Source organism: Carlito syrichta, unplaced genomic scaffold (genome assembly GCF_000164805.1).
Source record: "Carlito syrichta isolate Samal-C Ts95f unplaced genomic scaffold, Tarsius_syrichta-2.0.1 Scaffold302518, whole genome shotgun sequence".
In the NCBI taxonomy this organism is placed as follows: Eukaryota; Metazoa; Chordata; class Mammalia; order Primates; family Tarsiidae; genus Carlito; species Carlito syrichta.
The window spans coordinates 59,581-131,176 of record NW_007246614.1 but is presented as its reverse complement, the minus strand read 5'-3'; the positions used below and the strand labels follow the sequence as shown (position 1 = coordinate 131,176).

Below are 71,596 nucleotides of genomic sequence, written 5' to 3'. Positions count from 1 at the left end.
GAACCCCGCGGGATGGGGGCGCCACGGCCCTCCCCAACACCACCAGTTGGAGTACGCGGCCCAGCTGGGCCAGCGGGGTGGCTGGAACCACGGACCTGGGCCGTGTCGCGGCTTGGGTTGTTTCCTCTGAGGCTCGTGCTCCATCTTGGGGCCGTCGCGGCCGCGCTGCTCCCGGCGCCGGCGGTGGCAGGGCGACCAGGAGTGCAAAGGGGCCGAGGGTGACCAGCCGCCGTCCACGTTCAGAGGGTCCTCCCTTTGATTGAGGGTCTGGGTCATGGTGCAGGACGTTCTGAGAGGTCTCGATGGGAGCGTCCTAGAAGTTGTCGAGTTGGGCCTGATCGTCACCCTGTGTCCCTCTGCGCAGCGCCACGTGTCCACCAGGGGTCACACCTTCCTCTCCAAGTGGCCTTTCCTCTCTGCCTGCCAACTGATCCTCGTCACTTCGCGTCTTCGCCCCTGGGTTGTCTTGCCAAGGGGATTGGGTGGAAATGGGGGCTGGGTGAGGATGGTGGGGAGGACGGCGTTGGTGGGCGACACGGAGTGAGACCCGCTCCCAAGCCCCACACACCCCCGCCTCGGCAGAGGCGAGGCTGGGGACAGGGAGGCGGGGACCGCACGTTACCTGACGGCTCCCTCTCTACCCGGCGGCTGCGCCGTCGCCGTCCAGGCCAGACTGGGGTGGCCCCGGCGTCGGGTGGCCTTTAAATACCCGCCGGACCCTCCGCGTGCCCATCGCGTCCTGGGTTGCCCGGGGCGACAGCCAATTGGGGTCGAGATCTTCCTCCCTCGGCTGGAGGCGGGGCTCCAGCCAGAATCAGGTCCTCGTGAATGTTCCAGAGGCTTGTGACGCAGATTTTGAGGAGGCAGCGAGGGGTCAAGGTCGGGTTAGTGCCGCTCAACTCCGGCAAGACTTGGGACAGTTGATGTGAACCCTTGGTGGCCACCTTGAGGTGGGGGGATTTAGAGCATGGGCCTTCAGTTGAAAATGGGTAGGATGGGAGAACTCATGTGTTGAAAACCCCACATTCTACCCCTTTGGGGGGCCATGGGTCAGAAAACTGGGACCTACACCTTCCCTTCTGGCCGTGCCCACTTGTCTAACTTCTGGAAATTGGGCTTCATCATCAAATAAGGTCAGGACCACTTATTAAGTATGGTACCTGCGCCTAGGTGGCCAATTGTCCTTGCATCCACCCTGAGATGTAGGGTGTACTTAACACTTTCTACCGGTTGGGGAGCTGGAGGGTTAATTTGCCCAAGGTTGTGGGGCTAATGAATTTCAAGCCTAAGTTAAGTTCTTAATGACATTGTTATAGGTACTACCAACACACATTTAGCAGGATTCTTGTGAGAAGCAAATGACATACATTTAGGAAAGTACTTTGCCAATTGTAATATACCACACCTATGCCTGTTGATTAAACAAATATTATTACTGGGGTACCATGCGTTTGATTTCGAGAATAAGAATATTCCAGTTATTTCCTTCGCTTTGTCCCTTCACTGACCATATGGAACATACATTGGAAAACTTTAAAGCACTGTGGTTAAGCATATGGGTTTTGGTTTAAGCAGATGTGATTGAACTTCAACTCAGCAATTGCTAACCTTCCCAAACCTCAGTTTCCTTAAAGTGCCAAGAGTACAGTTAGGGTACCTAGTCCACAGGGTTGTGTTAGAGATTAAATGAGGTGCAGTTAGTCCTCACTTTATGTCTTGGATAATTTCTTGGAAACTTCATATAGCAGGTTCTTTAATAATGTTGTTTGTCACTTTCTTATAACATTGATGGGGGGGTGGTTTCATTATACATCTTTTTGCTTAAAGTAGTAGTGTCCAAGAACCTATCCCCAATGTTAAGTGAGCACTTACTATGATGCCTTAACTATCATCACAATCATATTTAAAGACTTTAGGATTGTAACAAAAAGACATCTGTGCCTGATTCAAAAATAGACACCTCCACCGCTGTCTTTTTCCTTGCCCCACTTTGTAGATGCCTCAAGGAAGTGGTACCAGACGCTATCCTAGAGAAAACCAATTCTGAGCTCATATTTTTATTACTTTCCTTTACTGAGTGGAATTATGTAAAGTGGAAACTGTCTGCTGGGAACTCTCAGTCCATACAGCCTCCGTTAAATACCGGAGAAGTGAAGTGTGTGAAAGCCCTGACACTAGCAAATGTCATTTACACCTTCCTGGTTGAAGCTTGAGAACAGTATGGAGGGTCTTGGGTCAGGACACTAACTAATTTCTTGGGACCTGCAGATGCCATAGGCTTCATTTAATTTTATTTGCCCCATGGTTTGCTGAGGACAAGTCTACTTTAATCAAAGAATGGAATCCTGACACTTTTAGCTTCCAGTGTCCCTTTCTAGAAATTGACTCTCTTTTGGCAGTTATTGTAACCTTGCTCTGGTAAAATCCAAATGACATGGTGATAGTCTAGATTTATTCACCTAAAGACATATGTGTAACGTGATATTGGATTTTGATTGAGAGCTTTAGAAATTGACCATATTGCTGTAGTGAAATTCCCATCATCTTCCAATTTATGATCGGATCAGTTGATGTGAGCTTTATACAGCTAATATTGTCATTATACGCTTTTTCCATGGTGAGAATATTTATTTGCACTACTAAAAAACATTGGTATTATCTTGCCTCAATCTTTTTAAGAAAAGCAGACATTTATGATTATGATTTAGAACTTTTTACTTTTTCTAAGATTGAAACTATAATACAATTTGTGTGTGTGTATACTGCTAAATCACCTAAGAAAATTTACCACCAGCGCATGTTAAACACAGGAGTCAGAAATACAATTAAGTAATTTTTTTTTTTTTTTTTTTTAGTTGGAGTCTCACTCTGTCAGCCAGGCTGGAGTACAGTGGCACAATCACAGTTTACTGTACTGTCAACCTCCCAGGCTCAGGTGATCTTTCTGCCACAACCTCCTGAGTAGCTGAGAATACAGGTGCATACCACCATGGCCACATCATTTTCTGTGTGTGTGGGTGTGTGTGGGGAGGTATATAGGGTGGAGGTCTCACTATGTTGCCTATGCTGGTCTTGAACTCCTAAGCTCAAGCAATTTTCTCACGTTGACCTCTCAAAGTGCTGGGATTATAGACGTGAGTCACAGCTCCTGGCCCAATTCAGTAATTTTTAAAGACACATTTTTTATAGTTTTATTTTTAATTGGCAAATAATAATTGCATATATTTATGAACTACAGTGTTATGTTCTGATAGATATCCTCATTGTGTAATGAGCATATCAGGTTAATTAGCATGTCTATCACCTCAAATATTTAAAATCATTTCTTTGAGCTATTTAAAAATATACATTAATATTAGCCATAGTTACCATGTTGTGCAATAGAATGCCAGAACTTATTCTTTCTATCTAACCTTAACTTTGTACTTGTTGACCAACTTAAAGACACATTTTAATTAACCCATATTATTTCAATACAGTGAAATAAAATATTCTGATTCAATATTACAATGTGACACATTTACCGTGTTATATATTATGTTCATTTTCTGTTGCTGCATATCAAATTGCCACTAACTCGGTTGCTTAAAACAACATATACTCATTATCTCAATGTTTCCAGGGGTCAGGGTTTCAAGAACAGCTTAGCTATGTCTTCAGCTCAGGAGCATGGCAGGCTGTCATGAAGGTGTTGGCTGGCTTGAATTTTCATGCATGGGTTTCATTCAGAAAAATCCGCTTCCAAGATTACTCAAGTCATTGGCAGAACTCATTTCCATGAGACTGTATGATTGAGGGCCCTGCCTTTTTGCTTTATGTTGGTGGAACTCAGAGGCTACCCACAAGTTCTAGGGCCGAGGGCAGTTTCGAGGTGCTGCCTACACTTCCTTGCTATAGGCGTCTTCAAGAGATCTGCTCAACTCATCAAACCAGCAGAGACTTCCTCGTTCTTCCTTGCAAGATAGAGATACAGATAGGAGATAGATATAGACACAGAGACAGAAATTTATGTATGGGCACAAATACAGACGCAGACATAGGCACACAAATACAGACATAAATGTATGTGTGTGTGCACATGCACACCATAAGCACAGCCTTGACGTTTTTGCCTTACATCACCTTTGTCATATTAATTTGGTTAGAAATAAGGCCCGGTTCTCTATGGCACACACAGCTGGGCAGAGGACAATGGTATTACACAAAGGCATGAAGACCAGGAGACCAGGAGGTGGAAAATCATGGAGGGATCATCTCAGAGTTTGTTTTCTACATATATGAGGTGCATTTATTCAAATGCGCCCTTCACATTCACTTGTTACATCTTTATTTGGAAGATGTTATTGACATTGCTGGCATTTTGGAATTCCAGTGAGTGTGCTGTGAGGGCATGGGTTTCTGTTGTACAGAGCGTTATGGCCTCACGTTGAAGACACATTGCAACTTCGGTGTTAGTTTCTGTGCATTTGTGAGGCTTGAATGAATTCTAACGCTTGGTGGCAGTAGTAGCTCATTCAAAATTCAGTTCTCATCTGTCCCTATGCAAAACTAACTATAAAAACATCTAATTTTAGTGTTTTGTGACAAATTCCATTTTTAAATCATTCTAGTTGCCAACATTAATTACTCTTTATTCTGGTGCAGTATAATTGGGCATGTTTATTACAGTTTAGCATTTTACATTTGGCTTTCAAAAAGCGAAACCCAGTCAATTAAACTTGTAAATAAAAGTCTTCCAAGAGAGGTTGGATACACCTGATATAATCAGATACATGAAATTCAACATTTTTAAGGTCCATTTATGTAACAAATACAGTGTTATGGGATACAAAAATAAATACATAAATAGAATGAATGTTATGTTCTGTCAGTCTTGCCTTTCTGCAGTCAGAGTCATCCACACAGTTTTAAAACCAGAAAGGTCAGTGCCATCTTGTGGTCACAGAGACTGAATTCAAAGTATTGAGAGTAACTTTTTAAAATAGAGATCAAGAGATTCAAAATTACTCATTACTTTTTCTAAATAATTTAGGAAGTTGTGGGATTCATTTGAAAATTTGTGAGGTGTATTTTGCATCAGGGATACCATTGTGATTTATGTCCATCTATGAATTCTCAAATCATTTTAAGCAAATTTTGAAGAGTGGTTAACTTTCTGATGACCAAGACAGTGTTTCTGTAGATTAAAGAGAAATAAAAATGTCAGTTTTATACATTAATGGTACTATGTGTAGGTATTATTTGCTATCATCTTTTTAAATTTGTGTTTATCCTATAGCAACTCAAGAATTTCAGAGGATTAACAAAACATGTTGTAGTCGTGGCATCTGGAGAGCTTGTATGTTCACCGTCATGCTTAGATAGGAATTGTCAGCCTAGACAGGTTTTTCTCTCTCCTCCCTCCCTTCCTCTCTCTGTCTCTCTCTGTCTCTCTCTCTGTCTCTCTCTCTCTCTCTCTCTCTCTCTCTGCCCCTCTCCCTCTCCCTCTCTTTACCCCCTCCCTTCTCCTCCCCTCTCTTTCCTCCCTCCCTCCCTCCCTCCCTCCCTTTCTTCCTTCCTAGCTGAAGTCTCACTCTCTCACCCAGGCTGGAGTACAGTGGCACAATCATGGCTGACTGCAGTCTCAGACTCCAGGGCTCAAGGGATCCTCCCACCTCAGCTTTCCAAGTAGCTGGGACTACAGGCATGAACCTCCACACTCAACTGTGTGTTTTTGTTTTTGTTTTCTTTTGTTTTTGTGGAGAGAGGATCTCAATATATTGCTCAGGCTGGTCTTGAACTCTTGGGTTTAAGTAATCTTCCTGCCTCAGCCTTCTGAAGTGCTGGGATTATAGGCAAGAGTCACCATACTCAACCTAGACTTATTTTCTTATAAATAGTTTAAAGTACAATATATTCTAGGACTATAGAATGCAGTGTTTTTTGTTTTCTTTGTAAATAATCTGTAATATGTAGGGAAAAAACCTCGTCTGATCATTGAATATTAGAAAAAATGGCTGAAATTTTTAAACTATATAAATTGTCTAATCAGAAGTCAGTTTTAAAATTAGAGTTGTCAATTAAGAATGTGAGTCATTTGAATTTTCATTTCAACATACAGTTAGCAGGATGCTATGATGTTATAAGCACTTTGTCCTCTAGAGTTCAAGGCAAACCACGTTTACAAAGTAACCTTGTGAGTAGGCAGTCACAATGCCTATGACAATGTCAGTTAACACCATAATGTTTGCATCATAATGCCCTTTTCATCCCAGTACTTTTATTTTATTTATTTTTTTCTATTTTTGGACACAAAATCTCACTCAGGCTGGAGTGCAATATGTGATCACAACTCAGTGAAGTTTCAAACTCCTGGACTCAAGTGATCCTCCCACTTCAGCTTCCCACGTAGCTGGGACTACAGGTATGTGTCACCACACTTGGCTAATTTTTCAAATGTTTTATAGAGAAAATGTCTTGCTATAATGCCCAGTTTGGTCCCAATGTCTCGACTTCAAGTGATCCACCTATTCAAATGCCTCACATTCTTAATCCCAGCACTTCGGAGTACTAGGAACATAGGCATGAGCCACTGTGCTCTGCCTATTCTATTTTATTTCTTCTTACAATCTCTCTTCCTCCCAGATTTTGTAATAATTGTATTTGGCCACCTCATTGGCAAAGCAGAACTAGAAAAGTCAGTGACATTGTGTGTTTCTTGGTGTACAGGGAGATATGACCGAAGAGTAACTATTTCAGGCTGTGAGGACAGAAATAGATTCTTTACCATCTGACATCACCGATAATATTCTTGTAGGCAGGGCCTCATTATGACTTTCATGGGCGCTTTGCTACATACATACATACATACCATCGATTATATTCTATGGCTATTGCTATAAAGAAGGATATAATTCAGGTTAGATTGATTGTTGCATATTTATTGTTATTATTGCCAGTTCTCTCCTTATTTTAAAAGAATTTAAACATTTTCTGGGTCCCTAATATTTCTGTGGGCCCGGGCACTGTGCCACTCCACCTGCTGGCTAGGTCAGCCCTGCCTGCTGGGAATCTCTCACCCTCATGCTCTATGGACCTCAGTCCATCTATCTACTGAGTTTCCAGAGGCCAGGTATCTGGAGGATGACTCCGGCCTCAGAAATGGTTCCTCCACAGTGACTTGAAAGAAGGCTCTTGGTCCATTGGAAGTCACTGTCATATACAAAAAGGCAGTATTGACTACTGCGTCTCTGCGCACTCTGTTCACTATTCTCTTGTGACAAGACAGGAAAAAGTCATGTCTATGGCATTTGAAGCACAACAATTGAGTGAAACAGCGTAGGGTTGAGGACTCAACCACTGACCCAGGGAAAGTTATTTATGCTCTCACCTCTGATTTGTGACTTGGTATGGTTTTTCACCCCACCTCCTATGATGCTGTGAACTAAGATATCCTCAGTAGATGCCTGCCACATAATTGTATACAGTATTTGATTGCTATTCTAACAGTGTGTGTATATGTGGACTTTATTTTTAATATTATTATTGTTTTTTTTTATTTCTGTTGCTTTAGAAAGTACAAATACTTTTTAGTTATGTGGATACATTGTATAGTGGTAAAGAAGTCGGGGCTTTAAGTATACCCACAACCCCATCTGTGCACATGGGTGATTTTTTGCCCCACTACCCCTTCCTCCTCCCTCTAAGTTGCAACATCCATTACACCATTCTCCATGCCTTTGTAGACCTTTAGCTTAGCTTCCAATTATCAGTGAAAACATGCGGTGTTTGATTTTCCATTCCAGTGTTAGTTCACTTAGGATAATGTTCTCCAGTTATAAAGACTAACTTTAAAACAACATTTAACATGCTTCAAAGTTAAACTCTAGGCTAAAAATAATTTTCTTTTCTGACAGTCTCCACTGAAGCATACTCTCTTATAGTCTCTTGTATTTTACCGTCTTCTATTTTATAGCAACAATGTGGTGTAGTTCTTATGATTTTTACATAACCTAACATTGTGCAAAGTTGTGATAATAACTCTATGGACATTCTGGGAGCTACCAATTTGTTCGCTGAGAGTGTTAACCAATCATTTAACGTCACTGAAATGTATACATAAGATATAGCAGGTGAGTTCTCTTTCTCAAATATTAATTTCCTTCCCACAAGTGCACATAAAAGTAAAGCTAGAAGATAATTTGGGCTAAAAATATGTCTATATGTTTAAAAACTGAATTTTTTGAAGGACCTTTGCAATTCTTTTTCTTATACTGTAGCAAATGAATCAAAACCAAATCATCCATTTGGCTGCCTCATTTGCAAAACAGAACTAGAAAAGTCAGTGACTGTGTTTCTCAATATACATGGAGATATGAAGAAAGAGTGTTTCATTTAAGGAATATAATAGTAAAATGGTCTTATTAAATTTTTTCTTATTATTTCCCCTGCTGCCATCACTATTTTTTATGCGTTTCTAAGAAGATTTAAAAGTAGAAAAGGAATGTGATCATCTATGGCAAATCATCATTTGCTTATACTACTAGGATATGGAAATTGTGGTAGGTAGAATGTTAAAGATGGCACTCCAAGATACCTGTCCTCTGGTTATTAAAACCTTCCTCAGCCGGGCTCGGTGGCTCAGCCTGTAATCCCGTGCCTTTGGGAGGCTGAGGTGAGTGGATTGCCTGAGCCCGCGGGTTCGAGACCCGCCTGGGCAGCGAGACCTCATCTCTACAATAAATCAAAACATCAGCCGGGCGTGGTAGCGCATGCCTGTAATTCCGGCTACTTGGAAGGCTGAGGCGGAAGGATCGCCGGAGCCCAGCGGGCGAGGCTGCGGTGGCCGGGAGCAGCCACTGCACTCCAGTCTGGGCGACAGAGTGAGACTCCAACTCAACTCAAAAAAACAAACAAACAAAAAAACCTTCCTCTATGTACTATTGTTAACAAAATTTTGCAGATCCAATTAAAGTCCAAAATCAGTTGACCTTAAAATATATAGTTTAATCAGGTGAGCCTGACCCTATCAAATGCCTGCATTGGAAGCATAGAATTTTCTCAGAAGAGAAAATCAAAGATTAAAAGCACAAGTAAGATTTGACATATCATTGCTTGCTCCGAAGATGGAAGGAGTCTTGTAATGGGGAATGTAGGTTTCCTCCAGAAGATTTGGGGAACCCCTGACTGACAGCCAGGAATTGGGGACCCCAGTACTACCATCACAAGCAACAATAAATTGGAAATGGATTATTTTTCATATCTTTCAGATAAGAGCCTAACCAGTAATCCTTGGGTTTCAGACTTATGAAATCTTGTTTGTTTGTTATTTATTTATTTACATATTTATTTATTATAAAGATGTTGGGTACAATTCAGAGTTAGGTATACAAACGATTATGCAGGTACCCTTGTTGATGAAGTATTGCCCCCTCCCTCCCCTAGCAGTTTCCCTCAACTGCCAATCCCAACCCCCCTCACCTGACAGTTTTCCCACCACTGCTAATCCCTTTCTTATAGTATTATGATAATTGTTCAAGGTCTGCTTATCAGTGAGGACATATGGTACTCTGTTCTTTGTTTCTGTGATAGATCACTGAGTATGATCGACTCTAAATCCATCCAAGTTGCTGCGAAATCCCTATGTTTGTCCTTCTTTATGGCTTGTGAAATCTTAAGTAATGATTCCCGGTAAGTTGTATGTAACTAGTGATCTAAAAAAACTGAAACATTAAATGGGTGTCGTTTAAGCCACTAATTTTGGGGTAATTTTTGTCAGGCCACAATCTAAATCTAAAATAGATATACCACATTGGAATAAAATTTGACTTTTAGTCTGGTTCATAATCATGTTGTTAAGAGGGAGTATACATAAGTAGTCAAAACAATAACCTTTACAATCAATTTTTAAATGTCACTGGTTTGTGGCACTTGATGCTTAGGTGGCTATTCTATTTTAAGATTTTCAATTTTTGAGGTATACAAATTTCTCATTACATGCATGATTAGTTTTCCTTCATAGGTTCAAAAAAATTAACATATACATTTTTATTATTAAAGACATATTCGTGTTTATACCTTTAAATTGATAATGTTTGTGCATCTAATATGGAAACACATTAGAGCATTGCTCTCCAGTTGTTACATTTTAGAAATGTTGAATTTATCTAGAATACTTGAATAATGATATATAAGGAATGATGTAGAACAATTAGGAAAAAAATCAGATCATTTAGACAGAAATATATTTGATTGAATGAATTAATTGTTGGAGATGGTACATTGCTAATTAATTGTCTCTCTGGTTTTTTAGGTTTTATTTATTTATTTTTTTGAGTTGGGGTTTCCTTCTGTTACCCAGGCTGGAGTACAGTCTTCACCTTCTGACCCAGAGGATCCTCCCACTTCATCCTCTTGAGTAGCTGGGACTACAGGCGTGTGACACTATGCCTGGCTAATTAATTAATTAATTAGTTTGTTTGTTTGTTTTAGAGATAAGGTCTCACTCTGTTGCCCAGGATTGTCTTGAATTCCTGGGCTCAAGTGATTCTCTCATCTCAGCCTCCCAAAGTGCTGGGATTACAGGTGTGAGCCACTGTGCCTGGCCTTATTTTTTAAAATTTATTAATTCATCTCTAGATTTATTCAAACTGAAAGAGGTTGTGTGCTCTCCTACACTGTTGATGAAAGTGTAAGTGAGTATCTTTGAAGTACTCTCACATAAACTTATTTGTATTCAAATAAGAATATTCTTTTTAGTTTTACTGTTAAAAATTGTGCATTCATCACCGACTGATATGTGGTTTTCCAAATCAGGAGAACTGAATATGCCCATATGAAAAGGACACCAAGAAATACTTTTAAAATCAGACAAGCAAGGCTCAAAATAGTGATTAACTTTTGTACTTAAAAATGCATAATTTTTTTTGTTTACACTTGTAGCACATATATATGTAAAAAAGGCAAAGTTACTTGTGTGCAAGTTTTTGTTTCTCATGGAAAACTTCATAAAGGTATGCAAAAAAAGCACATTACTTTTAGGGAGCCGAACTTAAGTTGCTGCAGCTGGAACGCAGCTCACCTTTCATGGGATACCCTTTTGTGGGCTTTCAGTTTGTAACCATGTGCCTATATTATGATTTAAAAAGATCAATCCTTCTGAAAAAGGTATTTCTTAACATCTTCACTAATGTGGTTATCACATTATCTTCTATATTTTCCATTTTTCTCTTTTTATTTGTCTCGTTTCTTTTTCCTTTTTGAGTCATAGTCTAGAATGCAGTGGCATGCTCATGGCTACCACATCCTCAAGCTGCTGGGCTCAGGCAATTCTTCCACCTCAGCCTCCTGGGTGGTACAGGCACAAGGTAGTATAGATAGGCAGTACTGGCACAAGCTGACATGCCTGACTAATTCTTTTTATTTTTTATTTTATAAACGATGTCTTAATATTTTGCCCAGCCTCAACCTCCTGGGCCCAGGCAATCCACTTGCCTCGGCCTCCCAAAGTGCTGGGATTACAGGTGTGAGCCACCATGCTGGTTTATTATCCATTTTCTAGATTTTATTTGTTTCACATGCACAGAAATAAACCAAGTAGCTAATCGGTTTAGCAAAGATCTAAAATGAGTTGTCTTTAAGATGATAAAATATTGTCATTCAAAAACTGCAGGTTGCGTGTATTATTGCTGGTTATTTGCATAATGTGATTATAATGAATATTTTCCCACAAAGCCGTTAAAATTTTCAAATATGTTTATTTTTTTCTCCATGCTCTTTAATGAATTAGGGGAGAACATGCTTTAATTAAAAAAAAAGAATAGAAAAGTTCAATTAAAAACATCTAAATCTTGCCAAAATAACTAAAGTGTTCATTTATGAGTTATTATTTATTATATACTTAATTTGAAATCATATAAGATATGAACCCCTAAAACTTGCATGTTACATGTGATTTATAAGAATATCTTTGAAATATTTTCTCTCACTTAGTTTTGTTTTTTCTGTACATCTTGTAGATTGATTCCTACCTCATTTGGTGTTTCCTTAAATTGCTAAATTTCCATTATACTGTAACACTTTTTGTTGTATTTTATGTAATGTCATTCCTCAGAACACAATTTGAAAGTATCATGCTGAGTTTTGGTTTTGAAAAGAGCAGTAAGAATTGCTTTGTTATAGTAGGCATCAAGACGCTGACCGTTATTTGCAATTAGACAAGGCTCCCAACAGGCAAACGAGGTAGACACATGTATGCTTGAGGAGTTTTGCTGAGATTGATTGGGTTGCCATCCAATCGAATATCCTCTAGTGCCTTCCGAATGTAGGTCAAATTTTTAACATTGCAGAATGTATCTTCGTGCATCTCCAGAATGTTGTTATTCTACAAGAGATGAAAATAAATTAGAAGACAAGGTATAACATATCCTTAGTATTGATGGACATCACAGTCCATGTTGCTTCACCCTTTTAAAAATTATTTAAAAATAATAATTTCCCTCAATCAAGACTACATAACATATATACTGAGCGCTTTCCTGGCAATGGGGATAAGTCAATTAAAAAACAGACATGCTCTTGCCCTTACAGAGCTTATACTTCAGTTAGGGTTATATAAGACAAAGAGGTGAGAAAACAAATTCAAAGAAAAAAGTTATTTTTAAAAATGCTGAGTATTAGGAAGAAATGACGAGGACTGAGAAAAATTCTCTTAAAAAGTAGCAATTGAACTGAGAATGGAAACCAGAAGACAAAGAAATGGAAAGAACCAAGAGAAAAACATCCTAGACAGCTCCAAGAACTTCAAGTTCAAAGTCCTGAGCAGTTAGCACAGAGTGTTGCTCCCTTAACTTTCAAAACTGAAGTCATTGTGACTGAAGTGAAGAGAAAGAGTGAGAGAACAAGTATCAGGAAGGTGAGCAGGGCCCAGGCCAGGATTTTTAAAAGTTACATTGGTTTCTTTTTAAATGTTAAACTAGTCTTACATTTCTGCAGTAAATCCTACTTAGTCATAGTGTGTGATCATTTTTATATGTTGGTGGATTCCATTTGTTTTGTTTTACTGAGAATATTTGCATCCATATGTATTCGGCATATTGATCTGTATTTTTTTTTAATGGTAGATACTTTATCTATTTGTTTTGCTATTGGGGTAGTGTCAGGCTCATATTTTTATTGTTTGGAATGGTTTGTGAAGAGTTTTTATTAATTCTTCTTCAAACATTTAGTAGAATTAATCAGTAAATTCAAGAGGGACTGGGATTATCTTATTTGGAAGATTTTAAAGTGTTAAGTCCATATCTTTGCTGTTATAGGTCAATTCACCTTATCTATCTTTTTAGTCAATTTTTGTAGTTTGTGTTTTTCTAGAAATTTGTCCATTTACTTTATCTAATTTGCTGGTGTACAGTTGTTCATGGTATTCTTTTATTTTTCTATGTCTGTAAGGTTGGTAGTAATGCTCCTTCTCTTATTCCTGATTTTAGTAAGACTTTTTTTTTTTAGGTCATTCCAGCTAAAAATGGATTTGTTGATAGTTTAAAGGAACAAACTTTAGCTTTTATTTCTCTATTATTTTTCCGCTTAATTCAATTTTTCTTTAATTTTTATTATTTCCATCCTTCTACTTGCTTTGGATTAGTGTTTCTTCTACTTCTTCTAGTGTCTTAAAGTGGAAGGCTAGGCTATAGAATCGAGATTTCCTTTTTAAATACAGGCATTTACAGCTGAAAATTTCCCCTTAAGTGCTGCTTTGACTAAAATCCATAAGTTTTCATATATTTTGGGTTTTTTTCCTCAGATTATTTTCTAATCTCCTTGAGATTTCTTATTTTACTTTTTTGTTATTAAGGAAAGTGCTATTTAATATTCACATATTTGTGAATTTCTTAAATTTTCTGTGTTGTTAATTTCTAATGTAACTCCACTGGAATTGGAAAACATACTTTGTGTAATTTCAAGTCTTTTTCAACTAGGTGATGTTTGTTTTGTCACCTAGTATATGGTCTATCCAGGAAAATGCTGCTTGTGCTCCTGAGAAAATGTGTATTTTGCAGTTGTTGGGTGGGGGATTCTATGGATGGCTGTTAGCATATAAAGAATTTATTTATATATAAAAACTGTTAGGTTAAATTGGTTTTCAATATTATCTAAGTATTCTTTTTACTAATTGATTGTATAGCAAGTTGTTCTATCAATTTTTGAAACTAAAACATTACACTCAATTGTTATTATTGACTTATCTATGTCTCTTTTCATGACAGTTTTTGTTTCATGCATTTTAGGTCTCTGTTGTTATATTCATATATGCTTACAATCTTTATATCTTCTTTCTGTGTTGACCCTCTTATTATGAAAATTCAATTTGGAATAATATAGATTTATGCCTATTAGTGCTACTCTTCCCTTTGATAAGTGATAAATATGTATTATTAATAAATTTTGCTTCCCATTTAAGTGTTTCTCATGTATCAAGAACTGTATTACCCACTCTATAAAGATTATCTCACTTAATCTTCCCAACAAACCTATGCAGTACTGTAAATTATCATTTATTCTAGCTGAGAAAACTGAGATGTAGGATGGTTCAGACATTAAATAATAGTGGGACTAGAGTTTTAGCTTAAGAAATATACTTTTGCCAGAGTCTTCTTTTTTAATTGCTATACTGTATATTGACAGACATTTTTCAAATGAATCAAAAATGATTTCTTTATATACTATAATTGTTAAAATACGTATACATTGCAGATAATCAAATTAAAAATTGATATATACTGGATGTTAGTGAGCTGATATTGATAGAGAAATATTCTAAAAGGTACACTGAATGTTTGTCAAACTTAGAATGGGAATGTAAAGCCAATTACTTAAAAAAAAAAAAAAGCCCTTATATTGTATATACAAGCGCATTATGTTAAAATATAACATTAGAAACCTGGTTACTTGGTAGGATCAAGCTCATCCAAACAATAGTAATAAAAATGTAATAATAACTGGAAAACACATTCTAAAGTTTCTTTGAGGATTCCCTTGAAAATCCTCACTCCAGTCATAAACAATAAAATAAATCTTCATATGCATAGAAATTCACATCCCCCCAAAAAGGAGACAGGGAGAGAACTATTTAGAAATAAAATGAGGACTAGATAGGAAACGTACATTAAGGAAGTAAACATCGTCAGAAAGTCTCATAAACGAGGCAGGTGTCCAAGAGTCAGACCAATATGTTCAAAAACACACCAAAAAGCTGGAAACATAAGTATTAATAGGAAGAGAAGAAAAGACACAGACGTAAATATTTACAGAACCTACAGGGAAAACACAGGAATATGCGCCCTGCTCTTACATAGCAAATTCACTTTTTGTAGTGGCTTGCAGTTTTTCTACTAAAAAATTGTAATATTGAACTATAATGCAGTTTTTGGAGTATAGAATGGATGTTTTCTCTACATATTTATTTTATATGACAAATGAAATTATTCGAGAAAGTAGACTATAGCTGTAGACTAAAAACTACAACTGAAATAAGAAATAATTTATCTTTCTTCAACAACCAAAAATGTTTGTTTTAATTGAACAAATTTGTAATCACAGGGGTAAAAATCAATGTATTTAGAAACTACTGGATCATAACATTTTTGAAAATGTGTTTCACTCATTACTTCCAGGATAAAACATAGCTTAATGGAATTTAAAATAACTCATACTTTCAATATGTTTGTTAAAAAAGACCCTACACTTTCTTTATTCAGAAAGGTTGAGACATCATCCTTCAGCACACAGGAATGATTTGGGATTAAGTTTAATTCAGTATATAAAACCTAAAATCAAAGGATGAAATTGACTTTGTTTTCCCCCTGAAAACTAGAACTCAAATTAGATCTTTCTTTCTACCTTTTCTCTTCCACTTCTGATCCTTATGTCTTTCTTTGTCATGAGAAGCTTTTCTTTTTTTCTTTTTTAAAAGAAACTTTGTGTACCAAAAGGGTTCATTTTTTTTAATTTGGAAAAGAATGAAAATAAAGACTAAGGTTATTAGAAATCAATTTGGGTAGATAGGCCTATGAATGTACAAATATTTTGTACTCAGATCAAGAGAGAAAATAAATAACAGGTAAGATATAAAGAAGAATAAAAATTGTCACAATGTGTCAAAAGGCCATTACAGACTTCCTCCTGTGTGGCTTTATTTTCTTTGGAGCTTTTGGGCACACCTTACTGGTGGGCACCTACCTGGAGGTGAAGGGCCCGTAAGTTTTCTGGAAGCGGCAAAGGGATGTGGTCCAGGTTGTTATCAGTGAGGTACAGATGATGGAGATCATACATGTCCTGTAAACATTCCAAATGTAGGAACTCAATAAAAATTAGTGATGCCATGAATGTATTTTCCATTCCCTCTCCATGGAAATATTTGTAAAATAACACACCTGTACAAATCTTGTTTTTTAAAGTTGAGGTATATTAGTTTTCTATGTTACTAAACAATTCAACTGAGTTTTGGAAAAAATGTCTTTGAGAAAATACTTCATGACAATGAAATGTTTTTCTCACTCTCTAGGAAGAACTTTGTTTTGCTCAGTCTAACTTTCTCAATATAAGCAAGGCAGCTTCATTCCATAGAAGGCATTTTGAAGGGATATTTTGAGGATTCTGATGAAACATAGCAATAATTTATTTTATAGACATGGAGAAATGAGAATTTTCTCCCCAACAACAGCCTGTTAGCACAAAGACCAGGAAAGGGGCAGCCTAGCAAAACAAAAAACACTTAGACAATAACCAGTCTACTCTAGCCAAACACCCCAGAATAAGCTGTGACTCACCACCCACCCATGCCAACAGTGACTGAGTGGGCTGACTAAAACTGAACCATTGTCAGGTAATAATGAGGTGCCCTAACCCCCTTGGACACCACTGGTAGTATCACAGGAGGTCTAGCAGAGAGACAGGATGTTCACTATTGTCAGTAGTAACAAGGCCACACCACCTCCTGGTACCGCCCTAAGAATAATGTGGTGTCCTTTCAAAGAGCATTTTAGAATTATTTGTTTAGCGTGTATTTGGAAGAACAGCCTGAATGTTGAGTGGGTAAGAAAGTCGGTTATTTCCTGTTCTTAGACTCTCTGCTGTTGTTCCAAGCATGTCCTCTAGGCCCAAACCTGCTTCCTTCACTTAGAAAATAAAATCCCCAAGGTTAACTGAACTCATTCTCTTTATAAGGTCATTTATAAGCCTTATGTCTTCAAGATACCACCTGCACCCTGCTCAAGTAGCTATCTTGTCAGCCACTAAAGTTGTCTTCCTGAGTGGAGGGCTTGGTAAATAGAGACTTGCTGGCTGACACTACTTTCAGGTGTCCCTTTAGATGGGTGCTCCCGGTGGCCACACACCTCTTATTCCAGCTCTGCTCTCTGTTCTTAGTGCTTGGCCACCTTCAGAACGTATCAGGACAAAGTATTCTAAAAAATGTGATAATTAGAGTTGTGAAACTTATTTAAGAAGTGAAAACTCTTATTTAATTAAGTCCCCTTGTTAGAAATAAAAAGCCTAGTCACTGACAGCCAATGGAATGGGAAAATGAAAGACCCTCATACCAATCTTAAAACTTACTTTAAATGCTTCTTGCTTTATCCCTTTCCTTCCAAGTCTATTGCTGCTAATATCAATAAATGTCAAAGTGGTCGGCAGCTCTGGGAGCTGCCTTATTTTGTTGTCACGCAGGACGAGCTCTCGAAGTTGAGGCAGCTTTCGGAATGAGTCTTCATCAATCTCCGATATTAAATTCGATGTCAGATCAATCCTTCTTAAATCATCTAGAAGAAAAAAACATATAAAGGAAGTAGTTAAAGATGTTTGACTATGTTTTGCTTACATAAATATAAATATAAATTTTCCCAGATGTAGCAAATATATTTATGAATTTAATTAGCAATGACCAGTTAACAAAATAATGTTTCTAGCTATTTTGTTTAAAAAGCTCCCTCCAAATACTATTTATATTTATGCACTTATAAGAAATTGTAACTTTGGCAAAGAAGTTGGCACATTATATTTAAAATAATTGGTCTTTTCTTCATATTCCTTATAAACATCCTCTATATTTTACTTTTTAAAATGTTTTTCTCAGTGATGAAAGAGTATTGTATTTTCGAATAGTCAAAGGCACAGGCCTTAAAAAGAAATCTTCAAATGACTAAAACACTTTATGAAGACACGTACCAAAATTCTTCTAAGCTGGCAACAACTATAAAGTCAGAATTTTGGCTTGCTTTCATCAATCACAAAGCAACTGTGCTTTTAATGGAAGTGTATTCAAAAAAGTCAACTTCTCATAAATATATGACAATGACACTTTACTCTCGATGTCATAACATGATACAAAGTTCTAGCATATAAAGTTTAATTATTTCTGATTTATATTTAGTTAAAAACAGCTCAACAATTGTATGGTTTCATAATGGCCATTAACTACTTGTTATTTTTTTCTTATTATTAAAGCAAACCCTCAAATATTTAAATAAGAAAAAATACTTGACTTATAAGCCATATTTTGGCATTCGAGTTTAATTCCCAGTACCAACATTTTATACCATTAAATTTCTAGGGAGGTCTGTAATGAAGAGAAAATATTAATGCTGACATTCATACTTAGGCTTGCAAAGTCGTTCTTGTTGATCTTTTTAATTCTGTTAAAACGGGAATAAAAATAAGCAGTGTTCTTGGGCAATGGAGGAATAGCATCAAGTTCATGGTCATCACAGTACACGGTGGTGCTTATACAAGTACATAGAAGGCAGGTTGGAAAGTCTAAAAAATAGAGGTGAATAGTTATATGTGAGTAACAAACACAAGTTCTAGGAAGTAATGTGATTAATACTATTTGGTAAACAAGATTAGAATCTCACAAAACCATCCTGGAATATTTCATATTTTCTCATAATGTTTTTGGTATTTGGAATATTAAAATCAAATATATCAATTACTGCCCAACAGTATGTTCTTTGTAATATCTTTAAACTTTATTTTAAACTACTGAGTAGCTGGCATGTTTTTTTATTTTATATTGTTTAGAACTAATATCAAAATGTACATATTAAGGTTGTGCCTTTCATAAAGTTAAAATAACACAGAATATTTTCATAAAGTATTTCAGTCAGTGTTTATAAAAATCTCACTGAAACAAAATATGCTCCAAGAGAAAAGGTAATAATAATTCACAGTCATTTGTTCAATATATCTTATCAATCATTTTTATGTAAATGGTGCCACACCAGCTGGTAAAACAGTGGTAAGCACAAAGAGACATAGCTCTACTTTATGATCTTCTGTGTGAGGTGAATGTTAATCTCACAGATATAGTTAGGAATCTACTAAGTGTTATGGCGTATCATATGAACACAACATACAGGGATTTGATCCAGAGTGGGAGTCATGGAAGGCATCTCTGAGGAGGTGTTGACTGAGATCTGCAGGAAGAGAAGGAATTGACTACACAGATGGGAAATGAAGAGTGTACCAGGTAGAGGAGGTGGCATGTGTCAAATCCCTTCACTTTGGAGAACGGAAATAGAATCCACGTGTCTTAAACTCAAGACACTAGAACATGTGGGACATAATATACAGGGTTCTCATAGGTATGCTGTGAGTTTTAGTCCTTCTCCTAAGGATGGGCAGAGATATTGCAAGTTCCAGTTTTCATGTTAAGAGATTGCTCGAAGGTGTAGTGAAAGAGTGAAGGAAGGCAAGTGGAAAGAATGGAGAGGAGTCATAGTCTAGATGGAAGATGGTAGCTTGGCTTGGGTAATGGTGGTAGAGAAGGCAGCAGAGCTGAATAAGTTTGTGAGGCAGGTTCTTATATCAACATTGATCTATTTCTCTCTCTCTCTCTCTCTCTCTCTCTCTCTCACATAGACACTCTCTCTCTCTCTCTCTCTCTCTCTCTCACCCACACACACACCTACTCTCCTTTACTTCCTAGTTAGCTAGCTCTCTCTCTCTTACACACACACACACACACACACACACACACACACACACACACACACACCTGCCCTCCTTCATTTCCTATTTAGTGTGGTCATGTAGAGGACAGTGAGCTTCTAAAGAATATAGAGAATCAAGGACCAGAGCAGAGGAGGAGAAACAGGATAGGGCGATATTATGGAGGCCAAGTGAGTTTTGGGAAAGAAAATAACAGTCTAATGCTCCTGAGGCAAGTTAAAAACTGAATAATGTTCTTGGATTCATTTTTGAAGACTTTACAAGAAGCCAGGTAACTGTCAGTGGAGAGAGATGTTGGAGGTAAGGGGAAATTTATCACAAATGAAGAAATAGCTTTTGAGATGTTGGTGAAGAACTAGGAATGAGAGGTAGTGATAACTGTAAGAGGATGTATTTGTGGCTTGAATTATGAGAAGATGTGATTAAAGTGGGAAGAATTTGAAAGCAAGAATTCGGGGAAGGAGAGGCTGAATATAAAAGGGATCGTGGGTGGGCAGTAGGAAATAGAATCTTCCCAATGCACAGTGGGAAGATTTTCCATCCCATGTGTGGAAGGAGAGTCAGGGTCTCTTTGGCATTAGGAGGAGACAGAGCTAGAGCGCATTGACATGGACGTAGGTAGATTATGTCTGGAAACAGAAAGACCAAGGAGCTGCTGACTGGAAAACTGCATTTTCTCTGTGAAGCAGGACCTAGGTTTCCTGGTGAGCTTGAGGAGTCTAGGGAGTAGTTAGAGAAGGGTTGTGAGATATGCCATGAGTGGAGGGAGTGAAATAACCATGACAGAAGCTGGAAGAAAGTGCTGGAGGAAATGTCTTGGGATCGTACAGTGATCAATTCATCTTTGTTTACCTGAGACTTTCCTGTTTTTAGCATTGAAAGACAATTTATGGGGGAACTCTCATACCCATACTGGGACATTTGATCACCCTTGTTGAAGGGTTCATTTGTGGTTTATGATCAAGAACTAATCACCTTTACAGGTCTTATTGCTCTTAGGAGATAGAAAAATCATTGACAATAAAATTTCAGAAACAAAAATCACTTTAAGAAGGAAAAACCACTAAGCCGGGCTCCGTGGCTCAGCCTGTAATCCCGCGCCTTTGGGAGGCTGAGGTGAGTGAATTGCCTGAGCCCACGGGTTCAAGACCCGCCTGGGCAGCGAGACCTCATCTCTACAATAAATCAAAAAATCAGCCGGGTGTGGTAGTGCGCGCCTGTAATTCCGGCTACTTGGAAGGCTGAGGTGGAAGGATCACCAGAGCCCAGCGGCTCGAGGCTGCAGTGGCCAGAGGCGGCCACTGCACTCCAGTCTGGGTGACAGAGTGAGACTCCGACTCAAAAAAAAAAAAAGGAAAAACCAGAAAAATATATGTTTAAGTGGGAGCTGTAAAATATTTAATACATGTTAATTTCTTCAATCATTATAAATTAATTTTTTCTACTCATCATAAAAATTTTAAAAGGTGAGGCATTTGATTCTTCATATATATTCATGGCCTTGTTAATTTAGCAATGATTGCTTAGGGTAATTTATATATATTCACGTTGGTTGTAATTTAATTTGAGCTTTTCTATTCACAGCTGAAACCTAAATTATGACTTTTGAATATTACTTTTAGAAATGTGTTTTAATAGTAAAAATATGGTATTTTGATTTTAATGTTCTAAATATTTTCAAACTATTTAACTCTGATGAATTTATGCTTCTCTGAAAATTAGAAGTGAATTAGAATTTTAATGTCATTATTTATCCTCAGAGTATTTAGAGACAAATTATTTTATAAAAGTCTTGGATTTAAAAAAAATTGTTTTAAAACTGACATTATTAAGTCATAACTTAACTCAAGCTTATAAAAAGATTGGACATTATGTCTCTCTTTTGCTTCTGGTTCAGTTGGAAAACTGAACTGAGTGGGTCAACTTTTAAAGGATCTAAAATTACATCAAAGTAACTAATGAACTAGGAATATTTAATTTGCTGCTGGGTATTTACATTTTCTCCTCATTGTGTATCTTTCTAGCTCTATTTGTAGCATGTTCTACCATTTGGAAATTTAACTGTGTAGAAAAAATTTGATGTATTGGTCAATGACACTAATTTAGGACTTAGGGGTCTGGATTTGCATTCTATGTACCACCTTCAGGAGCTTAGAAAAATTTTGTAGTATGCTGGTCTTGCAGATTTCTAATTTATAAATTGGGGAAAACTGCACGTAGTACATAGTGTTGTTGTGAGTCTTCAATGAGTTAATGTACAAATCTTGTATCAAAGTGCTGGGCATATAAGAAGCATTTGATGAAAGGCAACTTCTTGTATTACTTATTGGGGAGTCATTAAAAACTCATAAAACAAAGAATAGATTGGTGGTTACCAAGGGCTGAGGGGAAGGGGAAATGGGGTGGTATTGTTCAACGAATATAATGTTTCAGTTATGCAGGATGAATACGTTCTAGAGAGCTGCTATACAATGTAGTGCCTGTAGTTAACAATACTGTATTGTACATTAAAAATGTAACAGGGAAAAAATGAATAAACTCTTCTATTATTTATTTATTTATGTATTTTGAGTTGGGGTCTCACTCTGTTGCCCAGGCTAGAGTGCAGTGGCATGCTCACCCCAGCGCTGACCTGCTGGGCTCCAACGATCTTTCTGCCTCCAATGATCCCTCTGCCCTCATCCTTTCAAGTAGCCAGTACCACGGGCGCATACTACCATGCCTAGCTAATTTTTGATTTATTGTAGAGACGAGGTCTTGCCATGTTGCCTGGGCTGATCTGAACCCACGGGCTCAGGTAATCCACTCGCTTCAATTTCTCAAAGTGCTGGGATTACAGGCTGAGCCACTGAATCCGGCCAACTCTTCTATTTTATTAGACTCTTGTTAATAACTAAGATTGATTATACTTACTGTGGACCAGACACTATATTCATTCATTTAATTCTGGCAACAACTCCATTAGGTAAGTTCTATTACTATTTTATAAATGGGGAAATTAAGGGACACGAATATCAAATGCCTCGTTCAAGATCGTACACCTAATGACTGGGATCTGAACACATATGTTTGGCTGTTCTACCTCTCTAAGACTCTCGATTTTGATTCCTGTTCTTTACACTTAGTCTTTTCTTATGTTGTATTGCTCTTCCCTCTCTCTTAGTCTCCCAATCTGTTCTTCACAGGCTTTCTTATAATATCTGTAATATGATATTATCTCTAAATGTGTTTATATGTCCATCTCCTTGCACTGTATTATCTCTAAATGTGTTTATATGTCCATCTCCTTGCACTAGACAGCAATATACATGAAAACACTGGTCATTGAAAACCAAGCTTTGTATTTATAGAACTTGGAATACAGAGACACCCAACACTCAACCTTTGCAGTGGAGAACCTCCTCATTTTTCTACACTCCCTAACTATGCTGTTCTGTGTATATAAAAGTATGCAAGCGTGAGTCTTCTTGACAATTCTAACAAGAAATATAGACAAAATAGAATCACATTTAGCGGCTAGGTGAACGAGGAATTCCTTCTCATTAACTAAGATGCTTTGGTTGAGTTTACCTCCATGCCTTGCAAGAGGGTGTTCAATGATCTAGGTGTCCAACATATTTCTCCTTTCCTTTCTCTGTTGCTTTCTAGGATTGAATGAGGAGAAGAAGCCTGTTGTCCGATAAATATACAAACCTAGTGTACAAATACTCGTGTGATCCATGGCTATTACTACCCTCTTTGAATTATAGCTTTCTCAGTGATAAAGATGAATAATACTTACACCCTCACAGGGAGGTTGTAATAGTCAAATGCGATGGCATGCAGTGGTATGTGGCTCACAGAAGTACATATTCAATCAGTGTAAAACAGTTTTGTTACTATTACCATCATCACCACCATCATCATTGTCCCTTATCATCTTATCACTTTCTAAATCTGTGGTCCTATCTAAGAGGCAAAGATTTTGTCCTGCCAATTGAAAACCCTTTGTTAGATGCATTCTATCACAAGCTTTTGAGTAATGATAGCTGATATTCTCATCCTAAATCCTTGGTTATTTGATTGTTTCCATTAGCCAAAGCTGCTTGATATTTGAATGCAAAGTACATGTATAACCCCCACTTCAAATCTAGCTTATTCCAAAGCTCTCTTGTTGGGTCATGTGGGTTTCCCGTGGGATTGGAGCTCGGCAGTTTTGAGAGATGGCAAAGTGGACTCAGTAACAATTCAGCTTTGATGTACCTGACCTTCATTGGTGTGTGGGCCCAGAACCCCTGTGAATTCGGGCTCCTGTGGTGAGGAGCCATCGATCAGCCTGGGGGTGGACTCCTCTTCCTCCTCCTCCTCCTGGGCCTCCTCAGGCTGTAGGGCAGGAGTTCGGAGTTCTCTGTTCCCTGAAGGCATCACTGTCGCTATTTCATTCTGAAAACAAAGGAGAATTTTATCAGGCAACCTTCTCAATTAGGTTTCACAACAGGGACACAAATTTGAAATGTACCCATCTTTACCATTAGGGGTCACTCCCGTTCTGAAGTTCAACTCACTGTGTCTGGCCTGCTTGCTTGAGAGAGCACATATGGTTCTAATAACTGTTATTGTTGTTTTTAATTAATTTTGTTTCTCAAATCTTAGAAATTGTTTCCAATGCCTTTTTTTCTTTTTGGTCTTTTAATATCTTATATGCTTGTTCACTTCATAGGTTTTCTTTTTTAAACTTTCACTTATTGGTTTTTATAATATGTGACATTACAAAAATGAATCTTTGTTGCAAAAGATTCAAATAAATTCAGAAGCGAACAGAGTAAAACTCATAAGTCCCCTCATTGTCCAGCCCTCATTGTACTCCCTTTAAAGATAATAACTGATAAGAAATTTTTTATTTATATTTTCCTGTTCTTTTGATTCTTAATCCTTGATTTTCTAAATTCAAATATTCTGTTCCTTCCCAACAACTTAAACTTTCTCTAATAGCATTTTACTCAAAAGCATCTTTTCTACTAAAATAAAACATATAGTGACCTAAAAAAATATGATTTGATTATGACATGCTATTTATCGTATGTCTTCAATATTACTTTAATAGCAAATACTATCAACAATATTTGGGTCATGTTAAAAATTACCTCTCCAAGAAAGTTGACATTAAGAGGAGGTTATAAATTACAAAATTATTCAAAGTTTTTTTGAGATATTTCATTTTAGATCACATCTGCTTTTCTCTCTTCTTACATGAATATTTTAAGTGATGAGTCGTTGCTTATAACAATATTGTTTGAATTTAGAACACATTCTCACATTCAGCTGCCTTTCTTTGTCTCAATGTCTGTTTTCTTTGCATAAGTTAGGAACGGTCTACTTCCTGGATGGGCTTGTAAGCTTGTGTGGAAAATTTGCTCCAGATAGTTCAGAAGGCAACATCGAGGAACCCCATTTGTGGCCCAGTGTCCTCATAATTTCTCCAAAATCTCAGATTCTTCCTTGATCATTCTGAGATGACTTCTTGCTCCCTTCTACTCTTCTTCATTGCTTTCATTAAAAAAAAAAAAAAAAAAAAAAAAAGCAGGCTGGGCACAGTGACTCACACCTGTAATTCCAGCACATTGGGAGACTGAGGTACGAGGATTGCTTGATCCCAGGTCTTCAAGAACAACCTGGGCAACATAGCAACAGCTCCTCTCTACAAAAAAATAAAAAAATTAGCCCAGCATGGTGTCACGTGCCTGTATCTGTGCCACGTGCCTGGATCTCAACCACTTGGGAGATTGAGGCAGGAGAATCACTTGAGTCTAGACGTTCCAGGTTGCGTGAGCCATGATTGTACCACTGCATTCCAACTTGGGCAACAGAGTGAGACCCTCAACTCACAAAAAGAAAGAAAGAAATGCACAAATTACTTTCTAAATTACGCAGTTCCAAAATGATGTGCCAGCTATTTTTTTATATGTTAGGTAGGTACATAATCAGACCAGATATTTGCAGGATGTTTTAGATAATTATAAGATTTTAAAGATATACTTATTATTTAATATCATTTTTGATAGAGTAAAATACAGTGAAATTCACAAATGAAAATTGTCTGACCGGGCATGGTGGCTCATGCTTGTAATCCCAGCACTTTGGGAGGCTGAAGCAGTAGGATCACTTGAAGCTAGAAGTTCGAGACCAGCTTGGGAAACATAGCAAGACACAGCTCTCCAAAAAAAAAAAAAAGGAATTTATCTTCTTTAAGAAACACTTGACTTTCTTTTGTCAGTTTACATTTCTGAATTGTGTCTCCTTTTGTGCGTTCATAAAGTCTATCTACTTCAGTTTTTCTACACTGTATTGTGTTGTTCCTATCAGTTTTTTGTTTATTCAAGGCTACGAGATAGTGAACTCTGGGTTGTGTCTTTTACATGTGTAATTCTAGGCTGTAGCACATATTGAAATATAATTTTTTTTAATGTACTTGTCCTAAATCTACCTAACTTAGAGTTCTATGCTTAACTTTAGAGACTTTTCTAAGAAAAATCAATGAATGTGCCTACTGTTTACTCTAAATCATTTAAAGCATGACATAGAACCAAAAGCAGGTTATACTACATTTGGTACAATAGGAGCCATGCATGATGATATGCTAAAGGTTTGCCAGAAATCTCCAGCTGAGAAGGTTGGTCACATTTCCTTAAACAGAAAGACATACGGTTTCCATCTGCGGGGTCAGAGTGAGGCAGATTCAGAAGGAATGGATTTGCAGAGAGACCAAAAAGAGGCTCCGGGAAGAGCGGAAATTGAGACAGATGTTTCATTGAATGGAGGCAGCCTACAGGGAGAAACAAATTCCAGACACGTTGCCTTGAATCTTCAGCTTTGTAAGAAAAGTGTTTGCACATACTTTTTTTTTTTTTTTTTACAGATAATTGTTTTTCCACTGATTTGATGTGAAACTGTAAGATCTCACTTGTCATGCAATATAATGAGGCAGAGCAGCTTTTGTGTTTATCAGAAAGTGTTTTGTTCATGCTTGCTTACAAATAAAATATGAATGCTGAACAACTTTGAAAACAAAACAAAACAAAACAAAAAGTGCTTTTTCAGTTCAGCAAAACTGCAGAACTGTAACCTCTAAGTACTGTGCCTGGAGAGCCTCTACCTTTGTAGACCATTTATTCTCACTATTAGATAGAAATGATTTAGGCTTCTGTCTTTTAGCAATCTTCATATTGTGATATGAAGATATGAGGTAAGGCATGCAAAAAAATGAGGCCAGGGAAACATGACTACCTGGATCTCCATGGGGCAAACTTTTATGCTTATACTGCAGAAAACTAAATTTGAAAGGAAACGTAAATGACTAGAAAACACCCCTGCCCCTTGGTCTCAAACTACAATTGGAAACACCTGAATGCAAATATAATTGAGCCTCTTACATAAACATTCATAACTTCTCCCAGTCTTCCTCCATTATTTTTCTTTTCCCTCTTTGCTTTACTCTGGTTTGCTTTCTATTGATTTTGTTTTTAATTTGTCCATTATATTTCCCTTAGGTTTAAAGAAATACTAAAAAAGGTCATTGCTGCATATGACTTCGACTTTAGTTATTAGTTTGCTGCATATCGTCTTGCCCTAGTACCAGCAAGGTACAGCTTTGAGTTGATTGATTTGCCATAAGTTATCTGTGTTTATTGTCTTGTTTACCTGGCTTTAGAACTGTGGATCATTTATGCTTAGGACTACATTCTGTGTCGATGAATGAGTATATCTATACCAGAGATGTCAAATGCATAGCCTGCAGACAGTGGCCCAGGTAGAGTGAGATCTCAGTAGACATCAGCCTGAGAGAGAACTGTCAAGAAAAGAAGTCCTTAGGCCTGCCTTGGCCTCTGCACCTGCACAGCCTTGATTTCACATAAGCAAACCAGCACCTCAATACAATACCTGGGTAAAGGGGGTTGAAATGACCCTGAAGTGACTCAGACTAAGTTTCTACTCCTTAGAGAAATACTTTCAGTAGAAAATAATGTAGCTACATTTCTTGTATCAGATTGAACTGAGAGTTTTGCTAGCACTATTTATGTTGTTATTAACAATACCATGAACAATTTAAAAACTTCATTTTCCAATAATTAGTGCTATTGCCCATAGAAGAATCTCTCTACCATTTTAAGTGACAGTGGCATATGGTTAAAAAATAATTTCCATTTGTTTCTTAGCAAAAAGCACATCTACATGATCTATAAACTATATTGCTATCATTAAGCCTACTTAATTTGCCTTAATTTCAGAGTAAAAGTTATGAAAACTGATGTCTTCAGAAAGAGTAAACATACTTTTTCCTGATGGCTTTGTTTGCTACTGAGTCCCTTTGATACAGAATTCTTGTTGCATGTGCATATCACCAGTGTAAATGAAGATCACAAACCATCTGTTGCCATCCAGCATTTTGTTTGAATTAATAACATTTAATGTATTTTATTTTTTGATACTTTAATTTTTTTAAATCTCAGAGTTTAATCTGTAGCTACATTTCCATTGGAGAACTCACTGAAAATGTGTTATGGAAAAACACTGTGAAGAAGTTCAAGTTATCCACATTTGATTTCTTACTTCATGAATGAATGAAAGGATTGCTGAGTGAATGAGTGAATTTGTAAATGATGGAAGATTTGCTGTCTTTATAATTATCTAATCAACCAGACTGAATGTCTACATAAGCATTATGCTTCAGCTCAACTGTTCATTTTACTTGTTGATATTATTCTCTAAACATCTATTAATAGCATTATTTTGCTCCCTATCTACCACATCACCATAACCTAAATTAGAGACATAATTCACATATTATATCATTCACCTATTTAGAGTATGCAATCTGATAGCTTTTAGTATGTTCACAGAATTATACAACCATAGCTGCAATCAGTTTTACAGCATTTTCATCATCCAAGAAACTATTAGCAGCCATTCCCAATTTCTCTCCCCCTATCCTCTCCCTCTCTCCTCCTTGACCCAGTTAACCACCTGTCAGCTTTTTGTGTCTCTATATTTGCCTATTCTGGACTTTTCCCTCTTATCTAACTGCAATTATATATCTTCTGACCAATATCTTCCCATTCCCCTCTCTTCCCTAACCACTTGAGTCTTTGATAGCCACCATTTTACTCTGACCTATGAGACATGTTTTTCAGATTCCACAGATGCTGATATCATACCGTATTTGTCTTTCTGTGACTGGTTTATTTCACTTAACATAATGTTCTCCAGGTTCAATCATCTTGTCTCAAAATGACAAAATTTCATTCTTTTTTATGGCTGAATGGTATTGTGTATGTATACCATATTTATTTATCTATTCATCTATTGATGGACACAGGGTGACTTCATGTCTTGGCTCTTGTGAATAGTGTTGCCATTAACATGGAAGTGTAGTTATCTTTTCAACATACTGACTCATTTCTCTTGACTATATACCCAATAGAGGGATCAATAGTAATTCTTTTTTTAATGTTTGAGGAACCACTGTACTATTTTCCACAATAATTTACATTCCTATCAACAGTGTGTAAGGGTTCACTTATCTCCACATCCTTGCCAGCACTTACCCTTTTTCTTTTTGATAACAGCCATTCTAAGAGGTGAGAGGCGCTATCTCATTGTATTTTGATTTGCATTCCCCTGATGATTGGTGGAGACCCAAACTCTTAAAACAAGAAGCTGATTATGTCAGCCCTGCTTAGAATTCTTCATTGGTATTTTATTTTTAATAACCACAAGAATAATGCCTTATAAAAGCACTATAATGATTGGTTAAAAGGAAGAATTTTGACCAGATGAGTTTGAATCTAGCCTGCCATGAGACCTTGAAAAGTTACTTTACCTTCTTGACCCTCAGTTTCTTTATTTGTAAAATACTGGTATAAACAGTATAACTGTGTTAGGATTAAAATGTGAAGCATATAAAACATTTAGGATAATTCCAGGCGCATGGTAAATGTCATAAAAGTGTTTGTTATCACTATTAGAATAAATTCAAAACTCTAACTTACAGGGCACCGTTTGACTCTTCTAAGTGTCTTCGTCCTTTCTCTCAAACCATTTGTGCTTTTTTGCTGACTGTCTGATTAAGCTGCATTGGTCATCTTTAGCTTCTTATACTCTCATTATTCCTTCTCTGTAGGACATTTGCACACACTAGGTCTTCTGCCTGGAATTCTCTTCTATCTCCAGCTTTTCTAGTTACTATTTATTCTTCATGCCCAGTTCAAGTGTCACATCTCCAGGGAAACTTCTCCTGATCTACTTGACTTAGATAAATATGTTTGGTAGCTCTTAGAGCATGGAACACTTCTTGTTGGCACATCCACCACTGCATTTGTGGCATTTAAAATTGGCGCAGTCATTACCTTTTTTGGATTCATGCCTTTTTACAATATGTCGTTCCAACTTTACAGTCACAGGGTAGAGGCTAATTTCTCAGTTTAGACTGGCCTCCTAATTTATCTCAGACAACAGAATGTGCTGATGCCACAATTTTAAAGGTAGTCTTCTAGATACTTTGCAAATTTCCATCTCCTCTTTGTGAACCTTGTAATCATGTAACAACTGAGGCTGGCATTTGGAACACGAGAGAGCATGTAGTAGAAAGGAAAGCCACCTCAACCGAAGTCAACAGAATCCAACCAGCCCTGATTGCAGATACCCAAGTGAACCCAGAAGCACAGCCCAAAGAGTTCAACTACAAAACCTTGAGCCACATAAATGATTGTTTTAAGCCATCAAAATTTGGAGATGCTTGTTACACAGCAAAAACTGATACAGATTGTTATGTTGTGTATGTGACTATTTGGTTAACATCTATCTTCTCATATAATAAATATACCTCTTTTATCTTATTATATTCTCAGCTCTGACACCAGTGTGCCTAGCCATTAGTAGGCCTTCTGATAAATATTGTTAAATCAGTACAGGTAAACCATGACAATTGTTGATACATTTGAAGATTGTTTTGTATATCAGAGTGAGAAAATATTGTAACATGGTTAAAAGTGCATGAGAGGAAGGTGTGAAAATAAATTAGCTTTGGCTCAGACATCATGTCTGCCAATAAGCCTTCATTGTAGGTGCAACATATTTCTAAAGGAGGTGTGCTTTGAATTTCTTTGATGACACTTGTTTTGAATCTATTGCTAATCCAAGAATATTAGTTAGGTATGTTCTGTATTTGAGGAGAACATGTAGTTATACACTCAGAGTTAAAACCACTCCGTTGCACAACTCCTAGAATCATTATTCGTATGGTGTTTTACATGAATGAATGTGCACAGTACAATCCTTGTAACTGAGTACATATTAACTCTAGGTGATCAGTCAACGAGTCTTCATATCTAGGTTCCCTTTTCTTTATATTCATCCTCTTTATCTCAATCACACTCTTTATAATTTTGACAGAAAACTCCAACTTAGGTAGAGATGGAAACATTTTTTATTAATCTTTCCTTTGCTTGTATATGCATTTGGAAAGTAAGGACGGTCCAGAAAATTCCTGAAGAAAGAGAAAGAGCATGTATACTCTATGATCATTGTTGATTCATTGGTATTTACTGAAGAATGATGGTATAATTGTTCTTGTTTGAACAGAAATTGCATATTTTAGGGTAGATGTACTTAGAGTCACTCTGACGTCCCCAACCCAAGAAACTGAAGCTGCTTTAAGTTGTTCTCACAATGGAAGAGTTATTTTTAAAATGCACAGTGAGGTCAGACATGGTGGCTTATGCCTGTAATCCCAGCACTTTAGGAGGCCAAGGCAGGAGGATTGCTTGCGCCCAGGAGTTCAAGATCAGCCTGGACAACATAGTGAGACCTCACATCTACAAAAACATTAAAAAGACGTTTGCTGAGCTTGGTGATGCAAATATCTGTAGTCCCAGATATTTGGGAGGCTGAGGCAGAAGGATTACCTGAGCCTAGGAGGTTGAAGCTGCGGTGAGCTGTAAGCATGCCTTTGCATTCCAACCTGGGTAACAGAGTAAGACCTCATGACACACACACACACACACACACACACACACACACACACACACACACACACACACACACAAAGTGCAATGAGAAGAAATCATTCCTTCCAAGCCCTTGGGAGCAGCCTCTTGACTCTTGACTCTAGCTCATTATGAAAATATAGCTAAAGAAAAGAAGCTAAAGAGGATGGAAGTTCAGAAAAAATGGGTTCAAGAAAAAATAGTTTGTTACTGTGGTCAATACTGGAGGAGAAAAATATTCAATATGTTGAACACAAACAATACAGTCACTAAAGAGATCATTCCTGCCAAGGAGAATAAAGATTTCATTGAATCTCATCATGGAATAAAGAAAATATTCCCCAGATATGAAAATAACTGGTAAGAATCCCATACTCAGCCAAGTAAAATTCTGCTGACTAATTCAGCTTCTTAAGGTACCTTCATCTGAGAACGAGGGTCTCTGGATAGAGGAGGGCAGCATTATCAACACTGGGAAATGCTTATGTATATTATAAATTCATAAATGGACTTTTGTTCTCACATCTTAAGCCCCATATGGTTATTTCTTGGCATCATTCATCAAATTATATTCTGATTATGACCATTTATGTTTATAAAATTAGTGGCTGAATCTTAAGGTTAAAGTCTTTATTAAGGTCATGTAACCCTATGGGAACACTCAGTAGTCAGTCCTCGAAATTGACAAGTATGAAACATTTCATTTAACATTGATGTAGAGGGAGTGTAAAATACAATCAACATTTGTTATAATTGTCTCTTGTAATAAGTATTGCATCAGAATGAAACTTTAGTTTCTAAGTGATGGGTGAGACAATTCCATGCATTCATCCATGTCATTTTCCTTCCGGGCATTCATCTAAAATGCATTGTTTACTTTTTAGATTCTGAGTTAGGTCATGTGGCTAGTTTTAGACAAATAAATGGGAAAGGAAAAAAAGTGCTACATCTGGTTCAAATTAGTGAAGAGCAAGTACAGGTTCTGCATATATTTTCTCTTCCTTTAATCTGTCAGTGGAAGATACCGGTGGACTTTGAAGTCTTAAGGTGAAGTTAGTGAAGTTCTAGCATGAAAGAAGTTTAGATCTTTGAGTAACTACATGGAGGAAAGTAAACATGTTGACCTTCACTGGACAGTTGTGCCAGCAAGATATATATTTTTATTGGGTTAAGTCATTAGGACTTGGAAATTGTTTGTTATAGTTACTATTTGATATCCCAATATTCAACTTATCTTTTGTTATCTGTTTCCTAGTTATACTATGGGAGCAATTTTTAACATTTTTTATGGGTTGATTTATCTAGTACATATCATTGACATTAGAAAAACTAAATGCACATTTTTCATCTATGATTTTTTTTTACAAATAATTGTTTCTTGATCTTGATTATTTGGTGTAGTACTTATTGAAATATTATACCACTAAATTTAATTCAGCATGATTTCAATTTATTGATTTTAAGTCTCAGTGTTTCACTAACTTAAGTCAAAATTAATAAACATATGTAATGAATAAATATCTGCAAGTCAAATATCAAGATTAATGGCTTTTTATGTATAGCGATAAAGGATAACGTCATATTTGATGTTACTTGCTAGGGTATCATATATGTAAAACATAACTTTTTTTGTTTTTCAAAATCTATCTCAATGTATGGCTATTTTTCATAAATTTATAACTCCAAAAGGTAATGCTTTTTTGTATCCAATGCAATGTCTAAGTGAAAAATTCAATGCAAAAGAAACAAGAGCTGATTTAAAAGTGTCATTTAATCATACCCTTTAGTCTTTGTCTCTTTTAGAATTTATTTCAGTTTTTATTCTTTTTTCTCACATATTAATTTTCTTACTCCCTTTTCTTATTTTCAGAAAGTGGCAATATTCCATATTAGTTGCCAGAAAGATTTTCTACCTCATTTTTATCCAGCTTTTTCAAGACTCCATTCAGCATCATCTTCTTAGGCTCCAGAAATTTATTAGGTTTCTTAAAATGTATCATCTAGTTCTAATTAAATGTCGCCCAATAATATTGGTAGGGAACTTTGGCAAAGGTTTTAGAAACATTATCTAATAGCACAGTCAGTTCATGTTCCATTCCTCCTTGCTGCCAAAAGGACCATTTAGACAATTTAGTGTATGTAGGCTGAAATCAGTAATCTCATGAGGATGGGGGAGGGGAGGGAGTCAGTCACAGTAATTGAAAACAAAGTTGGACTGAATACCAAGATATTTGGACCTTCTAAACTCTAGCTGTTTATTTTTAATGAAGTAATTTATTTATTTTAGGTCCCAACCTTTCCCATTCTGACATAAAGCAAATCATTTCTTCTCACCCAGCCTTTACTGAGGCACAAAATAAAATAAGCCATACCATTTAATTTTCAGTAATTATTTGCATAAAACGAATATTTATGCATGATGATGGAGTTGATAATGATTATGAATATATTATCACAGTAAAACTATAAACATTTTGAATAGGAAAAATAATGTGTATTTATAGAGGATGTCCCAAAAAGGACCAGCCAATAACCAATTGCCTTTGAAAGAGATAATTATTGCACCTAAATTTATTCTACTGTCCAGTATCAGTAGCAAATTCTTAAAAGAATTTTGCAAATTTGTAAAGATGACTTTACTTCTTGGGACAGAATTACTTTTAAAAAGTTCAAAGACTGCATTAAACTAGAACACCAGTCTGAATCCTCCTAGTGACACTAACATATTCTGTCTACATTGTCTTGCTTGGGAAGCTAATGACACACCAAGAATTTTTGATAACAGGAGAACCACCAGTACAAGGGAGTCTAGATAGTTCAGCTCTATAATAGCATAAGGAAAAGAAAGGACTCTTTTCCAAGGGATCAAAATCTTTACATATGTTAACGATCACGTTTTTGCAGTCATTAGCATGATGGAAATCATCCTGCCAGTGGAAAAAGTGATTTATTGACCTTGACGTTAGCTTCTGGGATCTTCTATATTCTCTTTACTACCAAAATTGACTGATCCCCTTCAATGTCCATTTTTTTAAACATATGCTGCAAATTCATCATAGTTGAGTAGAATAATTTTGTATTTTAAATGTCCTGGATTTATTTTATTTTTATGCCTTTAATCAGAATGTTGATATCCTAACTTCAAATAAAACACACTTGCACAAATATTTGATCCAGTCTGAATATTTTATAGTTATATTTTCTTTGTTGTTCTTCTCAAAGAAATGGAATGCATATATTTGCATGCATGTCATTTAACACTTTAAAGCCCACACTGAATGTTAGCAAAGAGATTGACATGTCTCCGTGTGTGTATGTGTGAGTGTATGTGTGTGTGCACGTGTGGGTGTACCAGAACAAACAGGGCTAGTCTCTTTGTACAATCTTGGTTTAGAAATTAATCAGATGGGAAAACATGTACAGGTAGGATTATCCAAGTTGGAAATGTGAAGATTTCCAAAATTGTTTAGACAGTGTTACTTTGTGCAGACTCACTTAATGAGCTTATATTTGGCACTACAGAAGATGCCGCAAGACAAAAATCTAGATGACTATGTTAGAAAAAGAAAAGTGTGGTCCAGAAAGAAAAAAAAAAACTTTAAAAAAATAAGAAGAAAGGCTATCTTTCTAGAGCACACAGTACAAGAAAAGTAAAGAGATTAAAGTAAGAGGCATATTAATTTTTTTAAAGCAACTGAGTGACACTGAAAGTACAGCTGAGTAAAGCCAAACACCAAACCTGGGTGTCTCCCACAAATATTGTGACTTCATTGCTCTGGGGTGTGGCTTAGGTTTTGGAATTTGGCACGGCTAATGTCTGTAACACCAGCACTTTGGGAGGCAGAGGCAAGAGGATTGCTTAAGCCTAGGGATTCAAGGAATTCAAGACCAGCCTGGGCAACTTGGTGACACCTTTTTTCTACATCAAAAAATGAGCCAGGCATGGTGGTGGGCCCCTATGGTTCCAGCTACTTGGAAGGCTGAGAAGGAAGGATCACCTGAACCCAGCAGGTCGAGACTGCAGTGGCTGTCAGTGTGCCACTGCACTCCAGCCTGGGGGACAGAGTGAGAGTCCAATTCAAAAGGGTAAATAAATAAATAAAAGCTCTAGAGGTGATTCAAAAGTGTGGCCAAAGTTAAGAGTCCGCTAGGCCATGCACGGTGGCTCAAGCCTGTAAGCCCAGCACTTTGGGAGGCTGAGGTTGGGGGATTACCTGAGCCCATGAGTTCAGGCACAGCCTGGGCAACTTGGCAAGACCTCATCTCTACAATAAATAAGAAAAAAATTAGCCGGGCGTGGTAGCGCCGCGCCTGTAGTTCTGACTACTTGGAAGGCTAAGGCGGAAGGATCGCCTGAGCCCAGCAGGTTGACGTTTGGATGGGCCTGAGAATGCTACTGCGCTCCAGCCTGGACAATAAAGTGGGACTCCAACTCACACACACACACAAAAAAGTCCACCAAAAAAGCAACTTACTCTGCATAATAGGAAGTCGGAAACAGAAACAATAATTAATCCCTGGAACGTTAAAATGTTGAACCAAGTCTTGATGAGAATGTGGTACAAGGATTTTTTTTTTTTTTTTAACTGGGCTCCTAGGGGCACAGGCTTCAGAAATATCAACAACAGATTCAGTTCAGAAATCTGCTGAGACTGATTCTACAGCTGAAAAATAAAAAACACAGGGAATGGGGAATCTCTCTAGGAGGTAGACTTATTGAATTCTAGAAGCAGGAGGCAAGGGTTTCTGCCACTGAGCATATAGCATCCAGACTTGGCCGAAAAATCCTCATAAGCATCTGTCACCTGGCAGAACATTCATATAATGAATGCAGCATCAGGTGCTAAAGACACGGAGCTTAGGAGAAAAGGGGGAATTCAAATATGCAGAAATAAATAAACTTCAGGTAAGACCTGGTGACTGAGACCACCACCATTATATGTTTATAAACTGTGCCAGAAAACAGGAAGATCTCAAATGTTGCGGTGAGAGAAGTGACGTTCTTTGAGAAGGCTCCTTCTTAGTTCAGTGCTTTCAAAACATTAGTTAATCATAGTGACCTGGAGGGCTTTTTAAATGACATCACTGGGGCCCTCCATAGCGATCCTGACTCCTCAGGTCTAGAGTTGGGGACCTTAGTATTTGCATTCCTGCCTAGCCCCTGGGTGGTGCTCATGTTGTCAGATTGGGGACCTGGAAAAAAACTGCTGTAATATTGGTAAAACATGGTGTTAAATTTTAACTCCTGGTGGGAAATTTCTCCAAATTGCATTTGAGAGCATAGATTGCCAGCCAGAGGCAATGAACGGAACTGACCAGTACCCGGATGAAACTAAACCAAGGTGTTTTACATCTTATGACTTCCTTCAGATGCCATCAAGTCTCTTCTTGGATGTGTAGCAACACTATATATTGGTATCTGGAAATGCGCTTCTGCCTGGAATAACTATTTTAGGGACTTGGGATTAATCTGTTCTTTAAATTTGATGAGGGTAGGGCCAATGTTGTGATAATAGTGTGTGTGCAACTAATGCTTCATTTTTGTTAAATATGTAGGTCATGGGAGACTTAGAAATAGACGACAATTTATGTGCCACTAAAGGCACATCAACTGTCTCACTCAGGTTGTAGTTACAGAAAGAATCTAGCTTGACCCAGGCACTAAGAATCCACCTAGCTAAGATGAAGCAAAAGGAATTAGGAAAGAGGAGTTTTGTATTGCAACTTAGATTTTTAAGTCATAAGGCAAGAACTTCTGAATTTGTGCTGTAATTCTTTTGGATTTAAATGAATTCAGACTTTAATTTGTAAGAGGTGTTACTCTTTGGTCTTTAATTCGAGGACAAATTTCATAGAAGGAGGGGATTTAAATCCAAATTTGTGTCATCTTTATGTTTCTGGAATTGTATTATTGGAGTATATTTGCTTATCATTTGATTTCATTGTATAAACTCTTTCTTATAAGTTTGGTTAGATAATATGGCTTGATATAATTTGAGATAGAACAGAACTGAGATGGAATTTCAATCTCAGGTACAAAGAGACTTTTGACATAACTCATTGATGTGCTGCTCTTTGATCAATTTCAGAGCCTTTCAGGGGCAAAATCTACATACCTGAGGGTAGTGGCTAACATAGACCTAAGGGCTCATGAAGATGGAAATATTAATGTCCCCCAAAATGGCCTGATTTCCTCTCTTGAAAGGGACTGCCATCTTGGACTTAATGGCCAAGTCTAGTGACTTGTGAGGACACCAGCCTGGGGAGTTGTCATGTCCTCTGTTTATCCCTTGACTGACTCCTCCTAAGAGAGGAAGAATGACTAGGTTGATGGATGAGTAGGAGAAGGGTCTGGCCTCAAGTGGTTCGCCTTCTCTTTTGGGAGGCATTGTCTGTCTATCAAGAGCATACCTTCTGCCTTGCCATTCCATTGGCACACTCCACTGGGCTCTGTCCCGAGGCCTGTGGCTGGCCAGTCTTGCCTGTGACTGATGGGATAGTTTGTTTCTGGAGTTTTATATTCAGAAGGCCTTAGTTGTTTCACACTTAAGTCATTTATCTAACCAAGACTTTATCAGTGTGAAAGGGGATATTATGAGCTCCATTTGTCCGAGTTCCATTTCTGTCTCTCAAGTGATCCAGGGTTTGTATAGGACATAGAAGGAGCAAGTATAGGAGGCCTCTAAAATCTAACACTTAATTGTCTAGAAAAATGTGTTATCATATATATCTATATGAGTTATACAAAAAGTTTGTGTATTTTGATATATGAACCTGACTACTGGCTTTCTATTATGTTCCCAGCTTCTATTTTTCCTTTGCTTTACTTTCTTAATTAATATGTATTTGCCATCTCATATGTAACATAGCACATAATTAATCATATATAATACATAATATGATATTACGAAGAATAAAGTAGAACATAGTTTGTATTTTCTGTATATATTATATTAAGCGATAAAATTATTGTATAGAAATTTATATTTTTATTTCTATTTATTAGTGTATACATTATAGCACTTATTCATGTAAATCACTTTAAATACTGTTCATAAAGGCAAATAAAACACAAGCAAAAAATACTCTATAGCTCAGATTAGCTGCCAAGTTTATCACTAATGACAGACTCCAGGACATAATTTCTCAACATATGCCTTTTGCGAGTGAATTCATAGAAACTCACATCACATAGATGGCTATAGATTTAGTATAGCTATGTCTTAATTAAATCATTTTTGGCATTTTCTATTTTGTTGAAATTGTCTGTATAAGACAGCAAGACTGAGAGTGAAAAAGGACAGGGAGGAAATTAGTCTAATTTACCTTCTCCAATTCTTGGCTCTCAACAAAAGACTGGCGTGTGGATGTATGTGAATGCAAGCACAATGGAGACTGGCTTTCATTATAGCTGAAATCTCATCCTTTCCTTTAAGACATCTGTGATCACCAGAATATATGCTTCAGTAGGTGTTCACTGAGTGAGTGATGCAGTGGTAAATCTACTCATATTCACTAGGCATTTTCTATGTGTCAGTCTCTATGTTAAATAATTAACATGTTTATTTTACTTAATCCTCAAAAGGGTATCTTCCAGGTAGGAAGCTGAGTTTCAGAGGGGTTATATGACTTGTCCAAGGCTATACAGTGGGCATAACAGACGAAGCACTCACACCTAAGGAGTCTGATTCCAGGGCCTGCGTTACTCTACACTGACAGACTGGCTGCCTCCCAACAGTGAAACAGGTATGTATGTGAGTAACACCCAAAGCCAATGGTTTCTCCCAACATCCTTTGTAGTGTGTGTGTTGATGGCTATGTGTCCAGGCAAAGCCAAATAGAAAAAGAGATATTCCTACCTATTTATTCACTTAGTTTAGGATACCCACTGTGCCAGTCAATTCCTAATCAGTAAGACCAGGCCTTGCAGATAATATTTAAATTACTGGCCTGTTTTCCATTTTTAAAGAGTATTTAAAATCCAGAATGTTATTTGAATTTTTGCTCGGGCACAAACCAATGTTCTTATTAAACAAAATGAAATTTTGAATTTATCTGCCTCCCAATTTTTCCGCACGGTTGAATAAATAAATCTTGAAGCTATTCCTCATTGCTACCATTATGTCGACATTTGGTTTTCAAGGTGTTAAAAGGCTCTGAATCGTTCAGCCTGAGTTACTATAGATATTTTCCTATGGGTTTAATATACTGACATGTAGATATATTAAGCACCATGGAATTCTGCTTTAAACATGAGCTGGGTGCTCAAATTTATTTCAATTATCCACATTAATGATCTACAAGAATGTGACCATGAACCCCTGGCAATGAAGTCTGTATCTTATTTTCTATTTTATCTTGAAAGTGGATGAGGAAGAAATGTATTTGGCAATGGTTGCTCAATCCCTAGGTTTCTGACAAAGCGGCTTTCAGTTCAGAGAGATCATCTTACCTCTCGCTCCTTTAAATACTTTGACAGCTAAAAGAGATGTTTAGCTATTATGATGATTGTAATCACTTGAAAATTGTTGTTTTCATGATTCCTAATAATCAAGTTACATAATTTCAGAGAAAAGAAACCTCAGTGTTGGACTTAGCTAAAAGAAGTAAAGATTAAAGAGAAACAGAAAAACAATGGAGGCTTTTAGTGCCCAAGTCTCTCTGCTTGGCATTAAAAGAATCTGGTTTAAATTTTACTTTGAAACTTACTAGATAAAAAACTTTGGGCAAAATTTCAATACTTAGTTTTTCTTATTAAATGGGCACAATAATATTTTCTTTCCAGGGATAGTTATTGGAGTTAACTTATGTTTGTGGCTTCATTAAGACAAAGAAGTCATTGGCAAAGACTATCAATATTTGTTTTCCCCATGAGCCACCATGATTGCATATTTTTTGTTCCCTAATTTTTAAGGTTCACAAATACTGTAGCATAAAATGAGCCTCAAGTGATTTAACACTGCTTTTAAAAGAATCATATGGAAAGACGATCAAACAACCGCATTAGAAGCTCATCAGCAAAATTCTTCCATCTCTTTCTCTAGATCATCTTCAGTAAAGAGGGAGATTGGCATTTATTTTTCACCATATTCTGAAAAAATATTTAATTCAGACTGATAGAGTTAAAGTATCTTCAAATATGAGGAGTTGGATATGCAAACCATATGTTTGAAACTTTGAAATATACTGTATAAATTGGACAAAGTAAGATACAATTTAAAATATAAAGATAAAAGTACTGCATATCTTTTGTCATCAGAGGACAGAAATATTACTGATTTGATTTTTGTTCACAAAATAGAAATAATTTTTTAGAGAAACTACCTTTTAATATTAACAGCGCTCCATACCAATTTATTATATGTAGAAAGTCTAACATTAAGATCATTTTTGTATACCATTATCTAAAGTAACTTTGATTTCCTTGAGTTGCCCAGGGTTGGCTTGAGTCTTCTTAAGCAATTTCTGGTGTTATAGGCCATCTGCATATATTCTAAAATTACTTTTTATGAAACCACTTTATAATGATGACGAGTTAAAAGAAATCATTCCTTAATTGTTCACTGATACAACTGCCTTCTTCGAATTCTTTACCAGTTCTACAACTTCCCTAAATTTAGTTTTCATTCCTTTGATGAAACTTATAGATTCTTCATCTCTAAGTGCTGCATTTTTCAAATTGAATTATTTTGTTACAATGGCATTTTAATTTTAAGGATGATTTGTAAACAATTTGGCCACCTGTTCTCTTCATGAAAGAGATGAGTTGGCCTCAAAGATCAGGGGTAATAGCAAGGAAAGCATCCCTCATTAAGAAATTTTCTGTGGCTGATTTTTACTGTTATTCTTTTATTCATTGTTATTATTACTTACTGATACATACAAATACCATCTCATTCCAGAAAGGATATGAGATAGTTTTAAAACAACATATGATAATACTTTAAAAATAGACATAAGAACTTAGGGTGACAAGAAAATAAAGTTGAGGAGAATTTTATGAAACCAGAAAAGAGTGAAGAAAAATTGAGCTCTGGGTTTTTTAGCACACAAGGCAAGAAGACAAGCAAAAGTAAATTAGTTACACAATACAGAACCCAGAAAATAAGGAAATGTTTTAGAATTTGCAACACATCCTGACAGAAGACTTGAGAGAAATTGTCTTCTACACATCCCCACAAAAAGCATTGCATATGTTCCCCACATCATCTTACAGTAAAAACAGTCCCTAGTTTCATAGAGCTCTATAGTATAACATCTCTTGGTGTTTATTGAATACACAGGGACATAAGATTAAGTAAGAGCAATTATATAAGGCAGTATAGGTGAGGAGAAATCTGATTGTCTGGATAAAGCCAAGAACATTTTACTGGATGCATGGAAGTTGACATCCTTCCATAGAGACTCCATAAATATTAACGTGATTACTGAGCACTTTGCTGGCCCTGACTAATGGGAAGTCCCAATGTTTTTCTCAGAAAACAAGTTGAAGCCTCTTCCAACCTAAGATAAATGGAAAATCAACAACTCAGAAGTATACTGGGAAAGTGGATCCATCACATAGTCACCTTCATCAAAAAGTCAATTACACTTTAAACCACTCAAACAATACCAGCTTTTAAACAATGCAGTTTCTGATGAACCCTTTAAGGCACATAGAGAAATGTTTTCCTAGATCATTAAATGTGTGAAATTTTAAAAATTAGGTTATTTTTCAGAATTTAGATATATGTTGAAGGGTGTCTACCCATAATTATTTTTTTGCAGTAGTCTTAAGCCATTTTTTCTAATGTAATTAGGTAATAGAGTAGATTATCTATAAATGTCACTTACAGTTCACATTATTCACTCATAGAATGTTTTCCTTTCTCCTTAGGAGTGTTAGAGCACTTGGCATTTAGTTTAACTAAAACCAATATCAAGTTAAAAGGATAATTAGGAACATGATAGAAAAATGGAGAAATAATAATATAATCTTTTATTACCCTACTGGAAATTATTTTCTGATATGAGAAGATAGCATCACTATGATTGTATGTCATTACCGTTTAATCTATCTCCAGTTACTTAACTAATTGTTCTTTGTCTCAATATCTTCCTCTATTCAAAGGTAATAATAATAGCAATCCATAGATTTGCTGTAAGAAATAAATACAGTAACGTGTAATCTTATGACTAGAACAATACCTAGGACATAATAAATGCTCATTCAAGGTTAGTTAGTTATTATTGAAAAGCCAAAAGTCTATTATTTTGATCATACAGTCAGTAACCCATTCCTAGTCACACCATTAAAGTAAAATGTCTAGCTACAGTAAAATCCACAAACCAACAATTTTGTTCATTGGATAATATATAGAATTACTATGGAATTGTTGGGTCTAAAACCTGATCCTAGCATATAATTCAGTAAATCATGGATATTCTAGATCATCAGAAGTTGCATATGCTATAAGAATACAATTCCATTACTATATATAATTTTAAAAATACTTTAATAGCACATTCTCAACCACTGAGGAAGCAATGAATATCCCACTATCAGAAGAAATCAACAAAACTCAATTGAGGGTTTGGAGGGGTTTGGCTTATTGACCAGCTAAATCACTGAACTCACAAATGCAAGACTTGCAGCAGTATAATTCAAAATTGGTTTTCAGAAAAAAGAGCTCAAGTTTTCACATGTTGTATATCTTTTCTATTGCTGCATAACAAATTGCCAAATATTTAGTAAATCTATGCCCAAATTTTAGCTTGCAATTTCTGTGAGTGAAAAGTCCAGAATTTGCCTGATTGGGTTTTTTGCTCAGGATATCACAAGGTCAAAATCAAGGTGATAACCTAGATTGTGATCATTTGTAGAGCTCAGGATTCCTTGTCTAGAGGACTGGGGTCCCCACATGCTTGTGGCCCTCAGTTTCACTCTGCATTTAGAGGCCCCTGCATTCCTTACCACACGAACCCATCAGTCTTTGAAGCCAGCTTCAGATAGTTTCCTCTGAGCTGAATCTCTCTCATACTTAAAATCTTGACCCTGATATCTTATGCTGATTTAAAGGACTCATGAGTTTAGGTCAGACCCACCTACGTAATCTCTCTATCTTAAGGTAAAACTATGCCATATAGCATAACCCAGTCATAGGAGTGGTGTAATATACTCATACTGTTAAGGATTATAGAGAGCACTCACATTCCAGGAGATGGGTCTCTTAGGAGACATCTTAGAATTCTACCTACAACATATATCAAAGGCCTTAAGGATTAATCACCCATAGGTTCATCCAAACAGTCTAATCCTTGGCTCAAGAAGCCAAGTCTTACAGAGTATAAGAAAACAACTGGCATAAATTTTAGAAGCAATGTTCAATTATCATTTTGGAATAAAGGTTGCGTTTTCTACAAATGAGAAAAACTCTAGGCTAAACCAAGCAGAAACATACCCTTGTAATTGAAGATGTAAAATTGAAGAATTTGATCCCACATTTCTTCATGTGTTTTATTTGCAGTGAATTTTTTCATCAGTTGTACCCTACATTGCGTGTGTTACTGGTGTTTAGTCAGAAAGTGTCATACAGGATCAAGTACAGCTGAAACAACTGACCTTAATATATAAAAATGAGACACAAGCCTACCAGGAGTCACCAAAATCTGGACTTCTAAGACTGCATGAGGAAGTTTATGTCATGAGTAACTATATTCTAGAATCCACCTTCATGACTGGATCTATTACCTTTACTTCACATCATCTCACAAAGAAGTATACATCATTTTAGTTTGTTTGTAAAGTTATTTATATTAATTTGTTAATATCTGAGCTAAAGTTTTTCTAAATTTTGTTCCTCATGTCATCTTATTTACTTTATCATATTAGTGTTATTTTTGTATTTCTTTTTTCATAGGCAATGAGTGAGTAAGGTGGTTGATTCATTTTTGTTACTGGACCAACTCTGTAAATATTTCTTTTAATTATGTATAGTTTGTAGTTTAAAGTGCATTATATTAAAGTGCATAAAGTGCAAGAAATAGTAAAGTGCATAAATAATGATTATAACATATGTATATATGTATTTATGTTTATATCATCTATCTGTAAATTGGTTTTCTGATGATGAGTTCATAACAAAGGATTGTTAAGTAAGGGATAACTAATATATTTCAATCAACCACAAGGGATTGTTTGTGGCTCTCTGGAGCCCTCAGTCATTAAGGATTCTAAGTTTGACTAGAATCTAGAATTGCTTAGAAAGAACTCTGTGGAAAATTAGGGAGGTTTGCAAGGAGTAAACTTGGAGTATGTAAAGATACAATACCATATATTTGGTAATTTGCAGAAAGTTGTTATTTCAGAATATGCATATTAAATCATCTTTATAGGTTGCATATTAAATCATCTTTATATAGGTATGTTTAGTAGCTTAGATTTATTGATGGCAGGAAAAACTTAAGAACCTCATGAGAATGTGGAGGGATTTATGGGCAACAAAAAGGATCCTGATGGCGAGGAATGGGTTAAGAGAGTTCTGCAGATACAGCATGTCTTCTTTATAATTTTTCCTAGAGAAGCCCTGGTTCCACACAGTGCTTTTTCTATCGTATATTTGACCTTGTGAAAGAAATAAGCAGACCCTTAAATTCACTTCCTAACCCTACTCAATACAGAAGATTCACCTGTGGCAATCATCACATTTCTTTGTTCGATGACATATGTTTTGTGAGGAATGAACTAAAACGAATGTTTGAACTAAAATATTCAATATGAGCTAAAATATTCAATTTGGTGGACTAATTCAGATATGCACTAAAACCTCTTAAAAATATATAATTAGGCAAGAGGAAAAAAGAGGCAAAGCAGATGAGTTAATTACTAGAAAATTTTAATCTTTCATTCTATGTTGATGCACTAGGTTAGAAATGTAGAAGTAACATAGAGCAAGATTGTTGTTAATGACCATAAATTATCAATAGGAAATTCCCTTAACAAAACAGAAGCCACACAATGAAATGAATCAAACAAAGAATATTAATAAAGATTTAGAGTCACAATCAAATGTGCAGAAAAGAGGTGATCTGCTGTAGAGCCTAAAACTTTACTAAAGACAGGAGGAAGGGAGAGGGAAAGATGAGTGGGGCAGAAGGGTGAGAGAGAGAGAGAGAGAGAGAGAGAAATACTGAGAGAGACAGAGAGGGTGGGGGGAGAGAGAGAGAGAGACAGAGGACAAGGCTTGTGAAAACTATTGTGAATATCTGACTTGTATTTCATAAGGCAACATAAACAGCATTAAAAATGTTTACTGTCTTCTTAATAAAGATATATTTAAGTTCTGTCCAAGTTAAATATATGATTTTGTCTAAATATTTCATATTCCTGCTTATCAAAATTAGTTATTCTAAGAAGATTTACTCTTGAAAGACAGCCCAAAATATGTTATGATCTTTTAAAGGTGATGCAATTTCTCTTTTTGTTTATTTATATTTAATTACTTTTTGTCAATGTGGCATATTAGTTATATTCCAGCATTTCAAGGTCTGTTTGTTTTCTGATTCATAAAAATTAGTCTGTATCCTTTAGTTATGTAAAAACCTTAGCATTCAATTAGGAACATGTCATATCAGATTTATGTAATGGGCTACAACCTTGCCAATTTCTACATTACTGTCTGAGAGACAATCAGTCATTTAGGAAAGCATAGTCACCATTCACTCTTGGGATACAGTGGAGTTTCAGCCCATGTCTTTTCTCTGCATTCTTTTTGTTTTCTTCTAATTTATTTTAATCTTACATCTTTCTCCTTTACCTGACATTTTATCATTGTATGCATATTATTTTAAACTCTTCTCCTCCTTGCCTTTTCCTATAATCATCTTTGTTCTTACTTGATAGAAAATTACTCTTGTTTTCAATTTGATAAATACATTTGTAAGAAATATTATAAACCACAAGAAAGCAAAAGACTTTCCCAGCATTAACCTCCAAAATATTGAATGCGTTCTAGAGAAAAGGCTGAAATGAAATTTTTAAGACAAGATCGCTCTACTTAGAAAAAACCAAAAATATATCTTAAGAGAACAACCCTCAAGCATCCCTCATTCGATGCTTTGAAAAGTCTCAAAAATGGGAGAAACCAATTACCTCAGTTTGATCAATAGGCATGCTTTCATAGTTGTATAAGTTATCCAGATCTTCCAAGGTGGAATCATAGTTTTCTGAGTCATAGTTGATGGACTCTAGAGTTGGGGCAGTCACAGCAGCATCAAAGATGACAAGTCCCAGAACAAGTCTTGCCAATATTTTCATTTTTCAAACTTTCCTAATCAAAAAAGACTAAAATGCATCAACACTTAACTGACAATAACTTATGAATAACTGGCACTAAATAGAAATGAGGAATTAGTGTCAGCATCATCAAGCTGGTAGCTTTCCTTACATGGATAACTGATGAACATAACACATAAAATTATGTGACATCTGAAGATGGTTGCTTCCAAATGTTAAAATTAATTCACAAACTTATTCAAGTTTTTACAGTGGATATTTTAATTACAGTGAATATTAATTCTATTTTATAGAGAAAAATGGAGAAGATGGGATGCAGAAAGATCGTGATACACTTATTCACAAAAGCCTTTTCGTTATTTAAGAGTTTCACCATTTAATCAAGCATTAAGACAATTTCATCAACTATGGGATATAGAATTGATGATGAGGATAATGACAATGATTACAGCTGTCACGCCACTTTACAGATGAGGAAACTGAGACAAAGTTGGCTAGTGACATAACTAGAAATCAACTGTTTCTTGTTCATTGAAGGCTAAAGTCTTTTTTTCACATCAAAATAATGAAATCTTTTTTCTGGTTACTTCTTTTTTGCCTCTGGGTATCTAAATACATACATAATTGAATAGGCACATGATTTAATATTTTATGCATTATTGTTCAAAATGTTCTTAACTAAATGGAACAGAAATGAAAATTATTTTTCCTTTAGTCTTTAGCATTGTGTTTTGATTCTTAATAGCTTTCTAAGACTTGAACTCAGAATCAATAGGAATACAGGTTGTAAAAGGCATTTTTTGGCAAGACTCCCTTAGAAGAAGATTTACACACAAGATTAGAGCTATCTTGTGTTATTCTTTAAGAAGCACAATTTTATTTTCCATTTTAACATTATATTCTGTTGTGATGCAATCAAATCTTGTAATTATTTTAGTTCTGTATATACTTATTTGAATGAATTTTGACTTAGGAAGAAAACTCCAGGCTTGATTTTTAAATATTTAACTTGGTCCTATCAAAATGTTACCTAGTGATCATTTATTGAGCAGGCAAAGTATGGGAAAAAACTCTTTATCAAGCTAGTTTTAGAAGGTTTGTATTTTGATCACACTTCTTCGGTTTACTTTGAGAACAGTATATGTGGTGTTAGTACCTATGCACACACATAAAAGGTTATTCATTATAAATATTACTTTTAAACTTGAATACACTGGCAAACAAACTGACCTTCAGCTACTTGAAAGAAAGTCTTTATGAAGCAGGTTTAGGCAGAAGGATATGAAATTCCTCTGAGAATGAGAAGCAGTACAAGGAGCTCCTTTTTATCCCCTTGTATGCTTTCTTCAAATAAATTTCTTATTCACACTGGGTGAACTAAGCCTCTCTTTCACTTGCCTCCACAGAGGCCTTTGCAGGACTGCAGACTTGGAACTGTTCTAGGCAATTATCAACAAAGTCCTGCTTACTTAATAACGCACTGTGATTTGCAAATCTTCCAGGAACCATTCTCCTGTATTCAAGAGAGAAGCAGTAACAGAAGTCACTGCCAACCTAAAAAAAAAAACATTTTTCTTGTACATTTCTGGTAACTTTCATTGTTCAAAGAAATAATGCACTTGATGAACCTTTTTCTCAGTTTATGCTCTGTATCTTATTATAAATGTCTACATATCAGAGTTTACTTACATTTAACATATCCCATAAAGCTATCAGCAATAAGGCACTATTGGTTCTATAGAAGGTTCTACGTGAACCTTACAAATGTGAAGACATCTATCTTTATATTTAGTTAAAAAATTTGTTTCTTTCTTCACATAATTGTGTTAGAATTTAATGTAGTTTTTTAGTTGAAACTTTGAATGTTTTCCACTTTATGCCATTTCTTAGTATTTTAAATGTATGTTTATTTAAAACTTTAAAGGAGCTTAAGCATTCTAAATGTCTAATATTGTATAATGATTCTAATATTTTTAAACCCCTGAAATTTCACTATTTTTTTCCCTTTGCATAATATTTCCATCAATATTCATCAATAGTGCCTGTCTATACTGGCAAAGCATGTGGTCTGTGTCAAAGCACTTGATTTAAAGCATATATTGGAAACTACTATAATTTTATTGGCATCTACCGTGACCATGGAGATCAACTGTTTGCTGGATGTTATTAATTCCTAAGCTAATTTAGAATTTTGGATTTTCCAAGAATAATATAAATACAAAGTCAATAGCAAAAATAAACCAAATTCACTGACTCAAAGTTCACTTAGAAGATATTAAAACAAGTTGAAATATTTTTGTAAAGGTTGATATAGCAGGGGGAAAAAAGCCTCTAACCCAAGAAGAAAGCAAGTATAAAAACTTACCTTTGGCTCCGGCTTGGTGAAATGGCATAAAGTGACCGAGGACGCAGAGCCAGTGGTATTTGCCCCTGACCAATGGATGTGAATTCTGGTCTGTGGGAGGTGGAATTTATAACACTCAACTTTCTGTTTGGGAAAGCTAACCTTGAGAAATGCTTCTCAGTCTTTAAAAACCTCAAATTATTTAATAGTCACCCAAGTAAGCAGTAGAATCCAAATTACATAAGATATAAAGTTCTTGCAATTATATTAATGGAGTTATAATTGCCAGTGTGTCACCTTAGTATTTTTAAATGGAAAGAGTTGGTTTTAACATCTCATCTATAACAAATTCACCCATTAAGAAAAATATATTAATGTATATGGTAATAAATGGATATTTCAGAACTGTTCAATGGGAAATATTTTTCCTAAACCTTGCATGTCTTGAATTGCATTTTTCACTTTGCATTAATGTTAACTAAAATTTAGTAAATGTTGCCAAAACCTTACCTGCTTAATGTTGAGCAAGCTAAAATAAATATATATATATATCCAAATTATTTTGATTGTGTGGAATGCTTTGATAGCAATGAACATTTTACAATTTTTAAAAATTATGTTTAAAAGTAATGCATAAACATAATGCATACAATCTGAGTGTTTTGAATAAGAAAAGTTCTTTTATAGCTGTTTTATTTCTCAGAGTCAAAAAATTCAAATTACATATTTTTCCCCTAGAATACAAGATTTAGTTTAGGCTCCTGGTAGCTGATATGGCTCGTGAAACTGAGTTTTATTACAGGTATGAAGAGAAAAATATATATATGTTTTAAATTTCCATTCCTCATGCTTACTAACATATTAAAAGTTACAGAGAAAGATGAAACTTGTGTCTTGTATTCTGGTATGCTTTACGTAAATCTAAGAGTCTAGCTGTCACCTGTGATCTGTAATCTTCCCCCCATGACCAGAAGTAAATAACTATATCAAATTTTGAAAGCAGGTCTGGTCCTGGGAAAAGTGATGGAAGGAATCTCTCACTTGCCTTCCTGCCTCCACTCCCAACTTCCTTCCCCTCAAAACATCTATTCTAGTCGTTCGGGTGATTGCCATTTGTTGACCCCACCATCCAAACCTGCTTCTAAATGATTTGCTCTTAGTGTGAATTATTTTTCTCAGGACCAATTTTTGTTTGGAATGGAAGCAGCGACAAAGGGTAGAATATGAAGTCTACTAAGATCTCTCAAAAGGTAGAGGACAACTTAGAGGTAGGGACTTCTTCCCCATCATATAGAGACCGCTTGCAAGAAGCAGTGCTGGAAACAGGTCTGGAACTGAGTCCCTAGGCCAACTCTGTTTAGCAGAGTATCCACACTGAGTGTTAGGGAGTTTCATATATTGTTGTTAATGTTCTCAACACATTTTTCTTCTAATCACATCTAAAGTGATCACACTAATTACAGATGGAAAAACTGAGACTTAGAGTTTTTTTTTTTTTTTTTTTTTTAGTTGGAGTCTCACTCGGTCTCCCAGACTGGAGTGCAGTGGCCGCTCCCGGCCACCGCAGCCTCGCCTACTGGACTACGGCGATCCTTCCGCCTCAGCCTTCCAAGTAGCTGGAATTACAGGCATGCACTACCATGCCCGACTGATTTTTTGATTTATTGTAGAGATGAGGTCTCGCTGCCCAGGCGGGTCTCGAAACGGCGGGCTCAGGCAATCCACTCACCTCAGCCTCCCAAAGGCGCGGGATTACAGGCTGAGCCACCGAGCCTGGCTGAGACTTAGACTTTAAATAAAACAACATCACATGTGACACAAAGAAGGAGAAAAATCACATTGGATTTTCTCTGGTTCAATTTTCCAGAATTTGTTGGAAAACTGAGGGATATGGGTAAACAGCTGAAGGATATGAGTGAACATAAAAAAGGCAATGGTAGCTCTCAGTTCCTTAGATTTTAATTTACAGACTATCTGTCACTAGTTTTAGACTCTGTCAGACGCTTTTGAAGAAAAATAGATGAATAAAATATCTATGGAAATTCCTAACCTTTCTCCCCCTTCCCTCATTATTTAATTGACTACTCTGGGCAAGACACAGTGGTTTACACTTGTAATCCCAGCTCACTGGAAAGCTTAGGCAGGAGGAACTCTTAAGCCCAAAAGTTTGAGACTGCAGCGACCTTTAATCGTGCTACTGTACTCCAGCCTGAGTGACAGAGAGAGATACTGAAAAAGAAAAAAAAGTAACCTAGTACCCTGTGCACGTTGTCAGGTGAGAGACAGGGTATCTACCTAGCCTCTTGCTTTCTGGAGGGCTCTGGCTAAACATATAAGACTATTTCCAGAAATAATATTTTCACACTATCCTTTGTTGAAATGTTAGTGTTGAAATAATATTTATCTTAGGATTCAGAACACTATCTATTAAAGCAGTTGAAGTCTAATTTTCTTGACAGCTCAAAAGCCAAACTACCTGTCATAGGATAGTATTGAAAGCTGAAATTAGCATTCACAAAACTTTTCTTATGCAGGGAAGTAAGACTTTCACCTTTCCTTGTAGAAACTGACAATTTCTTATATCATTTCTCTTGGCTTGCTTGGACTCTTTCCAATCTCTTGGCTTGTTTGGACCCTTTCCAATATTTCAAAACCTATTTTGAACTGTGAGTGCTCCAATCTCAGGAGGGCCTAATCTCCAGTAAGCAGTGAGGAAGGATACATTAGCAGCTCAGGCCTCTCTTATCCTTGGTAAATATCTTCTAGTCTCATGATAATTTTATTAACAGTGCTGAAGCTTGGTTATTAGAAGCCCTCAGAGATCAGTTATTATGACTCCTTGCATTATCTGGTAACTGAGGTTTTATAGCTTTACCTCAAAACACTTTACAAAACTTTTGGCTATGACTTTTTACAAAATTAAACAATTCTGCTTGCTTAGACAGAAGTAATTTCCAACAAAGTACAGTCTTCTAATGATTGTTTTCTCTCTGTTCTGAGACAAGGATGACCCCAGAGCAGCCAGCACATCAAGAACAGCTCACTGCCACCTGCCCTGGCCCCTGACTCCTCATTCCCGAAGGTGATAATGTTAAGAGCTGCAGAAGGCTCCTGATCCCAAAGGTTAACATTGTTAAGAGCTGCAGGAGGGTATAGATATCCCACCTCATGATTATACAGAATAAGACCATCACCTGCAATGATTAGCCAGCTTCCCATAAAGTACTATAAGGATAAGTCTCATGTTGCCTCAGAGCCCTTCCACTCAGCAAGAAAAGTTCAAAGCTCCAAGCCTTCTGTGTCACCATAAACCCATATAGTATATATCCTTTAATATCCTGTATCCTTTAATCCTATCTGGTCTCCCAGAATCTTTCAAGCCTGTGCTGCAGTCTATAAACTCACTTTTGTTCTCAGTTTCTTTTGGAAAATGTTCCTTTACTTCCTTTACCTTAAAAGAACCTGGCTGTCTACCGACAAAGGTTTTTCTCTGCAATCCTTTTTAGTGGTGGTTGGGTGTTTGTTCCCCCTTACTCACATGACTCAAGAATGGGTTGTTCTTACTTTACATTTTCTCTCCCAAATAATTTCTTCTCTTTCCCTTTACAAAAACATCATCCATTCTGAAACTCATGGCACGTAGCTTAGTTACTAACAATCTCTTCTGGGTCATCAGCTGCCGGGACTCCCTGTCAAATCCTGTTATTGAGGATGATTTTTGTTCCTGGTTCACTCTTTCTCTCCACACATGTCCCTGTCATCCTTCTCTGTGATATGAACCTTCAGGTGCATGATCTATCAGAGTGGCCTGGTGGTTGCTTTATCTTCTCATGTATAATGAAGTTATCACATTGCTACCCAGACACCAACCATCACCACGGAACCCACCTGTTACCTATCCCCAGACATATCATAGTCTACTATGGAGTACTGTGATCATTTGTCTTTTTGCCTCATAAAACCTTTATTCCATTGACCACTGTCTCATTCTCTATTAAATCTCCTAACTTTATTTCCTTCTTACCCTTAGATTCCATGGATTGGTATCAAAATTACTCCCTTTCAAACATTTTCTGCTCTCCTTCTTCTTTTTCCTTCCATTGTACTCATCTGGGAAGATGCGAAAATCACACACCAAGATGACTGGTTTCACTTTACATTCTTGAAGATAAGCTTCAACTTCGGCAGCAGATCCTATGTGTTTGATTATTGATTCTCTTCGTAACACTAAGATGACTATTTTACAACATAGCCTCTGTCTTCAAACATCTTATTCCTTTTATCTTCACTGAAAAGCAGAACTTAATTAACTTTCCACCACCAAATCCACCTGCATGTATAAGCATCGTATTTGATGACTCTTCAGTGGCAGTGCAAGGAGTCAAAGTACAGCTCCTAACTGATGCCTCTGATCTTGTTCCCCTTTCTCTTTTCAAGGTCTATGTTTATGTAGTTGTCCTGTTTTTCTCTGTATCTCCTCTACTAGAGTAATTCCATGTGTATACACATATTCTCTGGGCACAGAGTCAGGCATTATTCCATATAAACCAAGTGAACCTAGTCAATAGGCAGTCAACTTAAAGACAATGTGCTAAGTCTAAAGGAAATCAAAATCAAATTATTTTAAATCACTGTAGAATATTAAAAAATATGTCTACAGATCTGATTCTGTCTATAATCCTTCAACTGTGGCTTCTGTTACTATATTTCATTTGCTGAAACATATGAGGTGGGATACCTACACCCTACACCATGGAATTCACATTCTCATCCTGCTACTGTCCCACTTCTAAGACCCTTTTGAAGAAAACAGTTTCTCAAATAAGCAATATGCATTGGCAGTGTATTATTCTGTTTTGTGTTGCTATAAAGGAATGCCTGAGGCTGGGTAATTTCTAAGGAAAAAGGTTTATTTGGCTCGGGGTTTGCTGCAAACTCTACAAGAAGCATAGTACTAGTATCTGCTTCCAATGGGGCTTCAAGAGGTTTATAATCATGGTGGAAGGTGAAAGCCAGCAGGCGTGTCACATGGCAAGAGCAGAAGCAAGAAAGCGAAGGGAGGTGACAGGCTCTTTCAAACAGCCAACCCTAGTACAAACTAAGAGAGCCAGAACTCACTCATTACCAGGAGAAGGGAACCAAGTCATTCATTCATGAGGTGTCCGCCCCCTTGATCCAAGCTTCTCCCACTAGTTTCCACCTCCTACACTAGGGTTCATATTTCAACATGTGGTTCGAGAAATCAAACATCCAAGTCATATCAGGTTGTTTCTACTTGCTCTGTCCCCATTCACTCTTCAACCCACTGAACTCTGGACTCTGTATGAATAGTTCTCTGGCTTTATCTTTATGAATGTCCCTGCAGTCTTGGCTTTGGAGTGGTTTTTTCTGCTACCTAATTGGCTGTGTCTTCTCAGTTTTTTGTTCTCCTCTTTCTCTACTCAGCCTTCAAATTTTGTAGTGCCTCAGGTTTTAGTCTTATGATTCATCTTTTATTGCTTTATCCTTTCTCCTTGGGTGACCTCATCTGCTTCCATGATACAATTACATCAAAAACAATGATAATGTTAATAATAACTAACCTTTTGAATACTTACTACAAGCCAGACTTTGTTCATTTTCCTCATTTATGGAAGAAGAAACTAAGACCCAGGGAGGTTGAATGACTTCAAGAGGCAGAGCCAAAATCCAAGCTGACGAGTCCAACAAGCAGAGTCCAACTTCTTAAGCACAACACTGAACCATACCACCTTATATATACTTCTTCCAGCTTTACATCCTCAGCCCCCACATTTCACATTGAACTGAAGAGTCTTACATGCATTGACAATCCAGAACTTGACCTCTTCACTTGGATGTCTAATTAGAAAATCACTATATGCCTGAAATGATGACTTTTAGACCCACCTTAAGCTTTGATCTTCTACTCTTTGCTGTGATTAAATGGTATCAAGGTCCCTAGTTGACTCTGGCCCAAAACAGAGTAACTGTTGTTTTATTCTATTTTCCTAATGTTCTCCCTCCCTGCAGTCTATCAAAAGAAGTCAGTTCTACTTCTAATGCACCTCATTTCACCATCTCTCACTTGGACTACCATTAAAGCATTCTACCGAGGCTCCCTGCTTTCTCTTTTCTTTCCATCATTCACTCTCCAAGCATCAGCCAGATGGGTGATGAAAACGTAAATACACAAAACTTCATATTTTTTGGAAAACATTAGATTTCTTCATAGTTTTTCTGGAGTAAAATTAAAACTTCTAAGCAACAAACCCTATTAGCTAGATTCTTCTTCCATCTCCAAGTGTGGACCAGGCACCTCTCTCTCAGTCTCTCTGCTGTAGACCAGTAGATGACTTTTCTGTCCCAGAATCATGCAAAATCAGTGTGTCTTCAAAGCAGTGCCCTTAATAATTGTTCCTTCATTTTTAAATGGTTGCCTCACTTTTTAAACTGTTTATATTTTTAAATAAATATCACCTCAAAAAGGCTTTCCCTGACCCCCTCCACATCGAAGTAGATCTTCTTCCTTCCGATTAGACTCTATAAACTCATCACTTTTGTTTCTTTAACATCTTTACCAAAATCTGTTGGTATGTTTTTCTAGTCTCATATATTATATGTCTATTCAAGCCGAATATAACTTCCATGATACACACAGATTCACAGTTGTCTATCCTCGATGTCTACAGTAGTCCTTGGCTCATAATTCATGCTCAATATTTTTTGAATAAATCAATTGATGAGTGCACTAATGAATTAATAAATAATTGCTTAATATTTGCTATGAGTTGCTTGAGCTATTCTAACAAATAAAGGTTACTTTCATTTATGATAATGATAATTGGTTCTTGACAATATGCTAAATTATTCCCTTTTAAAAAATATTACTTTTTTTTCTGTTCTATCTAACTGCCAAGCTTTCTACTAACACTTTTCAAGCTGTTGACCATGGGCCTCCTGAAGTGGGTTTTACTTTATTTGATGCCAAGACTCTATTTTTTTTTCTGGTTTTTCTTCTTCTTTTTTTTTAATTTTAAAGATGTGGGGTACAATTCAGGGTTAGATATACAAATGTTCATTATGCCGATATCCTTGTTGATGAGGTGTGTCCCCCAGCAGTTTCCCACTACTGCCAATCCCTTTCTTTTTATTTTGAAGATGTGGAGTACAATTCAGGATTAGATATACAAGTGGTCATCATACAGGTAAAGTTTGACCCACCCTTTGGTCTCCACTTTGCCTGGTTTGAGATCAGGTACCCTTACTGATGTTGTGTACCCCCTGCCACCCCCACCTCAATAGCATCCTGCTACTGCCACTCCCTTTCTTAAAGTATTATGGAATTGTTCAGGGTCCACTTATGAGTGAGAACATGTGGTAATCTATTCTTTGTTTCTGTGATAGATCACTGAGTATGATAGACTCTAAATCCATCCAGGTTGCTGCAAAGTCCATATGTTTGTCCTTCTTTATTGCTGCATAATATTCCACTGTATATACGTACCACATTTTAAAAATCCAGTCTAGTTTCAATGGGCAACACGGTTGTTTTTGGTTTTGTTTTTCTGAATAGTGCTGCAATAAACATACATGTGCAGTTTTTTGTGTTTTTTTTGTAGAATGATTTGAGTTCCTTTAGGTATATTCTCAGTAGGGGGATTGCTGGGTCATATGGAAGGTCAATTTCTAGTTCTTTCAGAAATCGCCACACTGCTTGCCAAAAAGGTTGCTCTAGTTTGCATTCCCATCAGCAATGTAGAAGCATTCTTCTTTCTCCTCATTCTCACCAGCATCTGTTGTTTGTTTTATTAATGATGGCCATTCTTACTGGGGTTAAATGACATCTCAGTGTGGTTTTGATTTGCATTTCTCTGATGATTAGCACTTTTTCATGTGTCTGTTGGCTGCCTGTATATCTTCTTTTGAGAAGTGTTTATTCATGTCTTTTGCTCACTTTTTAAAAATAGATTTAATTTTGAAGATGTGGGGTACAATTCAGGATTAGGTATACAAGTGTTCGTTATAAGGGTACTCTTGTTGATGAGGTGTGCCCCCCACCCCCGCCAGCAGTTTCCCACTACTGCCAATCTCATCCCCCCCCACTAGAAGTTTCCATCTACTGCCAACCCATTTCTTACAGTATTATGATAATTGTTCAAGGTCTGCTTATGAGTGAGACCATGTGGTAATCTAATCTTTGTTTCTGTGTTAGATCACTGAGTATGATAGACTCTAAATCCATACAAGTTGCTGCGAAGTCCATTATTTTGTCCTTCTTAATGTCAGTATAATAGTCTATCATGTATATGTACCACTTTTTTTTTTTTGAGTTCGAGTCTCACTCCATCACCCAGGCTGGAGTGCAGTGGCATGCTCACAGTCACCCCAGTGTTGACCTGCTGGGCTCCAGGGATGCTTCTGCCTCAATCTTCCAAGCAACCAGAACTACAGGTCTGTGTTACCATGCCCAGCTAATTTTTTCAGTATTTGTAGAGATGAGGTCTCACCATGTTCCCCAGGCTGGTTTCGAACCTGCGGGCTCAGGCAATCCTCTAGCCTCGGCCCCCCAAAGTGCTGGGATACAGGCTTGAGCCACCTTTATCCAGTCTCTGGATAAAGGTGGGGAGCACAGCTGGTTCCATGTTTTTGCTATTGTATATAATGCTGCAATAAACATGCATGTGCAGGTATCTTTTTAATAAAGTGATTTGAGTTCCTCCGGGTATATTTCCAAAAGGGGGATAGCGGGGTCATATGGAAGTTTGATTTTTAGATCTTTCAGGAATTGCCAAACTGTCTTCCACAGAGGTTGTACTAGTTTACACTCCTACATACAATGCAGAAGTGTTCCCTTTTCTTCGCATCCTCTCTAGCATCTGTTGTTTTTTGAGTTATTGATGATGAGCATCCTGCCTTGAGTTAGGTGGTATCTCGGTGTGGTTTTAATTTGCATTTCTTTGATGACTAGTGAGGCTGAGCACTTTTTCGTGTATCTGTTGACTGCTCATATGTTTTAAGACGTGTTTATTCCTATCTTTCGTGCACTTTGTAATGGGGCTGTTTGCTTTTTTTCTTTTTGACACATTTGAGTTCCTTGTAGATCTTAGATGTTAGGACTTTGTCAAATATAGGCAAATATTTTTTTCCAGACTGTGGGCTGTCTCCTGTTCTCTTGATGGTTTCTATTGTTTTGCAGAAGCTTATCAGTTTGATGAGGTCCCACTTGTCTATCTTATCTCTTATGATTCTGGGGCTTTCTTGAGAGGAGGCAGTGTAGAACACCTGCTCCTCACCACCTGTCCACTTTTTATGGGGCTATTTGTTTTTTGCCTTTTGGCATGTTTGAGTTCCTTATAGATCCTGGATGGTAGGCCTTGGTGAGATATACAGTTGGCAAATATTTTTTCCCAGTCTGTGAGTTATCTCCCCACTCTCTTGATGGTTTCTCTGACTTTGTAGAAACTTTTTAGTTTGATGAGGTCCCACTTGTCTATCTTATCTCTTATGGCATGGGTACTTAGGGTTTTGATCAGGAATTGGTTACCAGTTCCAATTTCCATAAGGGTGTCTACAGCACTTTCTAAGGTTCTTATAGTTTGAGATTTTACATTTATGTCTTTGATCCATTTAAAGTAGATTTTTGTCCATAGTGATAGGTAGGGGTCCTGTTTCAATCTTCTGCATGTGGTTAGTCAGTTTTCCCAATGCCAAGATTTTCTTATATTACAGATGAAGATATATGGTATGGATTTTCAATGAGAATCTGGGAAACTCCTTCTGGCCAGAAGTATTGAGAACCAAAAATCAAACTGGCTCAGGAAAAAGATAATTCATTGAACCAATTAAAGAAAAAGTACAAGTTTCTCCCTTTCCAGAGAGCTTCCTTTGGTTAGCATTGTTCTGAGATGGGCTTCCAGATGGGCTTCCAGATGGCTATAGTTGTTCCATATTTTTTATTTTGTAGGGCGAAAATTAGAGAGAAATCATTATTCTAGAAACTCCCAAAACATTTTCCTTTGAGTCATTGGTTCTGATGAAACCACATACTCATCACTCAATAAAATAAAATAAAATGGAGGAGGGCAAATTCAATGTCCTAACTGATTAAATCCTCATCTCATTTGAAGCTCTACTTAAATGTGACATCTTCCCTGACCACTCCATTTAAAATAGAACCAACATCTTCATAACACTTAAAACTTTCTGACATCATTGCATAACACTATTTTATTAAATTATTTCACTAGAATGTTATCTACATGAAAATATAGTTGATCTGTTTTGTTTATTGCTATATTCCCAGCCCATGACACATAGCAGTCATTCAGTAAGTATTTGTCAAATAAATTAACAAACTGATGTAGACCTTTGGTCAAATACTTTTACCCTTTAGTCTTCGGACTGGAAAAAAATGTGCAGAGTGGTTTTCAGCAGAAACTAATATAAGAAGAGGAAAGAGATTGTGAGTAGCAGAAGTCTCTGAATCTTCGTACATTACCTTTCTGAATGAGGCCTATTTTGTCTGAGATACCAATAATATCATGGATAAACATGATGTTATGGTAATATCATTAAAGTTATGCCTAATATATAGTTTATGGTGTACTATTTTATATCATTTTTCACATTACTCTTGGTTGATCAACAATAATTAAAATAATAATTATAGTTAATTACCACTAAAGTTATTTATCATTGTAATTTGAACTTCTACTTATTCCTTTTTGCTTTCTTTTTTATATTGCATTTTTCTTAAAATTTTATTGTTTTGATATGCATCATACATTTATCATCATAAGAATTCAAGAATTATAAGTATTTTGATAAAAAGGAAAAATAATTACTCAAATGTTCACCACCTTAAGTATTATTATCTCTGCATATCTACAGTTAAAAAAAGTGGAACGAATAGACAGAAGTAATATTACAAAATAGGAAATATTTTATTTTAAATATTTAGCTCTATATTTAATATGAGAAATATAATTGAAGAAATTCGTAAAAATCATACAGCTGTTTCATACCAAGAAATATTAGTTTGAAAATTATTTATTAGTAATTACGAAAAATATTAAGTTAATAAAATAATTTTAAAATATTTCCACATTAAATGTACATATTTGTGTTTATGCTTCACCCTACTTTCCAATTTTTGTTATGTTTTTACTTTTTAAAAAAGATGTGGGGACAATTCTGGATTAGGTACATAAGTGTCATCATATAGGTAATGTTTGGGTCTTCCATTGGTCCTCACTTCATGTGGTTTGGGATCAGGCACCCTTATTGGTGTTATGTGCTCCCCTCTGCTGTTTTTACTTTGTGAATATTGATAACAGTCCTTCCTATATCTAAATGCACACTGTTTGCATGCTTTAGCTAATATGTTTTGAAGAATTTTAATGTCTCCTGCGCTTTTAATTACATATTTCAACACATTTAATCTTCACAACAACCAGTGAAATAGTTGCTATAATGAATTTGTCCAAGATCATGCAACTAAAGAGTGTCAGAGCTAAAATTGTAGTATACAAATATGGATCAAGACTATCCTTTCTGTCTCATTGCACAATTTTCTTTTTTTTGACCTTGAATATGTACATGCTGATGTTTGACCCAGATATATACACAACAGTATTTAATCTGTTCCTTTTTTTCATATCTGCCTTATTTTAGAAATGTACATTTTTTTATTCAACTCTCTTGTTTAGTTGTATTCATTTTCAGATTTATTTTCCCCCAAAATGTATACAGATTATTTTCTCTGAATCCTTGCATGTTTGAAAGTGTCTGCAAATATTTTACTCTTAGGACAAATCTTTTTGGTAGGTTATTGTTGGGTCATATTTTTCTAAGAACATTAATACATTGCTTTATTGTCTTCTGGCACTAACAGTTACAGTGGAAAAGTCTGAAGTCAGCCAAATTATTTTTCACTGTTTAGGTCACTTTCTTTTCTTCTCTAGAGGCTCATAGGATGTTTCCTAGATCTTGAACCTTGGTAACATCACTGAATGATGACTTTGCCCTTATGTTTCTAATCTTTCCTGGTGATGAAGATGCATTTATAAAATTTTAAGATTAGCTATTCTTCTCAGTCTCAGCACAAACATTCTCTACTGTGTCTTTGAATCTTTATCTTTGTTTAATTTATTGTGATCTTTTTAATGAAATAATAATTATATTGTGCTGAAACTATTTTGCTTTTTTCCATCACCATCATTTTTCACTCTTGTCAGTCTTACTATTTTATTCTTTTCTGTATATTTTTTTACTACTGCCATTATTCCATTGTTTTAGTAGACATTTTGAAATATAACCATAAAATAAAGTTATAAAGACCTACCCCTCATGAGAACCAACTCTAACAGAGCCTAGAGTGAGCTAGAAAAGGGACAATCAGCCTATTATAGCCTCCTCTAGACATCCTTTCTCATATAAAGGAAGGAAAAAAAAGAAACTAAGGATTGCTTATGAAGGTCATAACCCAGGAACTCAGACCTACTAGAATCTGAGATTTAATCATAAAAATGGATTATGCTTGCCCTACCAGCACCTTACCACCACATCAACAAGGCGTCAGTGTAAAAATAATGGATCAAAACAGAGAGCTTCAAGACAGAGACTCTAATAAGGAGTTCTTAGGGAAGCCCAAAGACAAAAGGAAGAAAAAGTCCAGCAGGGATACTAGAGAAAACTCAGTCTCCTGGAATCAATAGTCACAGCAAACATTAAGCACAACCCAACTCTGCCAGATTACTATGAAACTTCACACGAAATATTTGATCACTTCAATGCCTATTGCCTAAGGCATCATGCCGTTTTTTTCAATAAAAGACTACATGACATCGTAAAAGGCAAAAAAAGCAGTTTAAAGAGACAAAGCAAGAATCAAAACAAGACTCAGATATGTCACAGATTTTAGAATTAACAGATAGAGAATTTTAAATTATGACTAATGTTTGAAAAACTCTCATGAAAGGTAGATAAAATGCAAGAATAGAGGGATAATTTAAGCAGAAAGATAAAAACTCTATGAAAGAATCAATTGGAAATTCTAGAAATCAAAAACGTTGTAATAGATATAAACAACAATTTTGATAGGTTCATCAGTAGACTGAACACAGTCAAGTAATGAACCAGTGAGCTTGAAGATATGTCAATAGAAACTTCCAAAAGTGAAATATAAATAATAACTTTTAAAAAGACTAAAATATCTAAGCAGAGTCAACTACAAAAGATGTAGCAAATATGTAGTGAAAATAAGAGAAATATGAGAAAGATACAAAGAAATACAAGAAATATTTGAAGTGATAATAACAATATTTTCAAAATTAATGACACCAAACTACAGAAACAGGAAACTCAGAACATCAAGTGGAATAAATATCAAAAATCTATATGTAGGCATATTGTATTCAAACTGCAGGAAATCATGGACAAAGGAAAAAAATGCCTTCAAGAATGCAGATAAAATGAAGACTTACTTTTAGAAATATAAGAATAATAATTGCATTGAACATCTCATCAGAAAGCACTCAAGCAAGAAGAGAGCAAAATAAAATACTTAAAGTGGGGAAAAAAACCATAGAATTATTAATTCATTGAAATTTTCTTTCAAAAGCAAAAGAGAATTAAATACTCATTTACACAAACATAAGCTAATGGAATTTGTCACCAGTAGATCTGTCTTACAAGAAATGTTAAAAGCAACTCTTTAGAGAGAAGGAGAATGATATAGGTCAGAAACTTGAGTCTACATAAAAAAAAGAAAGAGCATAAGGAATAAAGATAAAATATTTTATTTATCTTACTGTTAATTTCTCTAATAGATTTTTTCCAAATAATAATAGCGACAATGCATTGGGTGTTATAACAAATGGATAAATAAAATTAATGAAAACAATGCAATAACAGATGGGAAGAGAAATCGGGAATTCTATTTACAGCAGTTTTATTTATAATTGCCAAAAACTAGAAACAATCAAGATATCATTCGGTTGATGAATGGATAAGGAAACAGTAGCATGTCCAGGCAATGGAGTATTACCCAGAAATTTAAGAAAACTGAGTCCATGGAAAATTTAAAAATTAAAACTGAGTCTATGGATATTAAAATCCCTCAAAAAAGACTTAGAGGGTCTTAATGTGTATTGCTAAATGAAAGAAGCCAGTCTGAAAAGTAGATATGTTTTATTGTTTCAACTACGTGACATTCTGGAAAGGACAAAACTATAGACACAGTAAAGAGATCAATGTTTGGCAGAGGTTCAGAAGAGGTGAGTGGGGTAAATTGGTGATTTTTAGGGCGGTGAAACTCTTCTTTATGATACTTTAATGGTGGATCCATATAATGTGCACTTGTCAAAGTCCATAGAATTGTAAAGTAGTGAACTTTAATATAAACTATGGACTTTAGTTAATAGTAATATATTAATATTGTTTTATCAGTTATAACAAATGTCCTACATTAGTGCCAGATATTAACAATGGGAGAGTATGTACAGGTGTGGGGAGGGTATTGTGGGAAACTGCACTAACTTCTTAATTTTTCTATAAATCTAAAACTCTTCTAAAAAATGGTATTTTTATTTTTTATCAATAACAAAGATTAATATATTTATTAGTAATTTCCCCTACTTTTTAGGTACCTACTATATCACAGGCACTGTCCTTGGAGACACAAGCCCTTGTGGAATTCTTGTGGTATAGTGAGAGCATAGACTAACTATAGAATATAGTGCTGATTAAGGAGAGACTGCATCTTGAAGTGGTTATCTTAGGTGTACTATCATTACCACTGTTAATACATCTAGTTATGGATAGGTTGCTGTCTCTGTAAGGGTAACCACACACTATGTACATTATCCATAGACTCAAGGAATTTTGTTTCCTTTAACAATTTTGTTTGTTAACAAAAACATTTGAATTCAAAGGAGGCAAATTCAGAGCAAGAAATTGTATTGCACAGTACAAGTATGGTGCTCTTACTGCTAAACCTTCTCTGACTTCTAACTTTCAAGGTCTACACATGCATATAAATGTCAGCAGTTTTAACACTCTACTCCCAAGTTTCCTAACTCTGATATTTGTTGGCTCTGTTATGATTAACATCTTGTCTTCTCTTTGCAGAAGTTCCTTAATGTTGTCTAACTTGGTTAAATAACTTGTTCTAAATTCAAGAAGTTAGTTCATTACCTGTTCACAAAATGATATGTTTTTCATCTTGTCTTTCACAGCTGGTGTAGGTGAATAGGCCTTTTGCTTTAAGTTTGATTCTGATCCCAAAACATCATCCAATTTGCGCTTTTCTTATACCTCAACTATTAATTTTTCTCTGATGTTTACAGCTTGAGATAAGATTCAGCACATTTTTAACAAGTTGCTACTAAGATTTTTTCCTCCTTATTTTATAATTTAGTTCACTTATGGTAGCTTGTCAAGCTTCAGTTTTTTAAAAATATTATCATGATCATCGCTAACAGAAAATAATTAGATAATAAAAATACATATATCAAATAAAGTGTTAAAATAGAACTTCAGTAGGTTTTTAAATATGGAATTCAATATTTGAAAGTGACTATATAGTGCCCTGGGTAACATAGACACCAAACCTAAACATTAAGTTCTATTTTGTCTTTTTTTTATATTTAAAACAATAATAAAGGTTTGTTGAATGAAGAATAATTTCAACTCAGTCTCATTGAGTGCAATTATTGCAGAAACATATCAGACCCAAGTGAAGACCATTAGCATCACTGTTTCCTCATATGCTCACAGCATCTATGGGTGGAAACAGTATTTGGTACTGGGGACTATTGGTACATCTTGTATCAATTCTTGAGATAGTGTCGTTATTGAACACTTGGTTGCTTGCAGTAACATTCTAGTCATGCAGTGAGAAATTACTTAGAGTTTCCTCATCTTTTCTCTTACTCATCATTTTATAAAAGCTCTTCCTTCATCCCTTTTAAGAAGGTGTTATTGAATGTTGGCATGCCAATCATGGATAGGTTTTAGAGAACCAAAAATAAATAAATGTAAACTTCAGTATGTACATGTACATGTATATTTCCATTCTGTGTAAATGTACAAACGTACACACATGTATCTGCATGTATGCACACAGAGAGAGAGAGAAACTGGAGAAAAATTCATTCAGAGGTTAATAATGTTTATCTATATGTGTTAAAGCCACAGGTAATGTGATTTTTAAAATTTTTATACAACTTTCATTTTTCAAACCGTTTAGTTTTTAAGTTAAAAAAAATTATCTGCCAACAACCCACTAGAGCTGAGTAAATTGCATGTTGAACAGCGCTACTTGGAAAAGTCAGAGCTCTTTAAGTCAGTTTTCATTATCATAATTTATTACGGTATTCATATCAATAATAATGCCAGAAATCTCATGCAAGTGTTAATGATTTTAACAATATTATGGATTATCCTAAAAGTAGTAAATGTAATATTTTACTTTCCTGTTAGATTTATTTTGAAATTGTATTTCTCAGTTACTATTGAGTGTTACTAGATTTAGCAAGTAAAAATACAGCACACTCAGTGAAATTTGAATTTTAAATGGATGTCCAACTTTTGAAAACTATAGTTATGTTCTGCGAAATATTTTGGATAGTTTATACTAAAAAAAAAATCACTCATTGTTTTCCTGAATTCAAATGAACTGAGTATTTTACAGTCAACAGGAATTTGTTCAGAACTTGAACAGGAAATACAAAGAATGAATCTTTTCACCCCCTAACAAATAATTACAAAGATTGTTCATAGAATCTTGGAAATTGTGGAATCTCTAGATGACTTGGAATGTAAAGTTCATCTTCAAAAGAAAAATTCACAGTACTTAGTATCTCTCCTGGGATATTCAAGTGAGATTTTACTGAAGGCAAATGAACCTAACTTAATCAGGGAGGCTTGCAAGTGTGTGTGTAGAGCCTTTAGGCAGTGGGAGTATGCCAGGGGAGGTTAATTAATCCTTTGAAACCTAATATCCTTTGATATCCTTGAAGTTGCCTGAAATCTTAAGGGCATGTGTAGTTTCAAAGCATACCAGAGCTTGGATTTCTGAGAAGTGTGTATGAAGAATTTTCTTCAGTGTACAGTGGCTCACATGAGTATGTATGTGACTTAAGAAGCAGTTTTGTGGGTTCTGGTATAGAAAAGTTCATTTTAAGCGGGTGCATAATAGACATCCTACCTGAAGAGTTAGCTAAATATATGATATAACTCAAGGTAGGTATGAATTCCTCCGTATCAGCCAGGGTTCCTCAAAGAAACAAACCCAGGGCAGCCCCCTCGGGTCCCCTCCTACTGTGGGAGCTTTTCTGTCCTCTGAATATATCCTGCTTTTTTTTTTTTTAAGAAAGAAACCCAGCAGAAATATATGTATATATCTTAGAGAGATTTATTTTAAGGAATGGGCTCACAGAGTTGTGTTTGCTGGGAAATTCCAAATTCCTAGGGAAGGCCGATAAGCTAGAAACTCTGGCAGAAGTTGTTGTAGCTTTGTGTATGAAATTCTTAGGGTAGGCTGGCAAGCTGGAAACTCAGGCAGGATTTCAACATTATAGTTTTGTGGAAGCATTCCTTCTTCTCTCGTAAGCCTGTTTTCCTTTTTTAAAACCTTTGACTAAATGGATGAACCCCACTTACACGATCAAGCATAATCTCCTTTATGTAAAGTCAATTGATTGTAGAAGTTAATCACATCTTCAAAACACTTGCTTAGCAACATCTAGACCAGCATCTGACCAAAGTACTGGGTACCATAGTCAAGCTGACACATAAAATTAACCATCACATTTAGCTAGATGTTCAAGGAATCTGACACTCTGCTGTGACTATTAATTCTCTGCCTTGTGGGTTTTCTCAGGGAGCACCACACTCAAGGAATATCAAGAAGTAAGTAATTAACTACAATTTTATTATGAACCAGTCTACTTCTTGAAATCTTTGGTAAGCATTTTTGGGTAATCCCGGTGATTATCCTAAAATTTCATCATTCAGAGGAATACTTTGGAGGAGAGAGAAGACAGGAATGGAAGAAAGTGTGGGAGAAGCTTCAGATGTACACCTTTAGCAGATGCCTGAGAGTAAGCCTTATCAGAAGACGACAAACAAAAATTAGAAAAACACTCAAAATCCATTTAACCACTTTCTGTTTTTCTCAGACCTGCCACTCTTTTAAAAATAACCTAAACCCAATTAAAACAAATGGATACTTACTACTGCTCCCTTCTCCCTCTCAGGCCCCATCCTTAGCATATGCTTTTTGAAGGCAACAGTATTGGAACTGCCTTGTAGAGGACTGAGTTTCCATTCTCCTGATAGAGGATAGTAGGTGAACAATAAAGACAGGGTCACCAGGGATATTTGGAAAGAGAAATCAAATCTACATGGGTAGGTAGAAGATTGGGGTCATTGCAATTTGAATAATTTTTAAAATGGTTATTGTATTTTGTAGCCCTGGGCTGGTGTGGCTTGTAATGTCTTGTTTAAATATATGAGTTAATGCAGTATTTTTCAAACTTCTATTACTCCCAGTGATTTTTTGTCATACCCACATAAAGCCTTTATATATGTTACTTAATATTTTATTAAATTAAATGCAATTCTATTTCTTTAAAAATTTAGCTTCATACTATTTTAAAATTTCTATGAAATCATGGATAGTGGTATTGTGTGTGTGCGTGTGTGTCACATTATACATAATTTTTTTTTTTTTTTGAGTTAGAGTCTCAGTCTATCACCCAGGCTGGAGTGCAGTGGCATGCTCAAAGCCACTGCAGCCTTGGCCTGCTGGGCTCGGGCGATCCTTCTGCCTTAGCCTTCTAAGTAGCTGGAACTGCAGGCACGCACCGCCATGTCTGACTAATTTTTTTATTTATTGCAAAGACGAGGTCTCACCAAGTTGCCCAGACTTGTCTCAAACCCTGGGCTCAGGCAATCCTCTCACCTCAGTCTCCCAAGGTGTAGGATTACAGGCTTGAGTCACTGCACCTGGCCTAAACATAAATTTTTAAATTGCCTATGTAAACTGCCTAAATGTATATCTTATATAACCAGTTGGAAGTATATCATACTCTTGGGAAGACATAAGATTTATGTATTTGAAAATATAGCTTTTAAATACATATTTCCTAGACTCTTACTATTTCAGCTAACATTTGTCAATTACACTGACAGAAGTTTTTCTATGCACTGCAAATGCAGAAATAATTGAGAGAGTCAAAATCGCTGTTTTCATTGAGTTTACTTTCAAGTAGGGATAACACACACAAAATATATACATTTTAAATAATGATATGTGCTGTAAAGAAAATAAAACATGGTAAGAGGAAGTAAGTCACTGGGAGGGTGAATTTTTTATTTTAATATGTTAAGTAAAATCAGTATTCCCATCTTTCTTGACAATCATCCAGAGGCAACAGGAAGGGTAAGAAATAGAAACATAAAACCCCTTATATTAATATAAAAATAAATGAACAATAACTTTAGGGGTACAAGTGGTTTTTGTTTACATGAGTGAATTTTATAACGGTGAAGTCAGGACTTTAAGTGTACCTGTCACCCAATTCATGCATATCGTAACCAATAGATTAAAATTTTAAAAAGAAAAAGTAATAAATAAATGAACAGAAGCTCAGGTGTATTAGCAAGAAACTCTAATTTATTAAAGAAAGTATTGTCCAAATATTGCAGACCAACAAGGGTATAGAGAAAAGATTCTTGTGCTAGTGGAACTTAATTAAAAAGCTAGAAGTTCTCTGCTTACCTTTAAGTGGCACAATCCTAACCTTCAAAAGTTAAAGTTTCTTGTTTGCAAACTTGAAAATAAGGGGCCTGGACAGATGGGGGAAACTTCTTCAGCCCTGGCTTAGTATTGAGAAAAACAAACAATGGAGAATAATGAATGGGAATTCAGATGAACAACTCATACAGCAGGTTGGTCCAAAGGGAGTTGGAAAATTCTTCACATCGTTGTAAGTTGCTTACCAGTTGCTAAACGTAATATTTTTGGAGCCGTAAAAGCTAATAAACTTCTCACACACACAACCCTAAGCCATAAAAATATTTCCCAGCAGCCCAGAATATAAGACTGGTCCATCCTTCAGAATAATCTCCTTCAAATAATTTTGACTAGCAGAAAAATATATTATTCAAGCACGAATTATCAGAATGAGTCCAGCAGCACTATAAACTCTAAAAATTCCAGGATGCATATTCTAATCTCTAGAGCAACCCCTTTAAAATATAGCAAAAAGGGATGTATAACTAAAAAGTAAATAGATAAATTTAAATAGAGTTCCAAAACACAAATAATCAAAAAGAAATAAGAGGAAAAGTATTAAAAATCAAACTGCATAAGCAGAAAACAAATTGTAAAACGATACACCTAAAACTAAACATAACTACAATTCCATTAATTATTAGTGGACTAAACAAGTAATGATAAAGCAAAGGCAGAGGTTATTGAAATGGATTAAAGAAAACGACATAGAATTAAAAATAATTGGATATACCCTTTTGAGATTCATAGGTGAATCTCAAAAAAAAAAAAATTAGTGAAAGAAGCCTTATACAAAGATTGCATACTCTGTGATTCATTCACATCAAATTCTAGAACAGACACGTTGATTTAGTCCACTTGTGCTTCTATACAAAATACTTGAGAATAGTTCATTTAAAAGCAATTGACATTTATTTCATATGGGTTCTTGAAGCTGAAAATCCAAGACCAAAACATTGGCTAGAAGTTGAAGATCAAGGTTTCTGGTGAGTGCTCTGTCTTTTTCCAAATGATGCCTTGTTGCTTCATCCTCTAGAGGGAACAGATGTTGTGTTCTCACATGGCAGAAGGGATGGAAGGAAGCCACTCCCTCAAGCATTTTCATAGAGGTCCTAATTTCACCCATGAGCACTCCACCCTCATGACTTAATCACCTCCTAAATACCTTACCTCTTAATACATTAGGTTGAGTGTCTCTTATCCAAAATACCCAGGACTAGATGTGGTTTTTATTTTGAGGTTTTTTTTTCAAATTTTGAAGTATTTGTGTATACATAACAAAATATCTTGGGAATGGGACTCAAATCTAAGCCAAAAATTCGCTTATACTTCATATATACCTTACACATACTCTGAAGGTACTTTTATACACTGTTTTAAACAATTTTGTACATCAAACACAATTTTGACTACAACCCATCAGAAAAGTCAGGAGTAAAACTTTCCATTTGTAGCATCATGTCAGGACTCAAAAAGTTTTGGATTTTGGAGCATTTTGAATTTTTTCATTCAGAGCATAGCACAAAGGATCTATACTAGAAAAAAATCAAAATCAAGAGTGAGTGTTTGTAGGAGGTTGAGGAGAAGAAACAGGGAAGGTCCATAAAATAACTTTCTGGAATGACATCAGAATTTTTTATGATAAGTTGGTTAAAGTAGACACTAAAAGTTCATATATTGTTTGCAAATATTTTTCTAAAGAAAAAACTAAACACATAATTCTACATAATATGTTATTATTATGCATGTAATATGTTTATGATAGTATGTATATAACATATAAAATAATAATATCAGTATACCTGGAATTTATTTTGAGAAATATGAAAAAATGATTGATGAATGACTTAAATAATTTATATATGATAATTATGTCATCAATACAAATAGATTAGAATGCTAATTCTGGAATCATGGAGTGAGTATGTAAGTGTTCAATGTAAAATTCTTTCAACTTTCTAGATTTTTGTAATAAAATGTGATAACACAGGTAGACTAACAGAAAATCTATAGAAAGATAACATTTTGACGCTGTATTGATAAATGCAATGACCGAATGAATTTTTGTGAATAAAATTGATAGGAAAAAGAGGCAAATATCAGTAAAAAATTAAAATATTTGAACAAAGTTTTAACCGCTAGTTACTATCACAATAATGCTACATAGCAAGCCATTA

At 35.9% G+C, this 71,596-nt stretch overlaps 2 protein-coding genes across 2 annotated transcripts in view; both read right to left on the bottom strand.

Annotated features, from left to right (window-relative positions):
- Positions 1-276, bottom strand: part of CCER1 (coiled-coil glutamate rich protein 1) — a 989-nt gene extending 713 nt beyond the window's left edge. Inside the window, exon 1 of the mRNA XM_021711708.1 lies at positions 61-276. Within this exon, the coding sequence (XP_021567383.1) occupies positions 61-276 (216 nt within the window). The remainder of the gene's footprint in view (positions 1-60) is intronic.
- An 11,443-nt stretch (positions 277-11,719) lies between these two features.
- EPYC (epiphycan) lies at positions 11,720-50,127 on the bottom strand. Its single transcript, XM_008056771.1, has 7 exons — positions 49,640-50,127; positions 47,131-47,308; positions 24,228-24,402; positions 18,628-18,786; positions 17,590-17,792; positions 16,213-16,308; positions 11,720-12,361 (listed from the first exon to the last, which is right to left on the bottom strand). The coding sequence occupies exons 2-7, from the start codon at positions 47,293-47,295 to the stop codon at positions 12,191-12,193; spliced, it is 969 nt and encodes a 322-aa protein (XP_008054962.1). The 5' UTR covers positions 47,296-47,308; positions 49,640-50,127; the 3' UTR covers positions 11,720-12,190.
- Positions 50,128-71,596: the final 21,469 nt, after the last annotated feature.

Excerpts from the sequence above, each read along its gene's own strand:
- EPYC (XM_008056771.1), bottom strand. The coding sequence starts at position 47,295 with ATGAAAATATTGGCAAGACTTGTTCTGGGACTTGTCATCTTTGATGCT. Across the intron at positions 24,403-47,130 it reads TGCCTATTGATCAAACTGAG|AATGAAATAGCGACAGTGAT; the intron begins GTAATTGGTTTC and ends CTTTGTTTTCAG. Across the intron at positions 17,793-18,627 it reads GAACGACTTTGCAAGCCTAA|ATGATTTAAGAAGGATTGAT; the intron begins GTATGAATGTCA and ends TTTTTCTTCTAG.